This window comes from Lactuca sativa, chromosome 7, assembly GCF_002870075.4.
Source record: "Lactuca sativa cultivar Salinas chromosome 7, Lsat_Salinas_v11, whole genome shotgun sequence".
In the NCBI taxonomy this organism is placed as follows: Eukaryota; Viridiplantae; Streptophyta; class Magnoliopsida; order Asterales; family Asteraceae; genus Lactuca; species Lactuca sativa.
The window spans coordinates 70,308,250-70,380,338 of record NC_056629.2 but is presented as its reverse complement, the minus strand read 5'-3'; the positions used below and the strand labels follow the sequence as shown (position 1 = coordinate 70,380,338).

The window sequence follows — 72,089 nt, the reverse complement described above, 5'->3', positions numbered from 1 at the left end:
GTGCATGAAAGGAAATAATATTTCTTGCCATTTGTGGCGAATAACAACATTTATTCAAATATAAACTAAACCCACTACTTAGCGATAAAGTATAAACTCCAATCTTGGTGACAGGTACTTCTTTCCTATTCCCCATGATTAAGTTTATTCTTCCATGCTCCACATTCTCACTTCTTCTTAGTCCCTGCAAATCAGAACATATATGAATACCACAACCTGTATCAAGGACCCAAGAGTTAGAAAGGGGTGAGTTATTAGTTAAGATAGTGTAAATACCTGCATGGTTAGGTTTTACTTTTCCATCCTTCACATATTGTTGGTACTTTGGGCAGTTCCGCTTCCAATGTGACTTTTCATGGCAATAGAAACATTCAGCCTCTTTTAGGATCAGAAGAAGGAGTGACGAAACCTTTCTTGGTTCCACTTGAAGAAGAGCCATCAAGGGTCCTAGCCTTGGTACCCTTCGAAGATCTCTTCCTCTTCTTCCCTCGACCTTTCCCGATTGCCAAAACCGGGGCGGAGTTTGGAGTAGGAGTGTTAACAACTGACTTACCCTTAAGACCCGTTTCTACGGTCTTGAGGAGTCCCTAAAGTTTGTTGAGTGTGACCTCTTTCTTATTCATGTGATATGTCATGCAGAATTGATCATAGCACGATGGTAAGGAGTGCAAAATGATATCTATTGCAAGCTCCTCAGGGAAGTTCACATTAAGCTTCAGCAATCGATCCACATGCCTTTGCATTTTCTGCATGTGGCTCATGACGGATTCCCCGTCCTTCATCATGGTTGTTATCATGTAGCAAATGATTTCATACCTCTATTGTCGTGCACTTTGATGGTATCTTTCCATCAGATATTGGTGCATTTCAAAAGGGTAGAAGTCCTCATAGGACTTTTGGAGTTCTGCTGTCATGGTGGCCAACATGATGCATGCCACTTTTGTAGCATCCATTTCATGTGCCTGGAAGTCAGCGATCTCCTGGGGAGTTGCAGTGGTCTCATCAATCTCCTTAAGCTCCTTATTGAGGACATATTCTTTGTCCTCGTAGCGGGTAATCATCCTAATATTTTTGATCCATCCATTGAAGTTGGATCCATCAAAAGTGACTTTCCCACACAAGTTCATAAGGGTAAAGGAGCCATTAGGATTAGAGCCAGAAGCAGCATTGTTTGAAGACATATGAAAGAAGAGGACAATATTAGTTTAGATATTAATAAAATCCTTAATAAAACACCCAAATGTAATATTAAGGCTAGGATCCAATCACAATATATTATAACTTAGAAGAGGTATGCCGTAATCCAAGCTATAACATATTTGAAAGGTAGGTGAATGACGATTCACCAATTTCCACCATGAAAAATGAAATATAAGTATTAGGTTTTTAATTGGTTCTTAGAAATTCCTATATTCTTTTGAGATTCAATGAACTTTTCAAAGGCATGTTTCAATCTCGAGTGTGCCCTCCAAGTTTTGTGACTGGGATACCGAGGATCACAAAACGAGGTGTGAAGTAACCATGCAAATCACTTGGTACCCTTAAAGTTTATCACTCAATCAATGTGTCGGTAAACCACACACGCTCCACCGATACTATGATAAACCTTAAGTCACCCTTTACCTACCTTGTTAAGTCCAAGTTAGTGTGCCGATTAACCACACACGCTCCACCAACGACTTATACAAAGTGTAAAGTGTAATTTCATGGATTAACACCTTATTCACATTTTTCCTAAACTAACTAAAATTGGGAATTTAATAAAACATTTAGTTACTTTATAATATTCATCATACTTTTAATGAGAATTTATAAGTCCTTGTCCTACCTGTTCGGCTAACGACCCTCCACCGATCAAGGAAGCGGTGGGTGAGACTGGACACTCATTAAGCTGTCATTTTATAGGCAACAACCTTATACCCCCCCCCCCCCCCTTATAGACCGGCTTCGTGAATGAGGCGTACTAGCGGTAAGACAACTTAATCTTATACATACACATATATATATATATATATATATATATATATATATATATATATATATATATATATATATATATAATTAACTTATAATATAAAGTATAAGGGTTGAATTTTAACTTTTAAAATTCTAATGGTTGGACCTAAGTTTATTAAATGACTTTACATGTTCCAAAACTTGAGGGCAAGTTTTGTAACTTTACAAAACCTTTCACATTCATAACTTATGAGTCATTAAAATGAAGACTCTTCATTTTATAACTTATGTCTTCATTTAATGGCTTTTAACACAAAAAGACTTTTGGTTATCCATAACTTGAGGACAAGTTATGGACTCCATTAAAACACATAAATATCATGAATTAACCATATAAACAAGTAATTCCTATGATCTATCTAGAACTCATAAGAACATGAACATGCATATCAAAATTTCAAGAACATATGAACATATATAATCATGAAAAATTGATATTAGCCATTGTAAATGGATTGGCATAAACATTACACCATCTAAAACAAGTTTTATAACACCAAAATAGTTTAGGGTAATGTTTCTAGTCCATTTCCAGCAACCAAACTCCAAAAACGGCTCACTGGATGACAAACTCGTCGAGTTCACCTGGGAACTCGTCGAGTTCATGCTATAACACACAAACTCAACGAGTTTTTGGCCAGAAATCATCGAGTTTTCTTGTCTGGACAGTTTTTGGCTTTTGAAAAACAACTTTGCATCAAGTATTTAACAAACAAGCCTAGTCTCTGATATCACTGATGGGTTTTGAGCATTCTAACACTTCCTAAGTGTACATGCAACCCTAATAAACATTGGATCTATGTTTGTCTAAATACATGCAAAATTTGGTTTCCAAGGTTCATAATCCTATCTAGCATACATGGGAATTTTAATCCTAAAAAGATAGCTAGAAATACATACCTTGTAGTTGATTTTGTTTCCATGAAACCTTGAGAGCCTAGCACCCCAAGTGTGATGCCTCAAATGCTTCACACAACACCAAATGCTTTTGGAATGACTTTAGAGAGAATGCACACACTCTAAAATCGACCTATCCCTCACTTCTCTTTGTGTAGCCGATTTTGGTGGAGAATGTGTTCTTTATATAGTGTGACACATCTAGGGTTACACCATGTAAACCCTAATGTGTCATGGCTCTTCATTTCCATGACCCATGGGTTTGTAACTCCCATGGAGCATCCATGGAACATCCTATGGGTATAACCCAACTTGATAATCCATGGAGCCTTTTAGCCCACTATACAAGTTATGGATGATTTACATAATCAACCCATATATTTAATTAGTTATCATTTGATCACATAATTAATTCCAAATTAATTTCTTGATCAATACTAATTAAATAATACTATTAATATATTAGAACTTATAATATATTAATAAACCACAAATGTTATTTCTCTAATTTAGTCTATCCAAATGCATGATGTCATGCAACCCAAATGGACCATGCCGGGTCGGGTCAAGTACATACCAGAAATAGTTATGGACTTAGACACCTTATCCAACAGTTCATATTTGGTTACCCGAAGCTCATGTAGAGGCACCTACGGCAGGATCCGTCATCTTGGCGGGAATTCTTTTAAAATTGGGAACCTACGGCTTTTTATGATTTTTAATACCCCTGTTTCCTGAAGCGACACTTTGTTTCACTCCTTTCATTTATACTTTAAGCGTGATTGCTATAATATATACTTCCTTGACCACTTTAAGACAGATACATCTTAAGAAGATCATTGCTTACTCCTCAGTAGCTCATATGAATATGGTGACTATTGGTATGTTTAGTCTGAACATACAGGGAATACATTACCTATACGGTACCAAGTGCACCATCTTCATAGACCACAAGAGCCTTCAACACATATTCGACCATAAGGAGTTAAACATGAGACAACGACGTTGGGTCGAATTTCTCAACGACTACGAATGTGAGATTCATTATCATCCGGGAAAGGCGAATGTGGTGGCTGATGTCGTTAGTCGTAAGGAGTACTCTGGTCAAAGAGTGAAGTCATTAACCATGTCGATCCATTTACATATGTCGACACAAATCAAGGAAGCTCAAATAGAAGCCTTGAAACCCGAAAACGTGACAGGTGAAACCTTTAGACGGATGGACAAGAATCTAGAGATCAAGAGTGACGGAGTACGCTACCTCATGAACCGAATCTGGACACCAAAGTTTGGTGGGTTCATAGAGATAGTTATGAACAAAGCACAAAAGACTCCATACTTCGTACACCCAGGTTCAGATAAGATGTATTTGGATCTCAAACAACTCTACTGGTGGCCAAACATGAAATTATAAATTGCTACCTATGTGAGCAAGTGCTAGACTTGCGCCAAGATAAAAGTAGAACACCAGAAGCCCTCAGGTCTACTCCATCAAGCCGAAATACCTAAGTGGAAATGGGAACAAATTTCCATGGACTTCATAACAAAACTACCCAAGACTCAGGGTGGTCATGACACCATTTGGGTGATCGTCGACAGACTAACCAAGTCTGCTCATTTCTTACCGTTCAAGGAAACTGATAAGATGGAAAAGCTAACGAGAACCTACATCCGAGAGATCGTGCGACTTCATGGAGTGCCTATGTCTATCATCTAGGACGGAGACAATAGATTCACTTACAGATATGGCAATCGTTGCAAAAATCCATGGGAACAAGGTTGAATATGAGTACAACCATCACCCACAAACTGACGGACAGAGTGAGAGAACGATCCAAACTCTAGAAGACATGTTGCGAGCATGTGTGATCGACTTTGGTAAAGCATGGGATGTTCACTTACCATTAGTCGAGTTCTCTTACAACAACAGTTATCATACTAGTATCAAGACTGCTCCATTTGAAGCCCTTTACGGCCGTAAGTGCAGATCAGCTCTGTGTTGGGCGGAAGTGGGCGACACGCAGTTGGCAAAAGGTCTAGTCCCTGATAGCACTCTCACCGGTTCGGAGATCATTAGGGAAACAACTGAAAAGATCGTCCAAATTCGAGAGCGTCTGAAAACCTCTAGGGATAGGCAAAAGAGCTATGCCGACTAAAGACGAAAACCCTTGGAATTCCAGGTTGGTGACCGCGTTCTACTGAAGGTCTCACCCTGGAAGGGCATGATATGCTTTGGGAAGCGTGGAAAACTAAATCCAAGGTACATTGGACCCTTCGAAATTACTTCAAGGATTGGTCCAGTGGCTTACAGACTTCAACTTATAATCGAGCTTAACAAAGTACATCAAGTGTTCCACGTATCGAACCTGAAAAAGTGTTTGTCCGACGAAACTCTTGTGATTCCACTCGACGAAATCGAACTTAACGAAAATCTTAACTTTATGGAAGAACCCGTCGAGATAATGGATAGAGAGATCAAACGAACTAAACAGAGTCGCATACCAATAGTGAAGGTTCATTGAAACGCTAAGCGAGGACCTGAATTCACTTGGGAGAGAGAAGATCAGATGCAACAAAAGTACCCACATATCTTCCGTAGTCCATTGGCACTTATTTTGTAATTAATTTCGGGACGAAATTCCCTGTAATGAGGGGATGATGTAACAACCCATTACTTCAGGTCAATGTAATGTCTAAAAGTCGAGTATTGTAATCTCTTTGTGAAGTAATAAGAATATCATCAAAAATGAAATGTTCAAAAAACTCCGTTTGAGTACACTATGTGGTAGATATCGTGATAAGTTTTCCAAAAATATAAAGAACACTAAAATCCGAGTTATTGTTGGATTAATGTCTAAGTCCATAACTATATTTGGTATGTACTTGACCCGACCCGGCATGGTCCATTTGGGTTGCACTTCACCGACACAATTTATATGGATAATCTTTTGAGAATAGTATGTTTATGATTAATATTAATATATTATAAGTTCTAATATATTAATATGGAATCATATTATTTAATTAGTATTGATCAAGAATTAATTTATAATTAATTAAGTGATCAAAAGGAACTAATTAAATATGGACTCTTATATATATGGAATGGGCCAAGTTCATTTAGATTGGGCTAAGCTTTCATGGATAGTCCATGGAGTGTTTAACCCATGGATCCTAGGAAATGAAAGGTCATGGGTATTAGGGTTTAACCCTAATCCTCCATACTATATAAAGATGTCTTTGGTTGGTGAAATTGGCACTAGTGTGGATACACTAAAGAAGGGCTAGCCAATTTCACTAGAGAGAACCAAGTAATCATATTCTCTAAAGTATTCCAAGGTGTCTTGGTGATTTGTGATTCCACTTGAGGCTTCCACACTATTGGGGCTAAGCTCTTAAAGCTTGAAGACATCAAGCTACATCAAGAGGTATGTATTCTATCTTGTTACATTCATAGTTTTTGTATGCGAGATTAGGATAATACCTTGGATGTTCTTATTTGCATGTATAATAGAGAAAACATAGATCCAAGGTATTTAGGGTTGCATGTACACTTAGGAAGTGTTAGAATGCTCAAAACCCAACAGTGGTATCAGAGCCACGGGTTGTTTTCTGTTATATTGATGCAAATATTTTATTTTCAAAGTTGAAAAAAAAAACATGAAGTTTGTCAAATTTTAAGATAATTACTTGTTCTTGTGAAAAACTAATTATTTGTAAAATTTGAATAATTTGCTTTATGAGTTGAATTAGGTCAAATTTAATAAAAGATAAAATAATATGATTATTTTATTAGTTTTAAAAGTTTGATCTAAAGAGTTTTATTTTTTGAAACCTCCATAAGTTATGGATATGAAAAGGTTTTAAAAAAAAAAATGATTCAAAGTTTTTATGGAGTTACAAAATTTGGTGTTAATGTTTTAAAGGATTCCATAACTTAAGAATAAGTTATGGATCACCAAAAGTTTTTTGTGTTACCTTGTTTTATGAGTGAATTTATATTAATGAATATATTATGTGATAGTTGGTTTTAATCCAAATTAATCTAAGAATTGATTCTAAAATGTGTTTTTGTAACTTGTCCTCAAGTTATATGAAAAGTCACATTTAAGAATCATAAAACTCATAAAAATTGGCAAAGGTTACAAAAATGAAGAGTCTAGTTCTAATTAAATGGTTTTATGACTCCATAACTTGTCCTCAAGTTATGGAGGACCAAGAGTCTCTTCATTTAATAAAATAAAATAAAATAAAAAAAGGTGTAACCTTAATTAATTCCATAAGTTATAAAATAAAGAAAAGTTAATTCTTTTATTAGTTTAAAGTCTTCCATAACTTGTCCTCAAGTTATGGAACTTGAAGAGTTTTTGGATTAAAACTACTTTAAACACATAAGTTATGGAATTAATTAGTTTTGAATAGTTTCAAAACTTGCCCTCAAGTTTTGGAATTTGTAAAGTTTTCTCTTATGAATACTTTAATTCCAAGTTAGCCCTTAGAATTTTAAAAGTTAAAATTCAACCCTTATACTTTATAATATTATAAGTTAATAATATATATATATGTATAAGAGTAAAGTCAGTCTTACCGCTAGTACGCCTCATTCACGAAGCCGGTCTATAAGGTGGGTATAAGGTTGTTGCCTATAAAATGGCAACTTAATGGGTGTCCACTCTCACCCACCGCTTGCTTGACCGGTGGAGGGTCGTTAGCCGAACGGGTTTGACAAGACTATAATTCTCATTCATTAAAAGTATTAATGATAATACTAAGTAACTAAACTCTTAATAATACCCAATCTTAGTTACTTAGGAAAAATGTGAATAAGGTGCTAACCCATGAAATTACACTTTACACTTTGTCTAAGTCGTTAGTGGAGCGTGTGTGGTTAACCGGCACACTAACTTGGACTTAACAAGGTAGGTAAAGGGTGACTTAATATTTATCATAGTATCGATGGAGCGTGTGTGGTTAACCGGCACATCGATTGAGGGGTAATTTATTAAGGGTACCAAGTGATTTGCATGGTTACTTCACACCTTGTTTTGTGATCCTCGGCATCCCAGTCACAAAACCTGAAGGGCACACTCGAGATTGAAACATGCCTTTGAACAGTTCAATGAATCTCAAAGATCTAGGAGTTTCAAAACCAATTAAAACCTAATAATACATTTCGTTTATCTTGGTGGAAATTGGTGAATCGTCATTCACCTACCTTCAAATATTTTATAGCTTGGATTACGGCATCCCTCTTCTGAGTTATAAAATAGTTTGTTGGGTCCTAGCCTTAATATTTCATATTGGGTGTCATATTAAGGACTTTAAAATCAACTATCTTGAATATCTCCCAAAAGATGTCTGGTTTAGACATATATGATCTTCCCAAATCTTTTGAAACAAGGTTTCCTAATGAAGATGATGCCCCATGGATATCATACTTCTTTCTCCTCCTCCAACTATTCTCCCTAACCCACAAGTTCTTGAAAAGTTTAAGGTCACTCAAGCCCTATTGGCAAGGCAAGGTCTAGGTGTGATCACATCTTGGAGATGTAGTCACATATTGACAAGCCGGGAGAGTTGGGTGTCAAAGTCTTGAGAAAGTTGGTGGTTCAATCACTTTCTAAGTCACATAGTGAGTTCCTTTGGGACACCTATGAAACAGACTATGACAAGACCCTTAATGATCTTATCTATTTGCTAAGATCAACTTCCTAAATCTTTATGGACATTGACAATGATGACATTGGATATCTAGTAAAGCTCTCTCTTCCCAGTGGAAAGGGATCGGCCATAGTCAACTCGGTTGACCAAATGGTAAAGAGAAAAGCTAAGTCTGTGATAGTCCCGTGTACCTTTATCAAAGGGTCCATATGTTTATATTGCCAAAGGAAGGGGCATTGGTTGCGAAGCTGCCAGATTTACCTAAGGATGTTAAAGTCAATAAGTTTGACTCTACTTCAGGTAAAGTCCACTATCTAACTCTGTTAAGTTTCTATTCTGAAATTCTTGATACATTATGTGACTGGGTCACATGGTGATGTTTTAAGAATCAAAGAAAAGTGAAGAAACCTAAAGAAAGAATATGCTGAATCTGATCGCATAGATGGATTTCTATCACATAGTTTGAAAAATCGGATTCTTCAGCTACTTCTTAGGAGTTATGAGATATTGCTTAGGAATAGATAACAACAAGTTTTCATATGGATTGTAAGGATAAGTTTTTCCGCAAAGTTTTAAAATAAAAGAAATTTTTTTTTTTTGATTTTATTTATTTTAAAATATCCTTACAATGGCATTTAAGGAAAATTTGTTGCTTATATGATTCCATTAAGAGCAAGAGTGGAAATATGAAATTGATTCTTTCATTTGTGGTAATGTCTAGATTTACCAAATAAGGAAAGATTCTCATCACCCAAGTTTCAATTGGACCGGAACTTGGAATCATGCAAGTTGTATAGCATGATGAATGAGAACTTTCAAGTATTGGAAAATTAAGACTAACTACTCGGTCACATGGATGTGTGAGTCAAGTAAAGGACTAAGGGATCGAGTACACATTCTTGTGCACTGATTAAGTCCACCACAAAAGATTGATAAGACTATTTGTCATAGTTTACTAAAGCTCAGTAAATATGATTATACTTACAAGCTTAAGTGTAACTCTGAGACATTGGAAAAGGTCCCAATGTATGGCAGAGCGAATAAGAAGAATCAACTGAGGCAGAAGGATAAAAGTTTCTCAAATCTGAAAAGATGGGAGAGTACTTTAGTATCAGTTTTGTGATCATCTTAATGATTAGAAACCATAGCACAATTAGTTCTCTAAGGAAGTCTTAGTGCATTCTTATGACTAAGAAGAGGGAACTTGAATTGTTGAAATGGTTAAATCAAGAAGATGAGTCATACTTCGTTCCAATACAAGTCTTAGAGTCATACTCCAAGATTTTCATTTGAGTGACATGTCTTAAAGAAGGTTTAAAACCCTTGTCAAATGTAAGAGTAAAAGTTTACTCTTGTACATTTGAAATTGGTAAGTTGTGATGTTTTGGATAAAACAAAGACCAACTTAGGCCAATTGGGTAAAGTGTTTTTCTTGATTAGAATACGCACTATCTCTTGGATGTTTGACAAGGGAGTCTTATATGTCAAGAGGACAGTGGGAGTCTTAAAGGTCTTGAAAGTCTCAAGAAATAATCAAGAATAAAACCTGAAGTTCTTCACTAGCACACAACTTGAGGTTTATAACCTATCGTGTTGACATATCTGTGCCCATTCCAGTTAAAGTTGGCTTTGCATATGAGTTCTTAGAGTTCTCAGTTTGTTGCATAACAACTTGGAAGCAATGGCAGGCCCTTGAGCTGCCAGGTGGCAAGAAGTTAAGATTGAGTTCAATCCATATGGTTTTGGATTTGTCATTATCTTTGTCTTGTGATTATGGTTTGACAAATTCATATGGGTAGGAACTCATACACCATATAAATCTAAGTGTCATAAGGTTTCTCTCCGATTCATGAAAATGATGGTGAGGAAACGCTTTCACTAAGTAGATTTTACGAAGATATCAATTGTGTTATTTGCATTTTCAAAAGTCGTTAGTGGAGCGCGTGTGGTTAACCGGCACACTAACATGGACTTGTGAGAAATGGCAAATGCCTAAGCAATTGAGACCATGATTACGGTATCCCTTTTCATGGTTCTTGAAATTGCTTAGACACACAGGTGAGCTATCTACGGAAAGGGTGTATGAATCTAAATTTCAGACTGTCCAGTTGATTTCTGAGTACATGTCAAAGCTAGTGGGAGCATAAGTGTTATGCTAATAATCATCATGTTAGTGGGAGCATGATAATTATGATAAGTATTGCAAGTTAGCAATGTTAATTATAGAAAACAAAAGTTTCAATTGGGAAAAAGTTCTTTTGCTATAATTAAGGGAGAGGAAATTATGCTTCATCTCAAATCTATAAGCTTAGATCGTGAGGTTTTAATCATTTAGTCAAGGATATATATGAATTTCATGTTGGAATGGCTCAACATAAGGAAATTATGTATATGGGTCCATTATTTGCGTTCTAAAATTCGATTATGATTACGGCATCCCTTTTCATAATCTGAATTATGAGAACTTGGCAAATTGAAATGGAAATATTATAGCAAAAGACTGGTTTAGTCTTTATGTAAGACATCATGAATCGTGTCCCATATGCTTCGGATATAGGATCGATTACATGTGCTATATTCATCCGTTCTAAAATTTTCCAAATGTCTGGGGCATTAAGAAGGGAAAAGGTTTAGAACTGGATATGACTAAAAGGATTAAAAAATTGTCGAGGACAATCTAAGGTTTACCAAAGATTGGTTACTCAAGGACAATTGGAAGTATAGTGATAATTCTGGAAGGACCATATTGACATAATCTGTAAGGAGGCAACTCTTGTTCAGAAGTGATAGTCAAAATGGAATCTGGAAATGTTTCAAAGTTAGAATTTTCAATTTGTGTAAGATTAAGGAAACTTAATGCAAGAAGGATATTTCCAAGGAGTTGATCTCCTTTGGAATACTCTGTAATGATTGTTGCCAAGTCTTTGTGACTTTGTGCATAATCGTTACAAGAGGATCAATGCATATAAGTTTAGAATCTAACAGATTTCAGTAAATGGCATGAATTTGGAAGTCTTGCATTTGCGGTAAGGATTTGGGAGTGTGAAAAGAGAATCATTGAAGTTATGTTCAATTGATCTAGTTCACAAAGTAAGGATCATAGACAAACATAGTATGCATACTTGGTGTGTGGCATGACTAGTGTTTAAGAAAACATAGTGTACATGCTTGGAGCATGGGACAACTATTGTTTTAAATTCAAGAATAAAGTTGATAGCTGAAACAGTATACAATGAATAATGTGTAATCATATGGTGATAAATAAAAGGTGTTTTATTTATGTTCAAAGGGTTGATACCATATTGGATTCAATTATTATTGTGTTTCACTTTGCATGTTTTGACTTCCCGAATAAACTAGGTTATTCTTCCGGAATGACTAAGTTATTCAAACCATCCACAGTCGGTCATATGTTGGAAGTAGATATGAATTAAGACTGTCATGGGTTGGCTTGTAGAGGTCTAAGGTGTTGGACAAAGGGCTACAACACTCATGAGTGCTCATAAGTTCTGAGTATTGGATTCAACCCGCGCTCATTGGAGTCACTTCATGGATTTTATCACGAGTGATCATGAGACGATAATATCTTATATTCTTCAAACCTAGAGATATGAGTTGTTACTATGAGTTGATAATACATTGATTGCACGTAAACGCATTTGGTAACTCGGTGCTATAAAACGTGCCTTTGTGTATGATTCAACAAGTAGTAGAACAAGCCATATGAGTCGAAGTTTATCCGTTCCTTTTACCTTCAGGATAAAAGCGATATCTGTGGGCCCCTCGATGATTTGATGATGACAAATGGAAGTGCTCGGCCGGGCCAGGACTGATTTGATATGTTCAATTAGTCAGTCGTCATAAATCGAAAATCGGGAAACAACAAATGGACAGAGAGAATGATTATAATCCATGTTTCAGTCCATATGATATCTAGAATGGAGGAATATATGATCCCTTATCTAATGGACAAGTCACTGACAAAGGTCAGAGTTCATCTACAAGGTCAGAGTACGACAGAAGCTTTTGAGAGCTACGATTGCCAGTTAGGTTTGAAGTCATACGCAATAATAGTTTTAGACTTATCCAAGTGGGAGACTGTTGGATTAATGTCTAAGTCCATAACTATATTTGGTATGTACTTGACCCGACCCGGCATGGTCCATTTGGGTTGCACTTCACCGACACAATTTATATGGATAATCTTTTGAGAATAGTATGTTTATGATTAATATTAATATATTATAAGTTCTAATATATTAATATGGAATCATATTATTTAATTAGTATTGATCAAGAATTAATTTATAATTAATTAAGTGATCAAAAGGAACTAATTAAATATGGACTCTTATATATATGGAATGGGCCAAGTTCATTTAGATTGGGCTAAGCTTTCATGGATAGTCCATGGAGTGTTTAACCCATGGATCCTAGGAAATGAAAGGTCATGGGTATTAGGGTTTAACCCTAATCCTCCATACTATATAAAGATGTCTTTGGTTGGTGAAATTGGCACTAGTGTGGATACACTAAAGAAGGGCTAGCCAATTTCACTAGAGAGAACCAAGTAATCATATTCTCTAAAGTATTCCAAGGTGTCTTGGTGATTTGTGATTCCACTTGAGGCTTCCACACTATTGGGGCTAAGCTCTTAAAGCTTGAAGACATCAAGCTACATCAAGAGGTATGTATTCTATCTTGTTACATTCATAGTTTTTGTATGCGAGATTAGGATAATACCTTGGATGTTCTTATTTGCATGTATAATAGAGAAAACATAGATCCAAGGTATTTAGGGTTGCATGTACACTTAGGAAGTGTTAGAATGCTCAAAACCCAACAGTTATAACGAAGGAGTTATGACCAACCTAAGATTCACAACAAAACCGTCAATACGATTAAACATAAAACGCGAAGTTTTAATAAAATACCTTTTAACCTTAAGTATCTAGATGAAAATTGTAGATATCATTAAACCGTGAACATACATAAAAAGAACGCCCAAATCTAACTTTGTATTGGGAAGTTATGATTTTTCGAAGTTTCGGATGTAGCAGTAGACAGCTAAAAACTCGAAATAGAGATCGACGGATTTTTGACAGAAACAACCTAAACGAAAGTTGAAGACCCTGACCATAGGAATACAACGGTAAAAAGACAGATAAAATCGGACGCCGGATGAAGAAGTTATGGATTTTTAACGGACTTTTCCAGTATCAGCCTGCTAAAAAGGTATTATTAAAAATAAAGTCAAAACTAGCCGACGGAGTCTAAATGAGAGTTGTAGAGTACAGTCTCACCTACGCGTGGATATAAAGAATGCTAGAAACGGAGCTCGTACGCGAGAGTTATGGAATTTAGAAGTTCTGAAAATCGATTTACGCCCCGCGTAAAGGGGTACGCCTAGCATACCAGGTAATAAGGGCGCAGTCCCTTTGGCAGCAGACATCCCATCGTCCGTCAGGAGGATGACGTAAGCGCTGACATACGCTACGCCCCGCGTAAGAGCGTACGCCCAGCGTACGGAGGCGGTTCAGCCTCATATAAAAGGGAGGCTAGAGTTCCGAGTTTCTTGTTCAATTCTTCTCTTTTCCCGCACTTTTGCTCTGCGTTTTTCCACTCGAAGCCATCCCGACACCCCGGTTTTCATACTCAAGATCAGAAGGAAGTTCTACACTCCCGAGATTCCCGAGAATTTAACTCTCACTAGTCGAAGTTCTGCTCGATTCTTCTCTCGACTACTTCAAAACAACCACTTCAATCAAATGAGTTCATACCCCATTTTATACAAGTTCAAATACTTTATAATGTACTTTTAATACATTTCGGGGGAGAATACAAGTAAACACACGGTTGATCCTGAGTGAAAACGTGAAAACTCTTGTTATACTTTGCATGCATTAGATTTATACAAAATACATAGTATCCAGGGTAGCCATCCTTGTTAAACCATTTTTATGCATTCAAAGAACTTATGATTTATGCTTTGTCAAACATTGTGAAAGAGGATAAACATTTCATACAAAGCTATTATTTTAATACAGACTTAGTTGAGAATCTGTGAGACGGTTACATCTTCAATGCTACCCTTTTGTTAAAAGGTACTACCTAAAGTCTTGTTTATTATAACCAGAGTCTCCCGTTTGGAGAGCGTGTCAAATGTATATAGATCTATACGGGAAGTCATGATCCCGCGCCCTGACTGTTAGCTACATTCCTTTGGGTGACAATTTATCATAACGTTTCGACGCCTGAAGACCGTCGTCATATGCATATTATGTTTAGTATGGTTATAAAACACACCGGATAGACAATTATTATGGTATTCTGATTTTATGAATGAGTAGCTATTAAAACTATTCTTCATCTAACGAGTGCGATCTTCTTATAGCTTTATTATATAAAACTATGCCTCAACCTTTTAAGCATGTCAGTTGCTTGCGATTTTCAGTCTTAGACATTAGAAAGTGCATGTTACTTTAAGAAAATAAGGGATTTTCCTGTATCCAAAACAATCAATTAATATGAAAATAAGAGATTTTCCTGGTACAACCATTTACAATTTACGACATGAACATTCATATGCATTTCATACTTTTTATAAGAAAATAAGGGTTTTTCTTAGAAAACGCACGAACTTTGGAATTGTATACATTTTCTCAAAACCGCTTATGAACTCACCAAATTAATTGTTGACACTTTTTCTTTGAAATAACTTGTATTCTCAGGGAACCGCTAAGCAGGTTTGGAAACCAACTTTTGGGGATTAACGCTCTGGCTTTAATTATTTCTTTTTAAATATGTTTATGTATTTATATTTTGAACATGTAACAAATACAATTATGTAAACATTTTGAAACCTTTATATATATGGTGGTGTGTACTTTCCTTACTATGAATCGTTATGATACTGAATATGACGTCATTCGCCCCCGAACGTTTCCGCCGTTCTGGTTTGGGGGTGTGACATGTTGTAAGATTGCAGGGTGGCCCGTAGCATTCATCAGTCCCTGTACATGTTCAACGATGATATTGCGGGAAATCTTTCACTTGTTCATGGATTCCTTCAGATGGTTTAGGCCAAGGCAGGTCTGTTCGCAAGGCTATGAGAGGGCCACAACGTGTTTGGAATCGAGGAATGGTAGGTCGTGGGAGACCAGGTATGAGGCAAGTGTTGGATTAGTGTCTAAGTCCATAACTATTTTGGTATGTACTTGACCCGATGGTGCATGATCCTTTTGGGTTGCCTTCACCAAAGCAAATTGATAGGATGAATTATGGAGAGAAAGGATTAAATATGATTTATTAATGTATTATGAGAATAATATATTAAAGAAGAAATCATATTGTTTAATTAATATTAGTCAATAATTAATTGGTAATTAGTTTTGTGACTAAAAGAGATTAATTAAACTTAAGGGACTGGAATTGTAATTATAAGATAATTGCAATTGGGCCATGGATTGCCTTGTATTAAGGAGTGGACGAATTCTATGGGGAAACCCATAAGGAAATCGTCCAAGGCCTTAAGGAAAGGGATCCATGGGTTGCTTAGGGCTTAAGCATCCAAATTAGGGTTTCCTTGTTAGATAACCCTAATAGCCTAACTATATATACATCCCTTATGACCCAAAAATGTGAAAAAAAAGACTTCTCTTGGGTTTGTAGACGGTTTTGGGCAGCCTCCATCCTCTCTCCTCCTCATCCTCTTGCTCTTGGTGTTTGTGAACCATTAGATGAGTGACATTTGTGACTCTAAGCTTTCTAAAGTCAATACAAGAAGGATTTGGGATTGTTATTGCTACATAACAATCAAGGTAATATCTTAAACCCATTCTTATGTTAATATGATTACTTGTATTCTAGAATTAGGGTTTATAGTATTGGATAACTTGCATGTACAATAGAGAAACCTAGATCCAAGCATTAGGGTTTGTATGAGCACATAGGATGTTCTTATGGCCAAAACCCATCAGTGGTATCAGAGCCTAGATTGGTTTCTATTGTATTGATGCCTTGTATGTTGAAAAAAATTCGATTTTTGTGGTTCTGCATGATAGAATCGGCGAGTCCCACTGTGGACTCGGCGAGTCCATGGGGGTACTCGGCGAGTTCGAGCGTCAGATGGAGCTATTTTCGGGATTTCTTGCTGTTTATCTTTGAGATACTTGCCTTTATCATATTAGATCAATATAAATCCGATTTTATGATATATATGAGTATATTCTTGATCTAATTGAAGATATTTATCAATTAATAAAATATTTATTTCCTTATGTGATAATTGACTAATTATTTTGATTAAATTGGTAAATTGTTTTGCAAGAAATCATTAAATAAATCAAATATGGATAATTATGTGATTAAATGTTAATTTAGATTATATGTTATTTGATCCTTGTGTTATGAAATGGTTCATATTTTCCCCTTTAGGTTTTATAGTTTAAATTTGAACTCAAAAGTTTTGTTGCTTTGAAATTTAATAGTTGAAACCCTAATGTTTTGAAAAAAGGTTTCAAAACTTGCCCTCAAGTTTTGGAATTTTAATTTTGATTAATAGTTTAATTTTGATGTATATTTAAATTCTAAACCCTAATGTTTTGAAATGTTTCAAAACTTGTCCTCAAGTTTTGGAATTTAAAAGTTGATTAAAATTTTAATTAGGATTGTTAAATTCTAAAACCCTAGTTTTGTTTTGAAAACCCTTATGGTTTTATTAATTAATTAAGATGTATAATTAAAAGAGGTTTAATAAATCCATAAAAGTTTTGGTTTACAATTTAATTGAATTAAAGGTATAATTATTAAATTTGACCACCTAGTATTTTAAAAGTGTAAAATATACCCTATACTATATATAACATTAAAAGTCTAACATTATATATATGTATGGGTAAAAGTCAGTCTTACCGTTAGTAGGCCTCATTCACGAAGCTGGTCTATCAGGGGTGTTTAAGGAAATTGCCTATAAAATGGCGATTGAATGGGTATCCACTCTTACCCACCACACTCTTGACTAGTGGAGGGTCGTTAGCCGAACGGGTAGGATAGGACGAAACCTTCCATTATAAGTATAATGAAGTACAAAAGTAACTAAATGTTTTTTTTTTAAATTCCCAATCTTAGTTACTTAGGCAAAGTGAATTGATGCAATTCCATGAAATTACACTTTGTGCCCTTGCGAAGACGTTAGTGGAGCGTGTGTGGTTTACCGGCACACTAAATGGGTCTAAGCAAAGGTAGCAAAGGGTGACTGAATGTTTGTCATAGTTCGGTGGAGCGTGTGTGGTTTACCGGCACATCGAATAGGTAACTGTAACATGTGAGCGTGTGTGGTTTCGGGATTTCTTGCTGTTTATCTTTGAGCGTGTGTGGTTCACACCCGCTTTGTGATCCTCTGCATCCCAGTCACAAACTAGAGGGGCATATCGAGATTTAAACATGTCATTGAAATGTTCAATGAATCTCAAAGGATCTAGGAGTTTTCATAGAATTAAAACTTAAATTTCTTTTTCGTTTTTCATGGTGGAAATTAGTGAATCGTCATTGACTTACCTTCAAATATTCTGCAACTAGATTACGGCATCCCTTTTCTAGGTTGTAGCATATTGTGTTGGGTCCTAGCCTTAGTATCTCATTTGGGTGATTTACTAAGGACTCAATCAATCAACTAACTTGAATTCGTTTTCTCCCGTTTTGTAGATGTCAAAGTACGACAACTATGGTCTTCCCAAATCCCATGGAACAAGCATTCCGCATGAAGATGATATTCCATGATTCGATCGAGGAACAAGAGATCATGCTTCACTTCCTCCACCTCCTCCAATTATTCTCCCTAACCCACAAGATCGAAGGCTTGAAAAGTTCAAGCTCACTCAAGCCCTTTTGGCAAGTAAACATAAAGAAGGAAAGTCAGTGTGTGCACACGTCTTAGAGATGAAGTCACACATTCATAGGTTAAGAATGTTGGGATCTGTTGTCTGTGAGGAGATGGTTGTTGATTGGGTTCTTCAGTCACTTCCTAACTCATATAGTGAGTTCGTAAGAGAGTACTATATGATGAACTGCGACGTGACCCTTATAGATCTCACCTATATGCTTATTGTTGTTGAATCAGCAATGGTTTGGCGCAATAGAAAAGCAAAGTTGATTGGTGAATCTGCCTTCAAGACCTCTATGGATATAGACAATGGCAAAGAAAGACATGATATGATCGAAAAGTTTGATCATAAGAGAAAGGCAATGTCTGAAGTAGTTCCATGTCCTGTTCCAAAAGAGTCAATTTGCTTTTATTGCCAAGAGAAGAGGCAACGGAGAAGAAGCTGCCCTATTTACCTAAGAGATCTAAGAGATGGGAGAGTCAAAACGTATGGCTTTGCTTTAGGTAAAATCCATTGACTAACTCTTTTAAGCTTCATTCTAGATTCTTAATACATAATGTGATAAGATTATAATTGATGTTTTGTAGGATCGAAGAAAAGAAAGGAAGCTTAAGGGAAGAAGTGAGCAGAATCTAACCGTGAAGAAATGGATTTCGATCGCATTACTTGAAGACTAGATTCTTGAGCTACTACTTAGAGTTAGAATTAGATTGCTAAGAAATATGTATTAGCATAGTTTTTTCAATAAATTGCATTGTAAGGACAAATTTTTCCCGCAATAAAATAAATTTTGATTTTATATTATTTATTTATCCTTGCAATGGCGTGTATGAAAAATTGATGTTAGAATGTTTCTATTATTAGCAATAATGGATTTGATTCTTAATTATGTTATTTGTAATCGCCCAAGTTTCAATTGGACAAAAACTTGGAATCATGCAACTTGGTTGCACGATGAATGAGAAATTCCATATTTGAAAATTAGACTACTTCATTGACAAAGTGTCAAGTGAAGGACTAGGAGATCGAGTACACAAAGTTGCGTGTTGATCAAGTCCACCATAAGAGTAACAAGATATTCGTCATGATTTACTAAAGGTTTTGTAAATATGATTATACTTATAAGATTAAGTGTAATTATGAATTGATTGCAAAAGTTTAAATCAATAGTAGAATGAATAAGAAGAATCAAGTAAGCAGAAAGATAAAAGTTTCTCCATTCTAAGAAGAAGGGAGAGTACCTTTTATGCTTTATGATATGTCTTAATGATTAAGAACCATATCTCAATTGATCCTCTAAGTGAGTCTTAGTGCAATTGTATGCCTAAGAAGAGGAATCAAGAATTGAAGAAATGGTTAAATCAAGAAGTCAATCATACTTCGTTCCAGAACAAGTCTTAGAGTTAAGATTGTGAAATTGAGTGATAAGTATTAAGAAGGTTTATAACATTCATCAAATGTGGAAAGTTGTGATGTCTTGGATAAGACAAAGACCAACTAGGACCAATTTATGAAATGTTTTGATAAAAACTACACTAACTCTTGAATATTTGTTTGTCAAGAAATGTTTATTGACAAGAGAATCTTATATGTCAAGGAGTCAGTGGGAGTCTTAATGGTCTTGAAAGGTTTCAAGAACAAATCAAAATAGACCTTATCGATCATCACTAGCACACGAGTTGAGGTTTAGAACCTAACGTGTTGACATTATTTTGTTTCTGTGTCGTTCCAAATAAGTTAATTATGCATGTGGGTTCTATGAGTTCTCATTTGAATGCATAAAAGGCAAGGACCTTGATCAATGAAAAGTACATTGATAAGAAAGGGTGAGCTGCTTAACTACTTGGAAGACATGATGGGCAGTTGTGCTACCATAAGGCAAGAAATCAAGATTAAGAAAGTTCGGTCCATATGAGTTTGAATTTATTGTAAACTTTGGTTTTTGACAAATTCACATGGATAGGAACACATACACCATTAAAATCTAAGTGTCATAAGATTCCCTCCTTCATGAAAATGACTGTGAGAAATGCTTTCACTAATAGAGATTTTAAGAAGGTAGTGATTGTAAAATTGTATTCTCGAATTCGATTATGGTTACGGTATCCATTTCCATGATTCGAATTGTGAGATTTGGCAATTAGTCTGAATTGTTTTATGAGCTATCTATGGCAAAGGTGTATAAGTTTAAGAAGCCTTGATAAAAGATTATCAAAGCATTGGGTATTAGAAATATGAACTTAAAGAAATTCATTAGGCATTGTTTTTCTGGAAGTTAAGATGGTTTTTGAATACATGTCAAAGCTAGTGGGAGCATAAGTGTTATGTTTATAATAATCATCATGATAGTGGGAGCATAAATGTTATGATTGTATGATTATTAAGGCAAGTATTGCAAGTTAGCAATATTAATTATAGAAAAACAAGAGTTACACCTTGCAAAGTCGTAAGGGTTGTAAAGTTGTTTTGCTATAATTAAGGGAGAGAATATTATGCTTCATTTCAAATCTAAAGGCTTAGGTTGTGGAATGTTAATAATTTAGTCAAGGAAACATAGTGCGTTCTTAAAAATCTGATTATGATTACGGCATTCCTCTTCATAGTTCGAATTTTGAGAACGTAGCACATAAAATATTATGGCAGAAGATTGATAAAGTATCGAATCTTCGTGTAAGACATTATGCATCGTGTTCCATACGCTTCGGGTATAGGATTGATTGCAAATGCTATAATATTTGACCATTCTAAAATTTTCAAAATGTCTAGCGCATTTAGAGGAAAAAGGACTAGAATCGGTTTTGACTAAGATAATTAAACAACTATCAAAGGACAATCCAAAGTTCGCCGAGGATTGGTCGCTTGTGAGTAGTTTGAAGTATAGTATTGGATGAACCATATCGACATTATTATGAATAGATAAGATTCTATTAAGAATGAGTTGTCATATGGAAAATATGGAAACGTGTCCATATTGGGAATTGAATATTGAAAATCTATGTCTAGATTAGAAACTTTTATGCAAAATGATGTTCAAAGGAATGTAATTTGAGTGAGAGACATCATATCTAAGGAATTGTATTGTAACAATCTCCGATGGAGGACTTAGTAATATCATTGGCAATAGTCATTGTGACTTTAGTGCAGTGACATTACGAAAGGATCATTGCATAAATGTTAGAATCTAACATATTCCATAAGTGGAAAGAATTTGATATTCTTTCACTTGTGAAAAGGATTAGGAGTTGTGAAATGAGTATGATTGGAAATGTGTTCATTTGATCTATTTCACAAAGTAAGAACCATAGGTAAACATTGTGTGCATGCTAAGAGCATGGGACAAGTGTTGTGATAATTCAAGTAAAAAAAAAGTTGATTACCCGAAACAACAAATAATCAGTAATCGATATGGTGATAAATAAAAGGTGTTTTATTTATGCTCAAATGTTTGAGGCCATATGGGATTAGTATTATTCTTGTGTTTCACTTTGCATGTTTTGACTTCCTGAATAATTTAATTGGTTGGGAACAGTCAAATTATTCGAACGGGCCACAGTCGTTCATATGTTGGGAGTAGGTATGAATGAAGACTGTCGTGAATTGGTGTGTGGATTGTCTAAAAGGTATTAGACATAAGCAAATGTTTGCTGCGACGTTCATGAGTGCTTATGAATATGATTTGGATTAAACCCACGCTCACTTGGATCACTCCATGAATTGTATCACGAGTGATTGGTGAGTCGATAACATCTTATATTCTTAAAACCAAGATGTGTGAGTTGTATCTTGCAAATCGGTTGCACATTGATAATATGTAAACGCACCAGTAACTTGGTGTCATAAAACATATTGTTGTGTGTGATTCGGTGAGTAAGTGCAAGTGAGCATTGTATCAAATTTTATCCGTTCCTTTTATCCAAAGTAGGATAAAAGCGATATCTTTGGGCCCCTCGATGATTTAGTGATGACAAACGTAAATGCTCGGCCGGGCTAGGGCTAATTTGATTTGTTCAATTAGTCAGTCGTCATAAATCGAAAGTCGAGAAATAGTACAAAGGAGAATGATTAGAAATCATGTCTTACGATATCTAGAATGGAGGAATATATGATCTCTTATCTAAAGGACACGCGTATCTGATAAGATCAGAGTTGACAGCGGCTTTGGTAAGCTACGATTACAGAACAGGATCTGAAGTCATACGCATAATGGTTATTAGACTTATCCAATTGGGAGACTGTTGGATTAGTGTCTAAGTCCATAACTATTTTGGTATGTACTTGACCCGATGGTGCATGGTCCTTTTGGGTTGCCTTCACCAAAGCAACTTGATAGGATGAATTATGGAGAGAAAGGATTAAATATGATTTATTAATATATTATGAGAATAATATATTAAAGAAGAAATCATATTGTTTAATTAATATTAGTCAATAATTAATTGGTAATTAGTTTTGTGACTAAAAGAGATTAATTAAACTTAAGGGACTGGAATTGTAATTATAAGATAATTGCAATTGGGCCATGGATTGCCTTGTATTAAGGAGTGGACGAATTCTATGGGGAAACCCATAAGGAAATCGTCCAAGGCCTTAAGGAAAGGGATCCATGGGTTGCTTAGGGCTTAAACATCCAAATTAGGGTTTCCTTGTTAGATAACCCTAATAGCCTAACTATATATACATCCCTGGTGACCCAAAAACGTGAAAAAAAAAGACTTCTCTGGGGTTTTGTAGACAGTTTTGGGCAGCCTCCATCCTCTCTCCTCCTCATCCTCTTGCTCTTGGTGTTTGTGAACCATTAGAGGAGTGACATTTGTGACTCTAAGCTTTCTAAAGTCAATACAAGAAGGATTTGGGATTGTTATTGCTACATAACAATCAAGGTAATATCTTAAACCCATTCTTATGTTAATATGATTACTTGTATGCTAGAATTAGGGTTTATAGTCTTGGATAACTTGCATGTACAATAGAGAAACCTAGATCCAAGCATTAGGGTTTGTATGAGCACATAGGATGTTCTTATGGCCAAAACCCATCAGCAAGACCATGGTTGGTCCTGTGGTGTTCAACATAGCACCGGGTTGGTGTTGAGGTGGTTTAGGTAGCTTTGCCTGTTGAAGTTTCTTTCGAAAGTCGCGTGAGGCGACTATGAGGGTGTTCCTTGGCTCAACAACCGGTCGCAAACCCGATATTTATAATAGTTGGAAGATAAGTTGGGATCACGGAGGTCTTAGTCAATTTGGAAAGTAGATAAGAGGCAGCATGATGTTTTAGGCAAAAGTATTGATTTGAGGATTCGTGTGCATGGAGTAGCTTGTGGGTCAAAAGTTCTAAGTCACTTGCAGTTGGATTAAATAATATCAAAGTAATTAATTTGACCTTGTTGTGCAACTCTCATTTGAGTCTAACCGTTGCAAGGATGAATATTCTACTCGGAGCATTATCTAAGCCTTCTGTCAAGTATAACTGTTCTGCAGTTGTTCATGGTCAGTGGTTTTGTTCTATTTGTAGCATCAAGATGATCAGGGTTAGACGGGTATGTTGGTCTGTTATTCGATAAAGGTTGGGTTTGGTAATGTTATAGCGTGGGCGTTCTGTCAGGAAGTCAGACCAATGCGGAATTTACGTTTCAGAGAGGTAGAAGTGGGTTCCTTCAGGGACTTAGGGTTTGTTTTCTTCGGGATGGAAATTTCGGTTGTCTTGGGAAGGTTATCTTATGCGCATAATTTCTCGGTTGTGTTCCTCATAATGGTTGTTTTGTTATGGGTATTAGTAAGGAGTGATGTTGAGGACGAAATCTAATTTAAGTGGTGGAGAGTTGTAACATTTGGTTTCAGATTTGCCTCATTGCTTGGGGTTACGGCCCAATCATCAGCTTTCATGGGGCTTAGGGCTTCGAGAAAGGAAAGATTTGCCCCATTTCGGATGTAGTTGTGAAGGTATAAGTGATCCATGTATTCGATTGTGTCTTCGGAAGCCAAGGGCATGACTGTAATTTGATATCTCGGTCTTTTATGAAGTTTGGGTTTTGTTCGGGAGGTTTTAAGGTTTGGGTGTGTTGTTAGGAGCGTAGGGATTCTCGCCTCCTTTTTGTGGATATAAGGTTCGTTGGAAACGAACTTAGGATGAGGGAGTTACGGTAGTTTGAAGATTTTGGCAGATTTGGCCCCTAGAGGAAATATTTGGCAGATCAGTCCCCTGCATGCAAGGATGCATGCGCATGCTTAGCTGGGTATGCCCAACATAATCTGGGGTACGCCCAGCGTATAAAGAAAAGTTGTTGCATGTGGTCTTTGGGTACTCTCAGTGTACCAAGGGGTACGTGGGGCGTACTCCCTTTAGTCATGAAACCCTAAATTAGGACCCTCGACCCTATTTAAACCCCATTTCTTTCATGAGCCTCATCTTGTATCCATCCCTCATCATCCTAAACCCTAAAAGACGACCTTTAGCCATATTTTTGAGCATTTAAGTCATTGTGAAGGATCTTTGAGCATATTTGTTTACATTGAAGAACTTGGAGCATTTAAGTCATTGTGAAGGATCTTTGAGCATATTTGTTTACATTGAAGAACTTGGAGCTTGTTGAAGAGTCACTACCTGGAAGGGAGCTTGTAGATCCAGAGGTTTTCCATATTTTGCAGTTTATTGGAGGTAAAAAGCTTTGATCTTGTCTTCTTATTTCATAGATCTACTTTGAGTAGGTTTTTGGCCATTTAGTCCCTTTTGCTTGGTCTTGGTGAGCTAGGGCTGTTTTGGGAGCTCAATCTAGTAGATCTGGACATTTCTAAGGTCCCTCATTCATAAATGTGTAAGCTTTGTGGAGTTTTTGAGTTCATGTATGTTCATGTTGGGTTTTAATGGATTAAAATAGTTATTGGGTCTCAATGAGTCATGTTCTTGTTGGGTTATTGATTGTGTTTAGATTGATCTATACCATGTTTTGATATGTTTTTCAATGTTTAAACTTTATGGACATCAAATTATTTGTTTTATATGTCTATATATTATGCTAGAAAGTAAAATATATGACAATAGAAAAAGACCATAAATCGGGTTGACCCAACGATTCAACCGATTGAACCGTAAACCGATAATCACACCGGATCAACTGAAAACCCGGGTTTTAAAACATTGATCTAAACTAAAATTAGATTAACAAAATGGACTAATTTTGTAAATTTGAAAAGTGAAGATCCAATTGGAAAATCAAAGCGGAGGCATATAGTATAAATATAGAGTAACCGGCTGACGATTAGGGATATTTGTTTTACGACTCAGAGTATGAGAATGAGGCAGTGAGAGGAACAAGGGTTTCTGAGGGTGGTTGCCGCCTCTCCATGCCGATGATTTCCATTGTTTTCTTTCAAACTCCAACAACCCTCTGATATATATATGTATATATTTATATATATTCGTATGTATGTATGTGTATGTATATATAGAGAGAGACAGAGAAAGATCGTTGAAGTTATGACATGCAATTCCCCATCCAAACACCCCTAAACCCAGAGGCTATGATGATTAAAAGTGATCTGAGTCAAATCGGGACATGATTTGAGATTATCCGCAGCTTGGCAGGGCATATAATCGGAGGACGGCGATTGTGAGAATGCAACCTCTGTATTTGCAGCCATGGCGGTTTAATCCTCTTGTTCCGATCGTAAAACAGATCTGAGCCTCCGATAAATACACACTTCAAAGTATGTGAAATCACTTATCTTATTTTTAACTTTTTGTGATATTCCTGAGTTTTTTTTTTTCTTCGTTTATTAGTTTGATTCCTCGTTTTGAGATGTTCTAATGATTTTAGCATGCTCTAGGGTTTCAAATTTTGTTTAACATATCACATCTATGTAAATTCACTTTTTGGATTTTGTAAAAGATTATTACGATTTGATTTCATCTTGACTTTTATTGGATTATCTCGATATTGTTTTTAAATTTTTAATCACAATATTGTGAATTTTAATCACAATCTTTGATTGTGAAATCAAACAAGTTGATTTCGGTTTAATTTCTGGTTACTACCATTCGTTTTTTGTTATTTTCCTAAAATCTTAAAAGTGGAATCGATGTATCCATAAAATCTTAATCTCTTATAAATATGTTTTCATTAACTTTGTATTTTGTATACAGCTCCAAAATACGTTTGTCTCTACAACAAAGAACAGAATGTCAGGTTAGTTTTCATACTTTTTTGATTAATCATTCCCTGTGTTTTTATTGTTTATGCATGATGTATGTTAAGTGTGTGTTGTCTATTGTGATGTGTTTTCAAAACAAAATTATTGCATAATGTATGTTTGGTGTTTGTGTTGTGTTGTGCATTGAAAGCTTTATTTTTTTCGGATTATTTTTAAAAATTCATTAATAGCATCGTACTTTTAAAAATTACATTTTTTTTTTGTTATTTTAAGATGATATCGAAAATTAAAATTTTTTTTGTACAATGAAGCTCATGGGACTATTTTCTGGAAACAAATAAATACTTTTACTATTTTACACTAGTTTACTATAATTTTTTCTTGGATTTATGTTTTGTCCCCGTTAGACCAAATATTGAAAAACATTTATAGGGACCATTTATGTTTTTATTGTCCTAGTTAGATCAAAGATTATTTTTTTTTATAGGGACCGTTTTTGTAATTAATAATGACTATTTATAGGGACAATTTCTTTAGGGGTAATCTCTTTAGGTATAAGCAAAGAATGCAATTGTTTTCTCCTCGTTTTAGGAGGAAATGCAAAGGTGTGTGAAATTGTATCTTATTTGCATTGACTTCTTTTTTTTTTTTTTTTTTAATTCCAACATCATATTTTAATTTAGAGTAAGTTACTAAAATTGTCCCTATGGTTTGGTCAAAATTTCACATTTGGTCTCTAATTTTATGTATGCAAGAGACGAAAAACGCAACAAAATCAAACCATAGGGACGATCCGAGTGCAAAAGAAAAGTTAGGGACCAAACGTGAAATTTTCACCAAACCATAGGGGACGATTTCAGTAATTTACTCTTTATTTGCCTATTGTATTTTTGATAAATTTATGTGGTAAATTATCATCGAAGTACAAATCAATTTAAAAAGTAACCAAAAATGAAAGAAAAGTAACTCTAATTAAACCAATTCATAAAAATAGTAAAATATTAAGCAAATCATTAAATACTAAACCAAATCTATGTAAACTAATAAATTAAAAAAAAAGTTTTAAAGCATGATTATTTTTTGTGCAAAATTCAAATCCAAATATCAAAGAGTGTTTTTAAAAGTAGGTCGAATTTATTTTTCAATCTCCGGTATCCAGAGCTTATTTTGGTCATCAACTTGGGTAAATATCCCTAAAATAAATCTCAAAGTATGTTGCTAATAGTATTACCATAATCACAACTGTAAAATTAGAAAACTCGATTGAATTAGATTCTTCAACAAATAAATGTTTGTTGTTGATTTGTTGATTTCCAAATATATAGGCTGTTTTTTTTAAGATACAATAAATTTACTTGCTTTACTTTTAATAAATTTACCAAAACAAGTTTCATAATAAAAAATATAACTTTTGACATAAAATTGATTAATTTGAACTTTTTTACATAATCAGTTTATATGTAATTTTGTATCAAGATTTGATGCATTAAAAACTTAACGTCTCTATTTAAATCATATTAACTATATATATATATATATATATATATATATATATATATATATATATATATATATATATATATATATATATATATATATATATATATATATATAAAGAATTAGATATAAAAAGTAATTTTATATTAATGTTTTAAAATGATTTTATTAAAATTTTCAAAACATATATTAAATAAAAATCATACATAAAACAACAGAATTTGATGATTAAACCATAAATTATATCAAAACAAAGTATTCAATATTAAATAAAATAGTTTCTTATAAAAAATCAATTGTTAATGATTGCAATATGAAATATCTACAATCATACATTTCTACTGGGCATAGTTATTGTCTCAAAATATAAACGAAATGAGAAGACATCATGACAACGTTGGGTCGGAACAACATACTTAATATATTTCCTCTAAACAAATAGCTTACAAACGATCTCCTGTTTGAGAAAAAAAATCCAATTTCCTTCGCACTTGATAAGCCTTGATACAACTTGAAATCATTATTTATAGAAAGTCAAAAACATCATTTTACATATTCTTTTGAATATGCATCGAATCACAAAATTTGATAATTTGACAATAAAATGTAAACCACATCTCTACTTATAATTGTTTCATCCGAAACGAGATAAACAGAAGATGGTAATTGGATATTACGAAGCTATATCCATTTTTATATAGTGAAGTAAATAATTGTAGTTGAAAGTTATCATAGACCACATGATCATTTATCAATTCATTATAAAAAAACATAAAAGTTATAAAACTAACTAAAAAAACATAGGTAATTGCAATACATATACAAACTTACAATGACTTTTGTGTATGATAATGGAATGATCTTGAAATGTAACAGGTTCTAACGCATAACTAATATAGCAACCTTTATTGTAACGTATTAGACAATTAGATTAGATAATGATTTGACATCAATAATTGTTGGTTTACAAACAAATATAGCAACATTTTGGTTATCACATTTCACCAATGTGTTCGTGCAATGAAGATGCTAAAGTTATACATGACTTTGGTAGAAAATCAAAGTAAAAAATCTTCGTTACACATATAATCTACGCTCTATAGTTCTCCATGTTTTTTTCGTTGAAGAATACACCAAAAACGACATTGTTTTTTCGTTTGTAAAGATCTAGTGCATGGGTATTGTATGTTAGTTTTCGTTTTTAAAGATCAAGTACATGGTGGTGTATGTTAGTTTTTCAACATATTTACTTGTACAATGTAAAATATCAAATGTCTATAATGATGTTTTTGAAACAATTCAGTGTACAACTTAGATTCTAATGATGATAATTGTAAACCAATAAAAAATAATCAAACATTGTACAAATATGCCAATATAAGTAACATAACAAAAAACAAACATAAAAAGATTCACAACAAAAAAAGATTAAACGCTTAAACAAAGATGATAGAAAACATACAAGCGCCAATTGAAAATTAAATATAAACTAAGGTTTTAGATATTATACTAACTAAGAATACGCTATAAACCAAATTAAAACATAAAAAATACTTTAATCTTCCTATAGGAGTAAATGAAATTCATGAAAGTATCCTTTGTGGGTGTTCTTGTACAATGTTTGATTATCTTTATTGTTTTATAGTTGTCATCATTGGAGTATGAGCTGTCCATTGAAATTGTTTTAAGAACATTAGTAAAGTCGTTTGATATTTTACGTTGTACAAGTCAATATGTTAAAAAACTAATGTACAACACTCATGTACTTGATCTTACAAACGAAAATATAATGTCGTTTTTTGTGTTACTATATAACAAAAAAACATGGAGAACTATAAAACGTAGTTTCTACCGTCATGTGGTACGAAGACTTTTTATTTTAATTTTCTACCAAAGTTGGAATTTTAGCATCTTCTATGCCCAGACTCGCTCTTGGTGAATGTGATAATCGAAATGAATATCAATAAAAGTTCTTATTTGTTTGTAAACCAACAAGTATCGATGCCAAATCATTATCTAACCCAATTGTCTATTACATTACAATAAAGTGTGTTATGAAAGTTATGTGTCCGAGGCCGCTACATTTCAAGATCTTTCAATTAACATATGAAGAGTCATCATAAGTCTGTATGTATTATAGTTATCTATGTTTTCTTAGTTGGTTTTATGATTTTTATGTTTTTTATAATAAATTGAAAAAGGATTAGGTGGATTATGATAAATATCAGCTAGAATTATTTGATTCCATTATATGGGAATGAATGGAGCTCCGTAATATCTAGTTACCATCTTATGTTAATCCCGTTTTGGATGAAACAATCATAAGTAGAGGTGTGGGTTACATTTTATTGTCAAACTATCGGGTTTTGCGATTTGATGGGTATTCGAAAGAATATGTAATGATGTTTTGACCTTTTATAAATAATGATTTCAAGTTGTATGTATTGAAACTTATCAAATGTGAGAAATTGGATTTTTTTTTCTCAAACTGGAAATCGTTTGTTGGCTATTTAGGTTCTCATTTAAAACCAATGGGTTAGAGTGTTTATTACTACCGACAATGTCGATGCAAATAAATGGTGAGATTATCAAAATAATGAAGTATGTTTTCCAACCTAACATTGTCATGTCTTTCATTTCGTTCAGATTTTGAGACAATAACTATGCCAAGTGGAAATGTGTGATTGTAGATATTTCACATTGCATACATTAACTGTTGTTTTTTCTTGTTATGGAACGATTTTGTTTACGATTGAATATAAATTATCTTATTAAAAATGTATACGTTTTTAATTCTGTTAAAAGAAAAGCTAATAGATTTTTCAACAGGCTAAAAACTTATCAATTGTTGAAATTAAAATTAAAATGTTAATAACTTTGGAGCATCTCACATTTGAATTACTCTCCATTTGATTGTTAAATGCATGTTCTTGGTAGCTTTTTTAGCATAGTTGGTATTATATAATAACATTAGTATATAATAGTTTTAATATGTCATCCACATTCTTTACATAATGAATTAAAAAATCATCATGCTCATACTACGATTTAGACATAGTTGTTGATAGCGAACAAGGGTAAATAGCGACAAGCTATCTATATGATACGTTGTGATAGTGACTGCTATTTCGTATTTAGTGACAGTGAAATTAAAGAAATCGTTTTATTTTGAAACAAGTTACTAAAGTTGTTATAAAGTTTTTTGTTAGTTATTATTTATTTATTTAAATTCATTTTAAATAAACAATCTGGGTGCTCAAAGATAACAAGAAAATTCTTTATATACTCTCACAATATAGTTGATTAAGTCGTATTGAGCATGAAGACTCTTTGCTAAATTTATTTGTGTGTTTTACTCTTATACCAACTGTGTTAAGAAAGTTACCGGAAAACATATATGATATATCTAACTACAAGATTGTGCAACCATATATGTAGTTTTATAAGACTTGTCACTGTTTATGTTTTTTTATACCTAAAACTCGTATATATATAGTTTTTCATTACTTTCGTAAAACTTTAATTTAATATACCTACTAATATTAAAGTTTGTATTAATTGTATAGTTTGCTAACTCAGATTCATTGAATGAAAGATTCTAGCTTTTGGATCCCATTCAACTAAATCAATAAAAGGTGTTATGTTATTTGCATCATATATAAGTGATTTTTTAATCTTTGAACTAACATATTGCCACATAAATTTATCAAATTACAACACTTGAATATATTAAATTAAAGTAAGATGTAAAAATCTCAGATGCAAGTAGGATGCTAAATCACACAACTTTGCCTTTTTTTTAAGCAATTTTGAACGAGAAGGAATCAAATTACTTTGTGATCTTTGAACTAACATATTGCCACATAAATTTATCAAATTGCTTTGTGATCTGTACTCCTGATATTCCGTTAAACATCACTTTGGTATTTGGTTTATTGTATAGACAACTTAAAAAACAATGTATAATGTATGATACTTTTATCTTCTTTAGCTTTATTTGCTACTAAGATCAGTTTTAGGCTTGAATTTATATTGACTTAACCATTCCGAGAATTAATCACTATTTAACCATTTCAATTCATCAATTCAACATGTTAATCACGACGACACAAATTCAAATGTATATTACTTCATTCATCTTTTTTCCAAAAAATGTTATGTAATTGTTAATTGTTAATAAATATAATATACGTTTCATTATTTATTGTAATGTATGTGTTGTTGCTTGGTTCTTATTTGGTGTTAAGGTGTTTGTTTTTTAACGCCTGAAATCTAACATATGTAGTATGTAGTCTATAAGAAAAAGACTTTGTTTTTTAACATTTGTAACCTGCTAAAGTGAATTGAAAATATAAATAAACTTGTTATAATTACATCTTAATTTTTTTGATGTATAAACCACCAATAAGTTGTATATAACCATTGATAAAAGATATTCATTGTAAAAAATGGTTATTAAAAGATATTCATTGAAAACAAAATATAAAAAATTGATTATGAAGTTTACGGTCTTTTGTGGCAATAAAACTAATGATATAAAAAGAGGCTAGAAATGCCTAGAAGACATAGGTTTTTATATGTGCCAAGAAAGATGATGCAACCGTGTAGATTTATTTTAGGTATGTGATTTTCTAAAAACCAAACAGTTTGCTGGCCAAATGTTGGTGTGTTGTTTGCGCGACATAGACATAAGCGGTCATGAAGAGCTTTTGCAGAAAACAAATACCATCTAAGTTTTCTTCTAACTTGATATTAATTAAGAAATCGATGATAAAATAAGAAAGCTTCATTTCAATATGAATTGGATGTTAAAATCGTAAGTTTTTAGATCAAAACTTAACTTAACAATCGTGGTTGGATTCTTGTTAGGTTATAACTAGTTTTATTAAACAAATGGTTGTTAAGTAGCCAACAAACTTAGATTTTATGTGTTTTGAAGTTTATTATAAGTTTGCTAGCTTATTTATATATTTACAGCTTTAACCCAAATTTTAATTTTTGTTACAAATTTGGTATGAATTTTTTTATATAAAGTTGTCCTATTTTTATTTATTTATTTATTTTTCAACTTTTTAAAGAGTATCTGTACAGTGGGAGATGTGATGGTAGTGGTGTTGATTGTTGATTTAGTGGTGGTTAAAGGTTGAGCTTCTTGGGTTCTTTTTTTCGGCTGTTGGTATGTCGTGTCGGTATTAGTGGGATTATGTGTAATTGTCATTTTATTTAAAAATTAAATTAAAAAAGGAAAAAAAAAAAAAAAAAAAAGACATGCGAGGAAATTTTTGTCATTTCAAACGTATCCAAGAAAGCATTTTATCACGGACTATGGAGGCAACTTTCAGAAACCACATAAATAAGCCATATAAAAAATTGGAAGAATTTCGTATATACCCATCATAAATTTCAAAATGTTATATTTATGCAACCTAAAATTTAAAAATAATATTTACCCTTCTTAACTATCAAAATATCATATTTATCGAAATAAATTTTTTAATACTTTTTAAACTATTTTAATCAATTTTTATATTTTATAATCATTTTAATTTATCAAACAACACTAATGGAGCAAACCACCCTTGAATTTTAAATCCTTTCGGTGATATATTGGATTAAGCAAATTATCCCTAATTATCAAACCCACTTAAGGCTATGGGGAGTGGTTACACTCATCCCACCGGAAAAATGTTGCCACCTATACGTCATGTCAGCTTCACACCCAACCCACCACCAACCCACTAAACCTTGAAAATGGTCACCACTAACAATATTTATTTTTTATTTTTTTAATTTTAAAACATTAGATTAAATTTAAAAAAAACTTATTGTAATTTGAATTAAAACATATAAAATGTGCATCCGGTTGTCTTCGCCCGATTTCTCTGTAAAACGGGTCAATCTCTTTCTTCTTCCCTTTTTTTTCTAATTCGATGGATTAAAAGCAAAACCACCAGAAATAGGGGGCAAAAAAGAAGCAATCAATAGGAAGCTCCGTCTTCATCCGTCTTCCGATCCACGCCACACCAAGAAGACCGACATTAATTTATTAAAACATAAAAAAATAAGAGCACATTTCATTAAATAAAACATAGAAATTTAAAACTTAAATTAGTAAAATTAAACATTACATTGTCTAAATAAAATAAAATTTAAAAAACACAAAAAAAAACATAGAAAAATAACATTACGTTGTCTAAATAAAATAAAAATTAAAAAACATAAAAAACATAGGAAAATTCTAATCGTCGTCGTTGTCGTCACCGGTATCATTCGCCTCGTCTCCGCCATCGTCATCCTCCTCATCGTCACCATCGACACCATTGTCATCATCGTCGTCTTCACCGTCATTTTGCCCTTGAAATTGTCGTTCCCATATGTATTCGGTCAAATCATGTCGTAGATTGTGACGTGTTTCACGGTTTTGTATTTTCAAAACCTTTGAGAAGTATGCCAGACTCCCAACTTGTATTATTACGGGTGGGTTAAGTATATCGTTTGTGGTATATGAGTAAATAGCCCTGTCCTCTTCTTCTATTATCATGTTATGTAAAATAACACAAGCAGTCAACACGGTCCTCAATTTTTCTCTGTCCCATGTTCGTGCCGGATGTTTGATTATGTGTCACTTTTGTTTGAGGACTCCAAACGCCCGTTCTACATCCTTCCTTGCAGATTCTTGTGCTAACTTGAACATTTTCCGTTTATCGTCGGCCGAAAATGTGTATGACTTGACAAACGTAGCGTATTCTGGATATATCTCATCACCTAGGTAATACCCATATTTGTATTCATTTTCATTGACAACATATGACATTTCTGGTGCTTTGCCCTGTAAAATATCGTTAAATATCAAAGACGCTTGGAGCACATTCAAGTCATTGTTTGATCCGTCCATACCAAAGAATGCATGCCAAAACCATAGGTCATTTAAAACCACCGCCTCCAAAATAACAGTCGGCACCTCATGATCACCTCGCGTGAACTGGCCACGCCACGCGTTGGGACAATTTTTCCACTCCTAATGTGTACAATCAATGCTACCAAGCATCCCTAGAAAACCATGTTTCGCTTGATGTGCGGCATACAACTGTTCGACATCGCTTTTAGTCGGATGTCGCAAGTATATGTTACGGTAAAGCTCTATGACATACTCACAAAATAAATATGTACACTCTCGACCTGTCCTCTCAAACATTTTCAGATACTCATCTGATGCGTTTGCGGTTATACCATATCCCAACTGTCTAAGAGCGGCCGTACATTTTTTTATTGTGGTAAAACCGCATTTACCTCTAGCATCCCATCGTAATTGAAAAAATTCATAATTACGTGCCAAATCTCTAGCGATACGTAAAAATAAAGTTCTACTAATACGAAAACGTTCTTCGAATTTAGATAGATCATATAAACTATCAACGGCAAAATAATCACGCACCAAAAGTTCATGTGCCGCCTTTCGATCCCGATTGATCCATTTTCTATGCTTCTTGTCGACGTTTGAACTTTCGCCCCTCTCACGTACCACGTCTCGTGCCGCGGATAACAACGTATACAAAATAAAATCGTCATCGGAATCGTTATCATCGGAAGACGAAATAATTGGAGGTGGAAAATTATCCATTTTTTGGTTTGATGTGTGTGTTTGTTTGAAAAAATGTGGGTATGGTTTAGTGGAAATTGTGAATAAAGTGGATGTATATATAGAGAATTTGAAAAAAAATGAATTTTTTTTTATTAATGCAAGATAACGGTCGATTGCAACATTCGGATTTTATTAGCCAATCAAAGCCCTCGTCTTCGTCCGTCTTCAACCTCACACCACACGCAGCCCACCGGACTTGGGATCGATGTTCATGCGTGGGAGATGCTGCCACCTCAGCCCAAGACGTGTGAAAACGCTCTCATATCGGGTAGCCTAAGTTTTGAGGTGTTGTAGTGGTTTTACCAACCAACAAGTTGATTTGACAGCTTTTACCGGCGGTAATACACCAGCGCTACATGTTCACCGATGATAAAAATCAAATTCACCAACTATCTCTTCTTTGCCGGTGCTAAACACAAACACCAAGACCATTTAAAAAAAATGCAAAAATGACAAAAAATGTCACTATCAGCTTATATGTCCATTGACATCCGATACATGTTAGAAAATCATGGGACCATTCTATAAATGAACATATATATTGTTATCATTTAAATCCAAATATTATGGAAGGTGTATAAGATTGTTAATGGACCGATATTCACTTACCATTTGTGGCTTGAGTTCCCGGTTTGACTCAAGATCCTCAAGATCCCTTCCATCTCTCACATTAGGGTTTATCTCCATCTATAAATATATGTGATGAGGAGCAAATCAAAGTGGACGAAATTAATTCACAAATTCGTTTTTCTTGAGTGCAAAGGGTTCTTAGAGTTGTCTTGAGATCAACTGGAAAACCAAGCTTGTTCTTCAGATCCAAAAGCTTCAATGGAAGTAGGTACACAATCTCCTTCACCTATTTTCTTTTATCCAGATTCGAGTTTAAGATCCGGTCTTGAAAGCTTCCGCATATATATAGAATAAGTTAATAAATACTTACAATTGGTATCAGAGACTTCTTGAATCTAATATTAGAATATATATATTTTTTGTTTGTTATAAACTATAACATACCTGAAGCTGAATGAACAACCCTTGTTAACATGTATCTTCGTGTTTTATGAAAGTGAGATGGGTTTTCTTTTCTTTTAATTAAGTTCTCTGAAAACAGTCAAAAGTAATATCTTTTCGCTGACACAAATGTTTTCTTTTCTGCTGAATATACATATATTGTACTTAAAGTTCACCGTCCTGTCTCAATCATAAAAGTCTACCCATGATTTGTTTATTTTATTTTTCTGCCAATGTGTATACGAATTACTTAATGGCCTATACTTGCTTTTGGAATTTTATTTGTTTATTTGTTTTTGAAAGTATGCACTCTCGATTATAATATTTAATTTGAGGATAATACTTTAAATTGACGAAGGAAATTGTATTTGTTTATTTTGTTTTTCGGTTTTGCTTTTGGTATTGCTACAGAAGCATTATTTGACAATTAAATTATATTTAAATTCAGCCCATTGAATTTTTGTGATGCACTTATTTGCTTTACAAAGTAGTTTCTATTAAATTATGTCATTTATTTATTTTTGTAGGGTTAGTTTATTAATGTTTAAATTGTTATTTCATATATTATTAACAATGCATATTAGAATTCAAATTATACCGTTCTAAAATTAAACTGCATACACAATAATAACAAGTGAAGAAACAATATATGAAATAATTAGTTCTCTGTTGTTAATCACCATCAAAATTATTTGTTTATTTATTTATTCACGATGTCATATGCTTTGGACAAAACTAATTAATATTTTTGTCCCAACAACAATGATATTTTTCTGGTTTATTTATGATAATATATTTTCAATTATGCTTCCTAAATCATGATCAACTGTGGTAGAGAATATCTCCAAAGTGACGCACTGTTAATTTGAATTTCGATTTGTTAATAATAAATTAAATTATTTTGGCTTGTCAATAAATTAAGTTATGACATTACGGTTTTTGTGTTTATTATTGCGGATACCAATCGACCCAAAGGTAGGTTGATATTTTGCCGAATAAACACGCATATGATAATGAATATGCGACAATTATTTTTGGTTACATGTCGTTAACAAGTCAATCCAAAGAGGGGCTTGTTAAACGGGATGAATTATTGTCAAATATTATTATTAAATTTTATGGTTTATGTGTTTGTCAATGCGGATATTAATCGACCCAAAGGTAGGTTAATATTTGGTCGGATAAACATACATATATATAGTGGTAAATATATGATAATTTTTTGGGTTTCATGTGATTAATTAGTCAATCCAAAGAGGGGCTTATTGATTAACATGTTTTATTGTCAATATTTTTACTACTTAAACAAGATATCTCTTAAAAGTTAATATTGTTGTTCAAAGACTTGATATTAATATTGTGTTGATACCTTGTGATGTCATAATTTGAATTTTATTGATTATAGTTATGGTTTAATGAGCATAAAAACTAATTAATATTTTGTTCTGAAATACAGCAAATGCTAATTGTGGTATAATATCTTCCAACTTGAATCACATTCCAGTTCTCAATGGAACTAACTTCAAGGAATGGAAAGAGAACATTATGTTAGTTCTCGGCTGCATGGATCTTGACCTTGCACTTTGGATTGAGCAACCCATCCTTACTGCTACAAGTTCAGTGGAAAATAAAAGGGATGCTGAAAAATGGGATCGCTCAAATCGCATGAGTCTAATGATCATTAAGCGCGGCGTTCCAGAAGCCTTTAGAGGTGCAAACGAGCAGTCTATTAATGCTAAAGATTTTCTTGCTGAAATTGAACAACGTTTTGCAAAAAATGATAAGGCTGAAACAAGTACTTTTTTTGCAAAAGATGATTTCAATGAAGTATAAAGGCAAAGAAAACATAAGGGAGCACATCATGGAGATGTCTCATCTTGCTTCAAAACTTAAGGCATTGGAACTAGAAATTTCTGATGATTTTCTAGTTCATTTGGTATTGCTTTCTCTTCCTGCACAATTTAATCAGTTTAAGGTCAGTTACAACTGCCAAAGGGATAAATGGACTCTTAATGAGCTCATTTCCTTTTGTGTGCAAGAAGAAGAAAGGATGAAGCAGGAAACAACTGAAAGTGCTCATTTTGCTAGTACCTCTAAAGGTAAGGGCAAAAGAAAGAGAAAAGAAGCTGCTACTAAGGGACCAGTGCAAAAGAAACAACATTTAGGCAATGATCAAAAGAAAAAGGAATCAGGACCTCCTAAATGCTTCTTTTGTCAAGAACGTAGTCACCTGAAGCCGGATTGTCCAAAATACCACGCTTGGCGAGTTAAGAAAGGTATAATCCGTGCTTTGGTCTGTTCCGAGGTTAATTTAGTTTCTGTACCTAGAAATACTTGGTGGATAGATTCTGGTGCTACTACTCACATAAGTGTTTCTATGCAGGGTTGCCTGAACTACCGAAAACCAAATGATGTTGAAAGATATATCTATGTGGGTGATGGAAAGCAGGTTGAAGTCAAAGCAATTGGCACATTTCGTTTATTACTAGATACTGGCTTTTATTTGGATTTTCAAGAAACTTGCATTATACCGTCTTTTAGACGCAATTTGGTTTCTGTTTCTAAATTCGATAAATCTGGTTATTATTGTTCTTTTGGAAATGGTGAATTTAGTTTGTCTTTAAATTCAAATGTTATCGGTACTAGTTCTCTAACGTATTGTGATAAGTTATATATGCTTGATATTGTTACTTCATATAATGAAACCTTGCACGTGGATTCACGTGGTACTAAGCGAAAATTAAATAATGAAAATTCAACAACATTATGGCACAAACGCTTAGGCCATATCTCAAAAATGAGAATTGATAGGCTTGTGTCAGATGGTGTGTTAAGTAACCTCAACTTCACAGATTTAAAAATTTGTGTTGAATGCATCAAGGGAAAACAGACAAAAACCAAAAGATTAGATGCCACTAGGTCTTCAGATGTCTTAGAATTGATACATACAGATATTTGTGGACCATTCCCTTCGGCTTCATGGAATGGTCAACAATATTTTATATCATTCATAGACGATTACTCACGTTATGGGTATCTATATCTTATTCATGAAAAATCTCAGTCACTGGAAGTGTTTAAATCTTTTAAACTTGAAGTTGAGAACCAACTTAATAAAAAGATTAAATGTGTAAGATCTGACCGTGGTGGTGAGTACTATGGCAGATATGACGGATCAGGTGAACAACGTCCAGGACCTTTTGCTAAATTCCTAGAGGAATGTGGAATCGTCCCACAATACACAATGCCAGGTTCGCCTAGCATGAATGGTGTATCTGAAAGACGTAACAGAACTCTTAAGGATATGGTAAGGAGTATGATAAGTCATTCTACTTTACCAGAGCCACTCTGGGGTGAAGCACTTAAGACTACAACTTACATTCTTAATAGAGTACCAACTAAAGCAGCTGTTAAAACACCTTATGAGCTTTGGACAGGGAAAAAGCCTTGTTTAACTCATCTTCGTATCTGGGGATGTCCAGCTGAGGCAAGGCCTTATAGGCCAAATGAAAAGAAATTGGACTCCAAAACCGTTAGCAGCTACTTCATTGGCTATTCTGAACGATCCAGGGGTTATAAGTTTTATGATCCTGCAACAAAATTAATTTTTGAAACAGGAACTGCAACGTTTTTTGAGGATGTTGAGTTTGGGGGGAGAAATAAGGTTAGAGACATTGTCTTTGAGGAGGAATCAATCTCGATTCCTACTGTTACTTTTGACAATACACAAATTAATGTGCCTGTCGGAGATGAAGTAATTCAGGAACCTCAACAAGACAATGTTATTCACTCTCCTGTTCATAATGAACAACCTCAACGACCTCAACTTAGGAGATCCACTAGAGAAAGGAGAAGTGCAATCCCTTCGGATTTCCATGTATATCTCCAAGAAAATGAAGAACCAGATGGAATGATTGAAAATGATCCAATCAACTTCTCTCAGGCCATGCAAAGTTCAAATTCTCAAAAGTGGATTGATGCCATGAACGAGGAGTATAAGTCCATGCAGGACAATAAAGTTTGGGATCTTGTTCCATTACCTGAAGGTACGAAGCCTATTGGTTGCAAATGGATTTTTAAGACCAAAAGGGATTCAAAAGGTAATGTGGAAAGACATAAGGCACGTCTTGTAGCTAAGGGCTATACTCAAAAGGAAGGAATTGATTTTAAAGAGACATTTTCTCCAGTTTCAACAAAAGACTCTTTTAGGTTGATCATGACACTAGTTGCACATTATAATCTTGAGTTACATCAGATGGATGTTAAGACAACATTTCTCAATGGTGACATTGATGAAACTATATATATGGTGCAACCAGAAAACTTTGTATCGAAAGAATCAAAGGAAATGGTTTGCAAACTAAATAAATCTATCTATGGACTCAAGCAAGCCTCCCGCCAGTGGTACCACAAGTTTCATCAGATCATTGTCTCATTTGGTTTTGAGGCAAATATAGTAGATGATTGTGTATATCACAAGTTTAGTGGGAGTAAATATATTTTTCTGGTCTTGTATGTTGATGATATATTACTTGCCACCAATGATTTAGGGGTCTTATATGAGACCAAGAAATTTCTTTCGAAGCATTTTGAGATGAAAAATCTTGGGGAAGCCTCATTTGTATTAGGAATCCAAATTCAACGAGACAGATCTCGTGGAATTCTAGGATTATCACAAAAGAGCTATATTGAAAAGATCCTTGAAAGATTTGGCATGCAAAACTGCAAACCAGGAGACACCCCTATTTCAAAAGGAGACAAATTCAGTCTCGATCAATGCCCTAAAAATGACCTTGAAGTTAAAGAGATGCAGAAGATTCCTTATGCATCGGTTGTTGGGAGTCTTATGTATGCTCAAGTGTGTACACGTCTCGACATATCTTTCATTGAAGGGATGTTGGGAAGATATCTAAGCAACCCAGGTATGGACCATTGGAAAGCAGCCAAACGGGTTTTGAGATATCTACAGGGAACAAAAGACTACATGCTCACATATAGGAAATCAGATGTTTTGGAGATCATTGGGTATTTTGATTCTGATTTTGTTGGATGCCAAGACAGTTATCGATCCACATCAGGCTACATTTACTTATTAGCAGGAGGAGCTATTTCATGGAAGAGTGCTAAACAAACTTTAGTAACTTCTTGCACCATGGCGGCAGAATTTGTAGCATGTTTCGAGGCATCAGATCATGCAATATGGCTGCGGAACTTAGTCACGGGGCTGCGTATTATTAGTATTGAAAGACCATTAAAGTTGTATTGTGACAATAAGTCAGCAGTGTTGTATTCCAACAACAACAGAAGTTCCACAAAGTCAAGGCATATTGACATTAAGTTTCTTATTGTTAAAGAAAGAGTGCAAAATGGAAAAATCACAATAGAGCACATCGGGACAAACTCCATGATAGCGGATCCGCTCACGAAGGTATTACCTCCCAAGGTCTTTCATGAGCATACTACACACATGGGTGTGATAAATATTCATGATATTTTGTTTTGGTGGGAGTTTTACAATTTACTTTTGGGTGCTTTATTTTGGTTTAAGAACAATTATGTTTTTCTGTACAGACTTAAGAATTCGGTAAATTTCATTATTAGTTGCACTTATTTGAAGTTTGATCTCACTTCAAGTTAAAGAGGAACTCGTCGGAAATCAATTTTGATTTTGTGACCACGCATCATGTTTAATCTATGTCGTTAGTTATACTTATATATGTGACCATTGATGGTTTAGTTACGTAAATTGTAACAAAGACCGCATTGATCCTATACAGTTATGATTAATGGACAAGACTGTTTAAGGGTACCAATATCATGATAACATACATTAAAGCGCTAATATGGTTATATGTACATTTATATATTCATGGTCCAGTGGGAGATTGTTAGAAAATCATGGGACCATTCTATAAATGAACATATATATTGTTATCATTTAAATCCAAATATTATGGCAAGTGTATAAGATTGTTGATGGACCGATATTCACTTACCATTTGTGGCTTGAGTTCCCGGTTTGACTCAAGATCCTCAAGATCCCTTCCATCTCTCACATTAGGGTTTATCTCCATCTATAAATATATGTGATGAGGAGCAAATCAAAGTGGACGAAATTAATTCACAAATTCGTTTTTCTTGAGTGCAAAGGGTTCTTAGAGTTGTCTTGAGATCAACTGGAAAACCAAGCTTGTTCTTCAGATCCAAAAGCTTCAATGGAAGCAGGTACACAATCTCCTTCACCTATTTTCTTTTATCCAGATTCGAGTTTAAGATCTGGTCTTGAAAGCTTCCGCATATATATAGAATAAGTTAATAAATACTTACAATACAACATACAAGTATGACATGGATTCTAATTTTTAGAAAAAGAAAACTAGCATAAAAAAACTAGCAGATGAATCATCAGTGGGTTTTGTTGCACTAAATGACGAGAGATCCATTTTCTATGCTTCTTGTCGACGTTTGAACTTTTGCCCCTCTCACGTACCACGTCTCGTGCCGCGGATAACAGCGTATACAAAATAAAATCGTCATCGGAATCGTTATCATCGGAAGACGAAATAATTGGAGGTGGAAAATTATCCATTTTTTGGTTTGATGTGTGTGTTTGTTTGAAAAAATGTGGGTGTGGTTTAGTGGAAATTGTGAATAAAGTGGATGTATATATAGAGAATTTGATAAAAAATGAATTTTTTTTATTAATGCAAGATAACGGTCGATTGCAACATTCGGATTTTATTAGCCAATCAAAGCCCTCGTCTTCGTCCGTCTTCAACCTCACACCACACGCAGCCCACTAGACTTGGGAGCGGTGTTCACGCGTGGGAGATGCTGCCACCTCAGCCCAAGACGTGTGAAAACGCTCCCATATCGGGTAGCCTAAGTTTTGAGGTGTTGTAGTGGTTTTACCAACCAACAAGTTGATTTGACAGCTTTTACCGGCGGTAATACACCAGCGCTACATGTTCACCGATGATAAAAATCAAATTCACCAACTATCTCTTCTTTGCCGGTGCTAAACACAAACACCAAGACCATTTAAAAAAAAATGCAAAAATGACAAAAAAATGTCACTATCAGCTTATATGTCCATTGACATCCGATACAACATACAAGTATGACATGGATTCTAATTTTTAGAAAAAGAAAACTAGCATAAAAAAAACTAGCAGATGAATCATCAGTGGGTTTTGTTGCACTAAATGACGAGAGATACATTTGATGAGGTCTTAAATATGGTACTAAGGCTGGAGGGAGTGGTGCCACCGAAACTGCACTCCCTCCCCCGCCATGTAGGCGTCATATCACTTTTTACCACTCAAGTGTGGTTTCTTGCCACACCAAGGGTGTGATGCCACAGTTTTACTTTTATTTATTTATTTATTTTTGTTTGTTTTTTTTGTTAACTATTTTAATTTAATAAAACTTATTTTTTTAATAAAAAAAACATAATTTTAAAAACATAATATTTCATTAATTAAAAATACAAATACCATACATTACTTAATTTAAAAAAAAAAACCTAAAAATTTAGAAAAACAAAGTAGAAACATAAAACCTACAACTTAAAAAAAAACATACAAGAAACCATTAAAAACTTGAAAAAAAAACTAGAAATTAGCCACGATTGATGTAACGGTTTTTAACTTCCTCCTTCATCGCCAAAACCACTTCAAGTTCGGCCCCGGTCATATTCGACGTGTCCATCGCTAGTATTCGCATGTCGCTCTCCCTTTGTTTCCGAAGCTCTCTTTCAAAAGCATTCTTCAAAATCTTGTCAATTCTGTCTTTCAAATCATCTAAATCCGACGTTTTTCCTTTGCCTTTGCTTTTTGATTTGTTTCTTCCCAATGGTCGGGAAGGTGGTGAAATTGGAACAGGTTCATCTTCGTTCAGGTCAAACTGAATACGAGCATCTGATGCAGTATGGTCGGACTCAGATGTTCTGTTGCGTTTTGACCCACTGTCGATATGTTGGTCATATGTTTTGCTACTCAACCATTTCCTGTTATCTTTCAAAAAATTCCAAACTTCAAGAAACTTGAAAGCCTTCAGATTTTCTTTTTGATACACTTTCAACGCTTTCTTCAAAATGACTTCATCACTTTCTCCACTTTTCCATTGACGTTTCATGTTGTTCCACAGGTCATTAAACAACATGACTTCCTTGTTCTTCTTTCCCCGTTTGGAGTACACTTGATGTTTTGAACAGTATTCTCCACGGTTTATTCCTTTATGGAACCTGTGTAAAACGCGAATCCAAAAGCGGTCATGCTTTTGGTCTTTTCCAACCGTAGCATCTTCTGAAATATCGATCCAAGATTGTGCCAACACTAACGCTTCCAAAGGTTCCCAACATCTAGCCTCCGCCTTCTCTTTTCTTTTAGTTGTTGCTCGAGTGGGCTGAGTTTCTGTAACGAATTCCGGTTCGGAATCAGAAACGACCGTTTCTGGTTGTGTTTGTGTTTGTTGAACAAACATTGGGTTGAGACAAAAAATCAAATGGATTAAAATCCGGGTCGGGTTGTGGTAGTGGTGGTGTTTGTGGATGTGGTTGCCCTGGTCGTTGTGGAAAACAAAGAAACATACCGCCGTAGTGGTAATACGGAGGTGAGAAAATCGGTTGATCAAATGAAGGTATTAGGGTGTTGGTGTTTCTGACTGGTGTTTTTTCTTTGCTAGGTCTTTTGGAAGAAGACATTTTTTCAAAGAAAATTGGATGAAATGATTGTGTTTATATGTGTTTAAAGGTTGTGTAAATGTAAAAATGGTAACATATATATATATATATATATATATATATATATATATATATATATATATATATATATATATATATATATATATATATATATATATATATATAGAGAGAGAGAGAGAGAGTAAATGGTTAAAAAAAATAATAAATTACACGAATCTTTGAACGGTCAAAAGATAAAAGGGCAGCTACCAATCAGCACACGCGGTCTTCAATGGCCGCACTGCGGTCTCGACCGCACCAAACCGCACCCTGAGGGAGGTGTTCGTGGCCCACGTGGCATCACCGCGGTTCCAAACCGCATACCACACCGAGCAGTCTAAGTTTCCAATTTCTGCAATCCCAGTTAAATCTCTCTCTCTCTCTTTTAAAACCATACAAAGTCTTTGAGCTTCAATTGGAGTTGTTAAATAAATCCCATCTAAAAATTACCACAAGACATAAATCCTAGAAGACGTCGTTCTCCATCTACTTATCAAAAGAAAGGTTAGATAGCTGGGGTAATTTAGTCAATCCGATGTATAGCGAAAAAAAGTTTTAGAATTGAAGGCAATTTGGTCAATTAATTTTTTTTTGATAAACTAAAATGATTATAAATATAAAAAGTCAGAGGGACCAAAACTGTAATTACTCTAAATTTAATCCCTTGCATTCGGGATAATAGCCACAACATCCATGGGCTATATACGCCCAAAAATTAGGGTTTTTCTGCTGTAAACGAATTTCCACTCAGAAATGAGGCCATATCAGAGGGGATTACGAAAAAGGATTTATAGGGGTGGTTGCCCTCCTCTGTTCAAAATTGAAGTTCGGATCCGATTATTTACTCAAAAATCCATCTTCGTGGCCAATGATTTTCCCAAAAATAAACAACCCCCGTAAGCACGCAGGCAGACAAATGGTCTAACATTGCATTGCTGCTGCTTTTTATTGGAGTAAATTGCATGAATGGTCCCTGTGGTTTGGTAATCTGAGCTTTTGTTCTTGATTCAACTTAACTCATTATCTGAGGCTGTGATGATGAATTTCTATGTATCTGAGTGGATTCGAGCAAAGTTGAGATTATCCGCGTCTTGGCAGGGCAAATCGGATGGTTATGTGAAAGAATCTCTGTCTTCTTTTTCATTGCAACGAGTAAGTTTTGCAGCCATGGCGGATTTATCCTCTTTGTTCGATCGTTTACAGATCTGAGCCTCTTTAGAACATTTCCTACTTATTTTATTCTCAAACTATCAGGATTTCTACTCGATTTCCTTGATTTTCATGAGACATTAACTCATTGATCTTATTTAGTTTTTGAATTGCAAGTTTTGACTGAAATTTTATAACTATTTTCCAATATGGATGTTACTGAAGGTTTTGCTCACATGGTTCATCTTTCCCCTCTCAATTTTCTAAAAATATTTTCTTAAATTTCTTTGCAACAACTTCACATAAAATTGTCATTTAATTTTGGAAAAAATCTATTTCATAATAGAAACAAATTCTTCACTGATCTCATTCTTAGACAAAATGGATTTATACTTGTATGGAGGAAACTAAAATCTACCTGTGATCTTGAAATGAGCTCAACATGGTAAAAACTGTGTTTCTATTCTTTGGAAGTGATTATTATATGAAATACACAGTAATCAGTTTAGTATGATTATATTAAAATTCAGTGTCAAATAATTGGATTTTGTATAAATGAGTTATTTATAAAAGGCAGAATGAAATTATGTATGTACCCTTATGGTTTCGGGGTTTTCAGCTACTCTTCACTTAAATCGATGACCAAAATAGAAATCGCGACAATAACAGGAACAAAAAAACAAAGACAACACCAAATGTAACAAAAAATTGCACAAAACTATTATGGGGTCATTGATGGGATGCATAAGTGCAAATGGCTGCATGAACTATTACAAGGATGCATCTAACCCATAACATTATTTTTTATACTGAAAACTATAATTATAATATAAAAAATAGTGTTAACACTAAACCTCTCTACCTAATTACGTTATAACTAATACTAAAAATAATATTTTAGGTATAATTATATCTATCTAGATTTTATAATTTTATATAAAAAAAATCTCTATACTTATTAAGATTTTACGTTATAACTAATACTAAAAATAAGACTTTAGGTATAATTATATCTATCTAGATTTTATAATTTTATATAAAAAAATCTCTATACTTATTAAGATAATATACTATTTGGGTCGTCACGTTTATTTATTTTGTTTATAGATATAATATACATTCATTAAATATTGTAATATATATATGTTGTTTTTTGGTTTTTATTTGGTGTTAAGTTAATTATCTATTATTTACTTTCAATCATCTATATAATATTTTTTTAAAATTTTTTTTAGTTGTTCATTTAAAAAAATATATATCATGTTAGTTTATTAATTTTATATAATAATACATTCAAATATTACCATGGACTATTGAAAGCCTGAAAGTATACTAAAGTAAATAATTTCTATTTGAATAATAAAATATCTATAAATATGTCTATTATATCGACCAATCAAAATTCTTTATTATAAATTTTTTGACACCGGTTATATATATATATATATATATATATATATAGAAAAGTGAATATACCTTTAAGGATATATAAGTTTAGGTACTCAAACTCACCATAATATGTTGTTTTGTTTGATATATTTATTATAATGTTCTTCAACTTCAATCCTTAACTTGATTTATTTTCAAGATTTTCAAAATTTTATTATTATCTTCTTCTTACCTCACATCTTTTTGACGAATATCAATTAGGTTATATATATTATAGTTGAAAATAAAAATTTTGTAAGAGGAAAATAAATGTGAAATTTATAAAAATCTTTGAATGAAATCAAGTTAGAAGTTGAAAATTATGTAAGAGGAAAATAAATGTGAAATTCACTTTTCCCATATATATATATATATATATATATATATATATATATATATATATATATATATATATATATATATATATATATATATATATATATATATATATATATAGAGAGAGAGAGAGAGAGAGAGAGAGAAATTAAATATCCTTCTATTTTTCTTCCTAATTATCTTTCTACTCATTTAAAAATATGATAAAATATCATTAATTTTATCTAAATATGGTACTTGTCACCATTTCATATGGGTAGGAAGATAAGTAGTAAGAAAATGTAGGAGGATATTTAATTTCTCATATATATATATATATATATATATATATATATATATATATATATATATATATATATATATATATAGTTAATCACGATATAGCGCAGTTATAAAGGTTATCGGAGGTAAAGAAACACTATTTAAAAATAGTGGTTTGGAATAGCGGTGACGCTATCAGCGTTGCGATTTATCGTGATTTACTGCGATTATGATCAACGTTAGCGCGGCGCTATAACCGCTATTTGAATAAATTCCATTTTTAGGCGATTTTACATAAAAAAATATGTTTTGAGCCATTCAATAGATAAAACTGTTTTTTCTTAGCCTAAACCAAAATTTTTGTGTCGTTCCATTAAATAAAAATGTGATTATGTGTCTGTGATGACTTCCATTGAAACCATATATGTATTGTCTTCCTAATTGTGTTGCAAACATGAAGTACTACAGTATGATCAACTGTCAAATTACTTAATCATTTGTTTGCTAATTGTGATTGTATTGAAGTATGATAAAATGCTAAGTATTTTTTATGTTTTTTTGTTGATTGTGTTAAAATATGATTAACTGAGACATTGATAACCAGCCTCAGAAGTATGATTAACAAATTTTGAAATGTGAAGTATAATTTACTGATTAACAAACTAATTGGATTGGATTGAACTTTGTACTATAAATAACTAATTAATAACCTTTTATATATATATATATATATATATATATATATATATATATATATATATATATATATATATATATATATATGGAAGGGTTATATGGAAAACAAAAAACCCTAAAAATCATAAAAATGCATAAAAAAAACTTAGAGATCACAAATATTTTTTTTGACATTTTTTATCTAAAAATCGAAGGTTTATTTACAAAAAAAAAAAAATTCAATTTGTTCTTTTTTTTGGTTTTTTTTCAAAAAAATTTCAGCGATAATAGAGAAAAAGTTGCAAAAATTCATAATATAAAATCAAAAAAATGATGTCTAAGTATTTTTTTATGTATTTTTATGATTTTTAGGGTTTCTTGTTTTCCATAGATCGTGAACCTATATATATATATATATATATATATATATATATATATATATATATATATATATATATAAAGCGATATTCAAATGTTTCTAGCAACTATTGTGTTTCTAAAGGCACCAATCAGAAATTAGCAAATAATTAAATAACTAGATTATGATCCGCGTAAAACGCAGGGAACATATAAAAATGTACATGTAAAGGTATAAAAAAGTTGGCACTATAAAAAAATAAAGTAACATACACAGACTTAGCATTATTGCTAACATTTGAATGTTTGAAAAAAAAACCAAGAAACACTTGAATATTTATAATAGTTGAAGGACCTCTTTGTAAATATAATCTTTTGTTTTATTAGTTGGACAAACTTTTTCGTAATATATGAGTACCTTAATCTCTTTTCACTTGTGATGCAAGAAACAAAAAATATATAACTGAAAATGAGTGAAGACGAGCTTATGGAAGTATAATCCAACATTTGATAATTATTGTCATTGACTTTTGTTAATGACCATAATAAAATAAACTACTATGGGGAATTGCCTCCGCTGAAAACGAAATGAGATTCTTTTATTAGACGGAGTTAAATTCATGCAAGGTATATAAGTAGTCTCGATAAAGAATCTAGCATATATGATTTAGGCTTCAATGATGTTTCTTCCAAGCCTACCAATCTATAATCTAGTACCATTGCATAGTCCTTTGGTTTGGTCGATATTGCAAAGTAATATGAATGAAACACCTATTTTTAGTGTAAGTTTATGGTTGGAAATTCTAGATGCCTTAAAATCATTCAACATAATTGAAGAGTACATTGATTCCTCAAAAAAAAACCTGGTAACTCTATATCACGTAAAGAATTTGAAACTCATACATGTTTTCCTCTAATCTTTCATCAATCCTAAATTTGTAGAGACCAAAATAGCTTTATCTTGAAAATATGATTGATCATCAAGATGGTTTTCAAATGATGGATAAATGGTTGATACAATTGAATAAATATGGTCACCTACAGAGCGAACAACAACGTCTTCTGGAAATCCAATTTCAGTTTCACCATCATTAGGGCCGCCGGTATTACCTTCATCAATTTTAAGAATCCACTCATCAAATGCTTTTGTCTCATCCAAATCATTTGTTAGACAACCAAATTAAATCTCATGTTTTCGGTTAAATGTAAAACTATACATCACGTCGATATTTGGATGAATATGATGCATGCACGATATCCGAACAACTGCCTCTTTGTATTGCTAGAAGAATTTGTCTAAAGCCATTTCCAAATAAAATGGTCTTGTCTCCAAACGATTCTTAAAGATAAATACCTACAGAGTAATGATATTCTCTTTGTTGACCATATTTGATGTATAAACTTCATGTCGTTGAACTGTTCGTCAGAGTTCACTAATACTTTTGTATTGACACGTGATATCCCTCTAGACAATGCCACGTAAAGGTGGCCATGCGTGAAACCGATTATGGGAGATAAATACCTACATTTGGAATTGTTTCTCCGTAAGCTTTATTGATTGCCATCGCGAAACATAATCTCATTAGAAATTGTTTTCTTATCAGCTTGAATGGTAACATGTCATCTTCATGCGGACATAGAGGAAGCCTTGGACCAAATTTCTAGATAGTTTATTTTGACTATTAGTGATGGAATGATGCCAGATTGTAATCGGTTATTGCCGAAAAAAAGGAAGCTAGCACTCTGTAACGCCTGTGTTTCTGGGATTGTCATTAATGTTGATATAATAGTCTAGGTTAACCTTTGTAACCCGTTTTGAAATAATAAAAGTGTATTATTTGAGTATTATGTGTTTTGTGCTTAATTATGTGTCTTAATGTAATTAAGAATAAAAAAGTAAGCATCAAAATAAAATGTTAGATAAAGTTGATATCTTTGGGAAATGTTGTAGTAGTTGAAATGAGGTTTCCGAATATATAGAGAATGCCGAAATACGAGTTATAACGAGGAAGTTATGACATGTCGAAGTTTCGCGACAGAACCGGCAACGCTGAATGACGTAAAAAGTGAAATTTACGTTAGAGCGATATTTAGCCTTAGTGATCTAAACGAATGTCATAGAGTTCGTTAAACCGAGAGCATGCATAAAAAGAATGCCCAAATCTGACTTCGTATAAGGAAGTTATGATTTTCTGAAGTTTCGACTTAGCAGTATGCAGCCCGAATACTCGATTCGAGATCAAGTGATTGTTGGTCTAAACAATCTAAATGAGAATCAAATATCTCGTTAATTGTAGTGAAACGATGAAAAGATAGGCGAAAACGGACGTCGGATGAAGAAGTTATGAATTTATAACGGAGTTTTCCTGTCCCGGCCTACTAAATATAAATAATAAAAATAAAATCAAAATTAGCCTACGGAGTCTAAACAAAAGTTGTAGAGCGTAGTCTCACTTACGCGTGGATATAAAGAACGTCGAAAACGGAGTTCGTATGAAGAATATATGAATTTTCAAAATTTATTAAATAATTAATATTTAAATTTATTTATTATATCCGATATTATCCGAAGAGGAGTCACCGGACTTATCCGAAGTACGCCCAGTGTACTGGCGTACGCCCAGCGTACCGCGAAGCATGACGCGCCTCGCACTCGAGTTCTTCGGATGACGCATGCAGTGACGATTTCGGAGGCGTACGCCCCGCGTAAGGCAGTACGCCCCACGTAAGGCAGTACGCCCAGCGTACTGCGAGGCTTTAGCCTCCTATAAATAGGATGCGAGGGTTCCGGGCATTCTTGCTCATTTCTTCTCTTTTTCACACCGAAGCTCTGCGTGTAAACCCCCGAAGCCATACCGACACCCCAGAGCTCATATCCAAGTTAAGAAGGAAGTTTTACGCTCCCGAAGATCCCGAGAAGTGCGATTCCCGAGCCGAAGCTCTGCCCGCGAGGAGTTAGATTTTGTGGAGATCTTCCAGATCTACTGAAGAATACTACTTCTGCAAGTCATAGTGCCGTCCGATCATCTTCTGATCAAGTGAGTGTGTAGTTACTTTCTTCTAACGCATAATTATGAAGTATTTTATACGAAATACGTGTTATGTGTATAATTTTGTGGTTATGTGTGTGAATGTGTATTCACTTTCTTCTATCTCATAGATATGATTTATTCTCTATGAAATACGTGTTATATGGGTGTGCCTCATCTGTTATGTGGAATATGTATTGAATGAGAATGCTATACAAGTTTTAAACTATGTATAAAAATATATATTTTTATCTATTAATATGTTGGGTAGAACATGGGTAGATAGTTGGTGTGTAATAAACAGATGAGAGGCCTCGATGTTGTTGTTGTTGATCTAGTTATTCAGCGGAGTATGGATAACGATCACAGACTCCTTCTAGACAGTCTTGTGGAACGCTAGCAGGTTCATAACCTGTAGGTGTTGTGAACGATGTGTTCAACGGTGTACTCTATCCCCCTCATGGTTGCCTTTAGGATATCTATTGTTGAGGAAACCCCTTATCAGTAATGTCCGTCCCGATGAAAATCCTAGATTAGGTCCATTGAGATAGATGTTGTTTTAGGGACGTAAAGTGAGGATAACGGGAATGGGTAATCGGGTTATTTGTAACACCCAAAGTTTTAAAGTCCAAGAAAGGAAAGAAAACCCTAACTTTAAGGGGGGGGGGGGACTCGGCGAGTCCAAGCGGGATCCGGGTCGAGGAGTAAGTGACCGACTCGGCGAGTCGGCCAAGGAGACTCGGCGAGTCGGCCAAGGAGACTCGGCGAGTCAGGTCTGTTCGAGGAAAACCCTAAATTCGGGACTTATGGCCTATTTAAGCGCCTCCTTCTCTCCCCTAGGGTTCCTTTACTGCCTCTTGAACCCAGAATGCCAAACCCTAGCCGCCATATCCATTGATTGAGCCAATTGTTGTCTTGAGGAGTGCATTAAAGCTTGGAGAAGGAAGAAGGATCTTGAAGGTGCAATGAGGGGTCTATAGATCTGAGATTAGGAAGATATTTCTGAGCATCTGAAGGTATTAAGTCGTTTCCCCTTCATTTAGATCTATTTTGGTTGTGAGTTTTGGGGCTTTTAGCCATGAGTAGTGATCCTTTTGAGTTAGAAGCCGGATCTGGAGTTGCTACTTCAGATCTAAGTATATTTTGGTCTGGGAAAGCATAAAGTTTCAGCCCTTGAGTTGATTATGGAGCCTCTTTGCTTTAAACCCTAGTTTATGGTGTATTTAACCTATATCTCCTTCTCTACACGTAAAGTTTGCAACTTTACGTGAGGAATAGGCTTGGGAAGGGTAGATCTACAGTTTGGAGTCCATGCATGACTCAAAAGTCCTCTGCATGTATGGAGATCTGAATGGACTCGGCGAGTCCTTTGAGTGGACTCGGCGAGTAGCATGAAGATTTGGAGGAACTCGACGAGTGGGATGAACAACTCATCGAGTCGGATGAAGTTGGGTAGGAACTCGGCGAGTTGGAAGAACAACTCGGCGAGTCTGTTGAAGGTTGTCTTGGACTCGGCGAGTCAAGACGTGTGACATCCCCAAAATCACGGCCAGAAAAGACCGATTTCATTTATGCTTTTTAAAATAATTTCAGAGTAAATCCTTTTGATTTAAAAGTGTTGCGGAATTTGTTCCCAAAACAAAACATGATAAAATAATATTTATCAAAGCATTTCATCAAGAGATGCATTTTCATTATATAATCAAAACTCGGGATGTCATGTTCCGATACAGACCATAAAGCATAAACGATAACATTACAAGTCATTCAACAAATATATACATATACAGACTTGTAAACAAAACAACTCGATGATTCATCCATCTTACACCCTTGCGCCACTTCCTGTAATACAAATAAAACCGAATGGGTCAGACTTGGGAGCCTGGTGAGCATATAGGGTTTTCAACCCACAATAAATAAATTATATTTAATTTCACCAACCAATCACTATCCCGATTACCCATTCCCGTTATCCTCACTTTACGTCCCTAAAACAACATCTATCTCAAGGGACCTAATCTAGGATTTTTATTGGGACGGACATTACTGCTAAGGGGTTTCCTCACAATAGATATCCTAAAGGCAACCATGAGGGGGATAGAGTACACCGGTGAACACATCGTTCACAACACCTACAGGTTATGAACCTGCTAGCGTTCCACAAGACTGTCTAGAAGGAGTCTGTGGTCGTTATCCATACTCCGCTGAATAACTAGATCAACAACAACAACATCGAGGCCTCTCATCTGTTTATTACACACCAACTATCTACCCATGATCTACCCAACATATTAGTAGATAAAAATATATATTTTTATACATAGTTTAAAACCTGTATAGCATTTTCATTCAATATATATTCCACATAACATATGAGGCACACCCACATAACACGTATTTCATAGAAAACAAATCAGATCTATGAGATTGAAGAGAGTGAATATACATTCACACACATAACAACAAAATTATACACATAACATATATTTCGTATAAAATACTTCATAATTATGCGTTAGAAGAAAGTAACTACACACTCACTTGATCAGAAGATGATCGGACAACACTACGACTTGTAGAAGTAGTATTCTTTGGCAGATCTGGAAGATCTCTACAAAAATCGAACTTCTCGCAGGCAGAGCTTCGGCTCAGGAGTCGCACTTCTCGAGATCTTCAGGCTTCGAGACTTGCTTTGGGTCTTGGGGATATTACCGGGGATTCGGGGTACTTCTGGCACACAAATCGAGGTAAAACAGGAGAGAGAAGATAGAAAATAGCAACCCTAAACGGCTGGCCCTTCAAACCTATTTATAGGGCAAAACTGGCCCTTGCCACGTCGTGGCACCTTTTTCCACGTCGTGGGATTGGTCGTCACTGCATGCGTCATCGCAAGTTGCATCTGAGGGCCTCCCGGAGGTGTCAGGAGACTTGCCACGTCGTGGTCTCTGACAGTTTTGGGGTTTCGTGCCCCGAACTTCAGAAATTCATAACTTTCGCATACGAACTCCGTTTTCGACGTTCTTGATATCGTCGCGAAGGTGAGATTATGCTCTACAAATCTCGTTTAGACTCCATTGGCTAATTTTGATTTTATTTTTAATATATTATAAGTATATTACTTATATATTATCTTTAGTAGGCCGGGACAGGAAAACTCCGTTCGAAATTCATAACTCCTTCATCTGAACTCCGATTCCGTCCGTTTTTCCGTCGTTGCACTACTATCGATGAGATCTTCAATTCTCATTTAGATCACTAAGGATAGATATCTATCTACCTTAAATTCACTATTTACGTTACGCTGGGTCGCGCTGGGTCGTGTCGGTTCTGTCGCGAAACTTCGACAGATCATAACTTCTTTGTTATAACTCGGATGTCAGCATTCTTTATATATTCGGAAACCCCGTTTCAACTACTACAACATTATCCATAAATATAGGCTTTATCTAACATTTCATTTTGACTCTTATGTTTATTCTTAATTAAATTAAGACACACAATTAAGCACATAACACATAATACTCAAATAATACACTTCTATTATTTCAAAACAGGTTACAAAGGTTAACCTAGACTATTATATCAACATTAATGACAAGCCTAGAAACACAGGCGTTACAAGATGTGAAACCTCAAACCCTTCGAGTTGAGGCTCGAATCAGTGAGTCGAGTGGAGACTCGGTGAGTTGGACAAGTCAGGACTCGGAATCGGTAGACTCGGCGAGTCATGGACTGACTCGACGAGTCGAGTCGCGAATAGAAGGACTCTGAACATATGAACTCGGCGAGTCAATAGGGGGACTCGGCGAGTAGGGTTGACCTGGAAGGTTGACTTTGACCAGAGTTGACTTGGTTGTCTTTCGGGGGTTAGTTAGACTCAGTGTTGCATTATTATTGATAGCTCGGGGAGCGAGTGAAGCAGGAGTTCAGAGAGTTTCCGGGCAGCAGCTAATGGGATCATCAGCAAGTTCAGCCAGTGCAGGTGAGTTTCCTTTTGTGTGAATGGGTCTAAGGCCACAATGTCGGCCCATGTAGTTATGAGTAGAAGACCCGGGGGTTAGCCCTAGGCACAATATGCTAGTATGACATCCAAGACGAGGTCCAGTGGTAGCGGGCAGGTGCCCAAGGAATGGTTTACGTGGTAGTTTATACTTGTTGTCTGTGTGATGTTTGTATGTGCCTGGTAGGGAGGTGAGTGTGGGCGAGGTCCCGTAACTCACCAATAGCAGAGTGTGGATGGTGTTCCACATCTCATTAGCAGCAGATCAGGGGCGAGGCCCGAGTTAGGAAAAGAGTGAGTGTGGGATGGGCCCGTACCTCACAATCAGTAGGGTATGGACGGGGTTCCATGAATCATCATTAGCAGGGCAGGGGCGAGGCCTAGGATAGGCGAGGCCTTAGGACAGGATCAGTTGTATATGTTTAACTTATGTTTTGCAGTATGATTATGTGCTATGATATGTTAGCGGGCGAGGCCCTGTGACAGGCGAGGCCTAAGTGAAACAGATCTGTATCCGAGCGGGGCTCGAAGCCAGGCGGGGCCGTTGTATCGGGCGAGGCCCGAGGTAGGGGCAAGGCCCAGGATAGCGGGCGTGGCCCAGCATGTGCAGTATGTGGTTATGTATGGTATGTGGTAGGGTGGGGAACTCACTAAGCTTCATGCTTACAATTTTCAGTTTTGGTTTCAGGTACTTCCGGTAGCGGAGGGAAGAGCTTAGGGTGATCGCATGGCACACAGCCTGGGAATGTTTACTCTGATAACGAACATGTATTTTGGATACTAATACTCTGTTTATGTTTTGAAATGATGAATTTGCTTAAAGTAATGTTTTATTAAAAGAAATTTTTAGTCTTGAATTTTTGGGACGTTACATTATTGTTGGTTGGTGAAATTAAATATAATTTATTTATTATGGGTTAAAAACCCTATATGCTCACCAGGCTCCCAAGCCTGACCCATTCAGTTTTGTTTGTATTACAGGAAGTGGCGCAAGGGCATAAGATGGATAAATCATCGAGTTGTTTTGTTTACAAGTATGTATATGTATATATTTGTTGAATGACTTGTAATGTTATCGTTTATGCTTTATGGTCTGTATCGGAACATGACATCCCGAGTTTTGATTATATAATGAAAATGCATCTCTTGATGAAATGCTTGGATAAATATTATCTTATCATATCTTATTTTTGGGAACAAATTCCGCAACTCTTTTAAATCAAAAGGATTTACTCTGAAATTATTTTAAAAAGCATAAATGAAATCGGTCTTTTCTGGCCGAGATTTTGGGGATGTCACACACTCTTCCAACCGTCCAACCTCAGGATCAAACATTGATGCAACCGGATATCCAATCTTACTTGTATATTCTGCTAAATTAAATCCCAAATCGACATTGATTGGTCGAATCTTCAAACTTTGGTTGTTCTTCTACAATTAGATTGATGTAAGGTAAATACTATTTATTCTCTATTGTCGATCGCCATGAAATTCATTTAAACTATTAATATTTTTTTTGGTTTCGTTGATTCTTTCTCAATACTAAAACATACAAAAATAAAATTAATCTTTTATCTTCATCATTAGAAACAATTCTTGTTTTAAACTGATTCATAAGTTAAAGATGGAAATTATAAATTACAATAAAATTGAATTAACAATAAGGCTGAAAGGTGTGGAGGCTCGCTACCGGGTCACTACTCTCGCTAAGAGGAAGAGAACACCGCCCCCCATCGCTCGCTAAGGGATGCTCATCAACTCCATGGCGAGAAGAAAGAGAAAGGATTGGAAGGATGTGATTGGTGCAAACGATTTCTGGTGTCTTGTATTTGAGAAGAAAAAAATGGAAATGAGTGGAAATGAAAAGAAAATAAAAAATTGGTGTTACCGAATTTCATTAAAGGAGGAAAGTGGAAAGAAACGGAGGGAAATGAAAGGATCACTTTTCCTCTTAACTTTCCTCCAAATTTTGGAGGATTTAGAAAGAAAGAACAAAATGATTAATTTTCCTTCATCTTCTCTCAAACTCGGGAACACAAAAGAAATTTTTGTTTTCATTTCATTTCTCTTCTTTTCTCTCTTGACTTTCTTCCCGAGTTTATTAAAAAAAAGAGTAGAAGAGAAAAAAAAGTCATGAAAGAAAAGAAGAAAAAGAAAAAGAAAACAAAATTTTTTTTTGTGTTCCCGAGTTGGATAGAATTGAAAACAAAATGAATCATTTTGTTCTTTCTTTCAAAATCCTTCCAAATCGGAAGGAAAGTGATAATTTCATTCCCATCCACTTTTCTCCCATTAATGAAACTCAAGAACATCAATTTTTTTTTTCTTCTCATTTCCACCTATATTTTTTTCCCTTCTCTCGTTAGGCTGAACTCGAGGACAAAATGTATCTTTTTTTTTTTTTTTTTAACTCGGTAACTAGCAATGTATTAAAACCCGAGTTGACCCAGCCGATTCAACCGTGTTGGACCGTGACCCGGGGTAGAAGGCGGGTCAATTGAGAATGGTTTTTTGTAAAAATACGGACCGGATCGAACCGGTCGGGTTTCCCCTAAACCGCAGTTCGATCGCTTATGTTGAACTGGTTAAAACTGGATTGACCCGTTTTAATAGGGCTTGGATAGTTGAATACAAGTAGCGAACGCCAAAACAACGAGTTGTTTGCGGTTTCTTCAATGCTTTTCAATGTTTAAACTTTGTGGACATCAAATTATTGACTTTATATGTTTATGCATTATGCAGTAAAATAAAAATATATAAAATAAAAAGAAAACCATAAACTGGATTGATTCGATGGTTCAACCGGTCGACCCGTGAACCGGTCATATACCGGATCAATTAAAAACCGAGCTAGGCATAGTTGTCGCGCCTAACCACAACTACAAGTTACCTAATTTTAATATGCGGCACTCGGGATAATCGCCACCAGTAGGGCTATATACCCCAAAGAATTAGGGTTTTTCTACTGTAAACGAATTTCCATTCAGAAGGATATGAGGCCAACTCAGAGGGGATTACGAAAAGGATTTTCTAGGGGTGGTTGCCCTCCTCTGCTCAATTCGAAGTTGGATTTTGACTCTATTTACTCAAAACTCCATCTTCGTGGCCGATGATTTTCCCAAAAATCAACAACCCCTGTAAGCACGCTCGCAGTCAAATAGTCGACATTGCTGGTGCTGTGCTGCTGCTGCGCTGCTGCTTTTATTAGAGTAAATTGCAAAAATGGTCTCTGTGGTTTGGTAATTTGCGCTTCTATCATAATTTTGATCTGGGAAAATGACTTATAAGGGTAATATGTTTCAAAATCGTTCAAAAAGTATCATCCAAGTTTTGATATTTCGACTCATGTTCTTGATTCAACTTAACTCGTTATCTGAGGCTGTGATGATGAATTTCTATGTATCTGAGTGGATTCGAGCAAAGTTGAGATAATCCGCATCTTGGCAGGGCAAATCGGATGGTTATGTGAAAGAATCTGTCGTCTTTTACATTGCAACGAGTAAGTTTGCAGCCATGGCGGATTCATCCTCTTTGTTCGATCGTTTACAGATCTGAGCCTCTTTTTTCCTCCTTATTTTGTTCTCAGCCTATCTGGCTTTTTCACTCGATTTCCTTGTGTAGGTTCATATGTTTTTCTATCTTTGTTTTTCATTATCGTATCTAGTTTTTGAATTGCAAATTTTGACTGTTTTTTTTAATACAATTTTCCAAAACATTTTCATAAATTTCTTTGCGAAAAGTTCACAATAAGTTGCCATTTAGTTTTGGAAAAATATATTTCATTATAGAAACAAATTATCTCATTCCTACACAAGGTAAACTCGTGATTCTATTTCTTGAAAATGATTATATGAAATACACATTAATCCGTTTTTAGGATCTTGTCAAACTTTTTTGCTTATGAGTTATGAATATATTTGTAATTGTTTTTCTGTTGACTTGTTAGCTAATAAAAACTCAGGTGTTCGAGAAAAAAAAAGGTTGATTTTAAAGGAAGTGGAGAAATGGTGAATATGTTATGTTAAAATCGTTTCAAATTGGTGGTTTGATTGTTAAAATTGTTAATGGTGAATATGTTTTTGTCAATGGTTAAAAATATTGATGATATCTTCTAGACAAATATAAATGGCAATAAATTAAAGTCCCTACTTTTCTTATATGAAGGATCATTTTGGTTTCTATATTTGAAGCTTTTGAGTTTTTTCTTGGTTGAGGTAGTCAAGTGTTTGGGAGGTAATTCTTTTGATGGTGGGGATATGTGTAGTAACCAAAACATCTTTGGCTATGGTAACTAAAAAACTAAAACTAAAACTTTTTAATAATCATTTGTTTTAAATCTCAAAAGTTTAAAGTTTATGTTTGCGGAAATAATGGTCCCAAATTTTGAAAACAAAGTTTGATTTAGCGAGAAATGTAACAATTCAATATCATAACATAGTTTTAAGTAATACACATGCCTGAGGCATTCTTAAAGTCATTTTTGTTTTAATCTCACCTTTAAAGTCTTTATGAACAATTAAAATAAGTTAGACAATGAAATTATTCGGTGAAAATGAGAATGTGTTGATCCATAACATCAATGTAGAGTACAGATAATATTCTTAATCGCATCAAATAAAATTTTTAAAAAATGACTATGAATGCGAACAATACTCATCATTCCATGTAGCAAGCATGGTTTTAATAAAATATAAGAAAACCAAGGTAAAAAAAACAAATCAATATACAGATGTTTACTCCTTGTAAAGTCATCTGAAAACTCAACACTAATTCTTGTGGTGGCGTTATGTCTGAGTATGGCTAATCTTAGACATCTTCAATCCAATTTTCCTATCCAATTTTCCTATATGATTAAACGTATAAGAATATTGTGTCTATTCATATTCAACAGGATGTTGACTAATTGGTAAAACCTATCCTAGATATAATAATTGTTATATTTAATAAAGGCAACTCATGTATGCAGGCCTGTAAACGAATACGAACAAAGGGTTGTTCATGTTCGTTTATTTAAATTAGCCGAACATTATAGTTTAAAATTAAGTACACAATCTTAAGTGTGTAGGAATATGACAAGTGCACAATCTTAAGTGTGTAGGAATATGATAAGAGAATAAAATAGGAGGGTATATAATTTCTCATAACTTAATGAACATGTAAGCAAATAAAGTAACATTATAGTTTAAAATTAAGTACAAACATTAAACTACAAAAAAAAAATATCATATCATTTCGACTTCCTATGTTGAACAAATTCAACACTATGTTGAACTGCTCCAAGCCAGGTAAAAGTTTTTACTTGGAATAGATAGAACCGAATGGGAAATGTGGTTGACAAGAACCAGCCCGAAGAATGCAAGTTGGTACCTGTGTCGGTATCGTCCGGTCCATATTGTAACGCCTGTAGATCCGGGCTAGTCAATTTAGAGATAATAGGGGTCGAAAACAACTTTTCGGCAAAAGATTATTTAGAATAAATAATCTTAACCAAGTTGTAGTATATGTTATAAGGTTTCCGTACATATAAAGAACGCCGAAATCCGAGTTATAACGAAGAAATTATGGCCCGTCGAAGTTTTACTACAAAACAGGCACGACACCGGGAGACGTAAATAGTGAATTTTTGATAAGGGACTTTTTAGCCTTATCGATCCAAATAAAAGTTGTAGTATATGTTAAACCGATAACATACAAAAAAAAGAACGCCCAAATCTGACGTCGTATAAGGAAGTTATGAATTTTCTAAGATTTGGCATAGCAGTGCACGACCCGAAACTTGAATTTTAGTTCGAGCGGTTTTTGGCCTACGCGACCTAAATGAGAATTGAATATCTCATTAATAGGAACTCAACGGTAAAAAGACAGACGAAAACAGAGTCCGTATGTAGAAGTTATGAATTTTTCGCGGACATTTAACAGTATAATCTCCTCGTACTGTTAAATTTAAGATCGGTAGATATAAAGAACGTCAAAAACGGAGGTTGTAGCACCTGGTTCCTGGTACGTAAATCTTATTTGAGTATTTCTCTTCTTTTAACCTTGGACTCGGCGAGTCACAGGTCTGACTCGCCGAGTAGATGCGGGACCCGGGACACGTTTAAGTTGTCGACTCGGCGAGTCCATATCCTGGACTCGGCGAGTCACAATTGTTGGTTGAAACCCTAAGTTTCAGGGGTTTGCACCCTATTTAAACAACATATCCGCCCCAACCTCGCCCCCATTCACCCTCAGAGCCCTGTATCTCTCTCTAGCCTTGCTTCCTTGTGAAGTTTGAAGTGTTTTTGTGGTGTTCTTGAAGTTTTTGAGGAAAAAGAAGAGGGAATCAAGAAGAGGAGAAAGAGGCCAAGCATCTCTGTGCCATTCCAACGTTTCCCCTAAGGTATAGCTCGTTTCCCCTCTGTTTTTAAGCTTATTGTCCCTTATAGCTCCATTAAAGTCCTTTTTGAGCCATTTCCAAGATTGTGCATACTTGAGGGTTTGTAATAAGTTGATTGGCCTCTAGATCTAGGCAGGATTGAGCTCCAGGAGCTCAGATTTGTTAGCTTTTTGGTCCCATGTTGCTTGTCCACCCTAGATCTACCCTTTTGAGGCATTTTGAGCCCTAAAATCCATATTGGTGAATATCTACACGTAAAGTTGGAAACTTTACGTGTGATTCGTGTCCTAGAAGTCCAAATCTGTGAATGACATGGACTGGAATCGAGCAAATCCGTGTATTTAGTGGGTGCATGGCAACGACTCGGCGAGTCGTTCATGTGACTCGGCGAGTCTGTTCGCGAGTCTCCGAGTTTGTCCCCTTTTCGTAGTGTCGAGTGAGCAGTGAGTCATGGGGTGTGACTCAGTGAATCGGAAGCTAAACTCATCTTTGGAGGTACTCGGCGAGTCAATGCCCTGACTCGGCGAGTCTTAGCATAAGTGTTCATCGGATGAAGATGAACTCGACGAGTTGTTCATACAACTCGGCGAGTAGGATGAAGGACTTGAATATCAGTTTAGAAGGAGAACTCGTCGAGTCGTCGCCTAACTCGACGAGTAGAAATGGGATCCCGGACAATCGTTTGGGTAGGGACTCGGCGAGTTGGAAAGCCAACTCGGCGAGTCGGGTCAACTGAAAGTTGACTCTGTCTGTGACTTAGGGCATGATCGGGGGTAAAATGGTCATTTTACCCAAAGGACAGTTAGCAGTGTTTGATTGGGTACGTTGTGGGAATTGCAGCCGGAGGATTTCCGGAGCAGCAGTAGACAGTCAGTTCCCGATCAGATCAGCAGCTACTTCGAGGTGAGTTACCTTCCAGTAGCGGTGGGTCTACGGCCACAATGCCGGCCCACCGGTAGGAGTTGTATGTTAGATGATTGTCTTTGTGATATCATCTAGGTTTGCTACTACCTGATATGTTATATGCTGGCATGATATGTATATGTGATAGTTGTAGAGTTCGGTTGTTAGGACCGAAGGGTAGGTCAGACACCCCAGATATGTCTGACAGTACGTGATGATATGTTTGCATGCTGGCTTGTTATGTTATATGTGATAAAGGTAGTAAGAGGGGACTAGTCCCCGAGGATCGGTTGTTAGGACCGATGGGTAGTCAGCACCCCAGAGTGGCTTGACACAGGTAGTCAGCACCCCAGAATGGCTTGACACGGGTAGGACGGCACCCCATAATGGCCTGGCAGTATGTATGTTATGTGTTTGTATGGTATGTGGTACGATGGGGGAACTCACTAAGCTTTGTGCTTACGGTTTTCAGTTTTGGTTTCAGGTACCTCCTCAGCTAGGGGAAAGGAGCCAGCGCGGTAGCAGCATGTCACACACACACTCTCTGGTTTCCGCATTTACGAGCTTCACTGGGATTTGTACTCTGATATTTTGATTGGTTGTATGATTTGGCTTTTAGACATGGTTCACGTTGGTTTGATCAACAATGTTTTTAGTTATTAATATTTTCTGAAGTAATGTTTTAAAACAAAATTTTTGGTCGTGAAAATTGGGTCGTTACAGAGGTCGTATGTGAAAGTTACAGATTTTAGAAGTCGGAAGTGTGCTGTGCGAAAATGGGTGATGTGACATAATCTTGTCCATTGCTTTCTCCCCAAGTCTTGCCACTAGATGGTGACATGTGGCACCAAGTTCAGCCATTTTCAACCTATAAATAGAACCTCTCCCACCCTCATTTTCTTCACACCTTTCTCATTCTTTCTTCTCTTTACTCTCTCTCTCTCTCTCTCTCTCTCTAGAACCTCTCTCTAGCCCCGAAACCCCCCGAAAAGCCTAGGGAACCTCCCTAGCACGAGGCGGAAGCCCCGGAGTGCTCGAAGGCTCCGAGAAGAAGAGCTTTTCGGCTCGGGAACGCTGCTCCAAGCAAAGCTCGGTTTTCTATAAAACCTGCTGTAAGTGAGCTACGCTTACGCTATTTTTAATATATCGTTTATTTAATTATAGTAATGTTATTAGGAACTTATAATAAGTACTTGGGCTATTATTATGGGCTATATAAGTATTGTTTGACGCTTATATAATAGTAATAATAGCTAGACTATTAATTAGTCTCGGCGAATAATAGACTAAACTCTAGTGGTAATAATACTAGGTTTCGTCGAAGGAAATTATTTTTAAGAAGCGAAGCGCTGTCTGAGTTCGGATTCACCACCTTTTCAAGTGAGTGCATAGTTACTTTCATCTTACACATAGATATGAAGTATTTTATATAAATTACGTGCTATGTGTGCATATTACCTGAATACTTGCTATCTATGCTAGATGAACATTTTTATACATGTTTTCAATGATTTAAAATGTATATTTATTTTATATCTACGAAAATGTTGGGGTAAAACATGGGTAGATGTATTAGTTGCTGTGTGATAAAATGAAATAATGAGAGGCCTCGTTATAGATGTTATTGATGATCCAGTCATCTAGGGGAGTATAGATGACGACCACGGACTATTCTAGACAGTCCGGTGGAACACTAGCAGGCTCGCAACCTGTAGGTGTTTATTTGAACTGTGTGCTCACCAGATGTACTCCATCCCCCACATGGTTGCCTTAAGGACATTTATTGCTGAGGAATCCCCTTAGCAGTAGTGTCCGTCCCGATGATAATCCTTAGGATAGGTCCCTTATGATAGATGTTTAGGGACGTAATGTGAGGATAACGGGAACGGGTAATCGGGTTATTGTTGGTTGAGGAAATTAATAAACTTATTTATTGTGGGTTGAAAATCCTATGTGCTCACCAGGCTCCCAAGCCTGACTCACTCAGTTTCTTGTATTACAGGTAGTGGTGCATGAGCATAGATTTGATATCTTGGGATGGGAGATTAATGGATTTTAGGCCTGTAAATACGGACTAATGTAGTAAGGCCTATGTTGTATTGTTTATGCTTATGATCTGTATCGAACATGACATCCCGAGTCTTTTTAGTGAAATACATTTCTACGGAAATGTTTTTGATAAATCTCTATCATATTTTGTTTTGGGACAAATTCCGCAACACTTTTATTTAAACTGTTACTCTGATTTTTAAACAAAGCATAAACAAAATCGGTCTTTTTTGGCCGTGATTTTTGGGGATGTCACACATATGCTTATCCACAAATCGTCAGATAGAAGCTTTATCTCCTATCATCCCTCACCGACAATGTGATTGTGCTGGATAGGGTAAATTACTCTGTTTCTTTCTTTCTTTCTGGACGTTGGATGTGTAATCTATGGAGGTGAGGGAGACACTTCAATGCAATGCATAGGGGACGAGATAAAAAGAAAGAAATTAGGGAGATATGTTAAGGTGAAATAAAAGTATGAGTGGGTTGGGATGGTATTTTTTTCTTTAATTGGAATTATAAGAGCAATACTAACATTAAAAATGGTATAAAAGTCAATATATGTTGATTAGGGACTAGCCATACAAAACATCGAAACCACAAAGACTACACATATTAAAAAACAAAGTTAGGGACTGAGTTTGCGATTTTTGATAAATCAAATGAACCATTTATGTAATTTTTTTTCTATTCTATAACATTTGTGGACATTTAAATATAATAATTTTGCATTGTTTTTTAATATATATATATATATATATATATATATATATATATATATATATATTGAGCTAGATTATTTTATTTCTTATATTTATTGTTTGCGAGAATACAACAATAGGTATTTAGTAATTAAATAAATATAGATATTAAATTATTTCCATAATTATATGTATATTAAATGATATCCATAATTATAATTCTTTTTTATGGAAACTAATTAAATTCGTCATTAATGTTAGCAATGACATTTTTTTAGAATGAATTCGTATCTACGTTTTTATATATGAGTTCGTATTTTGTTTCAGAACTCACACACTTAAAATACAATAAAGTTGCATGAAATATGAAGAATGAGAGTGTAACTAGAATACACTTTCATTCTGGTGGAATATACTCTCATTATTTAAGATATAAATTCATTCTGAAAGAATATTATCATTGATATTAATCATAAATTTAATTAGTTTCTATAAAAATGAGTTATAAGTATGGATAACATTTAATATACATATAATTATTACTAAATTCTTATTGGTGCATTTTAGCACACAATAGATGTAATAAACATTCGAACCTCTCTCTCTCTCTCTCTCTATATATATATATATATATATATATATATATATATATATATATATATATATACATATCATGGTTGTAGAAATCGAGATTAATCGGCGATTAGTCGTGGATTAATTGTTTGACGTTCTCCAACCGTCGGGGATTAAGGTATTAATCGGAAATTTAGGATTAATCGGGTTTGGCTGGATTAATCGGTCAACAAAAGTCAACAAATCTAAAAAAAGTCAAAAAAATTATTTTTTTAAAAAAAATTCAAAAATATCATTTTTTTTACTCCAAAATTTTCAAAATTTCAAAGCTTCAAATATTATACCAAAATGTTTATATTTTTGCATTTTCAAATTTTCAAATTACAAAATTTCTTATTTTTTAATTTTGAAGTACTTGCTTTTCTTAAAATATATTAATATTTGATTAATTTTAATATTTTATTAATAATCTATGGTCCCCGATTAATCTACGATCAATCCCGCCAAGACCGATTAATCCATTAACACTAGTCAACCGTCAAGCTACCGTTGAACGATTTTTACAACGTTGATATATATATATATATATATATATATATATATATATATATATATATATATATATATATATATAGAGAGAGAGAGAGAGAGAGAGAGAGAGAGAGAGAGAGAGAGGATGGTTCAATTGAGAAAAAAAAAGGTTGAGAATGAGAGAATCATTCTCAACCACACATTTATTTTGCCGCAAAACACTTAGGCTTACCGGCGAAAATGGATAACGGAAAAACTTGTGTTTTCCAACCAAACACGTTTCTTTAAACTATGCTAACCATTATCTTAATATACAAAAAAACATACTTTTTTTTAGAAAGCTATTTTTATCGATAAAGTATTTTAAATATATCAAAATTCATATTTTTTTATTCTTTATAGATAAACATTGATATTGATATAGTTTTAAAATAAAATAATACATTTATTTTTCTTTTAAAGTTTCAGCTCTCGTTATTCATAAATGAATAAAAATCCATCAGATTTTTATTACAGTACATTCGTTAATCACTTGTGAATAAAACGTATACTTAACTTTTTTTATAGTTTGAGTATCAGTCATATATGAATATAACACGTAATAAAAATTTCTTATTTAAAATAAATTTTTTACATCACTATTCGTCATATATTATATCTATATATGAATAAAATGTGTATTAATTATCATATTATATATATATATATATATATATATATATATATATATATGTGTGTGTGTGTGTGTGTGTGTGTGTGTGTGTATGTGTGTGAATAAAACATTTATCAGATTTTTGTTACAGTTAATTTGTTATTCATATATGAATAAGTAATATAAATGATACTTAAACTGTAAAAAAAATTAATCATATTTTTTATTTATAAGTGAATAACAAATGTACTGTAGTAAAAATCTGATGCGTTTTTATTCACTAGTGAATAACGATAAATAAAAAATTTAATTTATCTTAAAACGATATCAATAAAGATGTCTATTTATAGTGAATAAAAAATTATGATTTTTGATATATTTAAAATAATTTTTTGATAAAAATAGCTCTTTAAAAATTAAAAAAAAAAAAAAAAAAACTATGTTTTTGTACATATTAAGGTAATGATTAACATAGTTTAAAGAAACATGTTTTGTTGGAAAACACATGTGTATTCCTTTCTTATTTCCGTTGGTACGATGAAGGCTTTTTCGGCAAAAATAAGTGAGTAGCTGAGAATGATTCCCTCATTCTCAACCTTTTTTATTTTCTCAGTTGAACTTATCTCTCTCTCTCTCTCTCTCTATATATATATATATATATATATATATATATATATATCCTATCTTAATAAAAGAATCTCTTTGATCCTACGTGGCATCTTCTCAGGCTACAAAAACGTCTAAGTAAATTGCCTAATATGCCCTTGAGCTATTAAAACCCCTAGACTCAATCTACTTAGCCGTTCATTCCCCAAATCACACCTCCATTTGCTCCAATTTCAATATATTAACTCCAAGATTGAATGCGCTAATAATTGATCGGATTCAAATAGCTACGAAGAAATTGATTTCGAATCACGCATCATGGATTAATCTGTTCATATGTTCATCAACATAACTGAAATCAAATGGTTTATAAGTTTTGGTTCTGCACTCTCGATATGCATAGATAAATCGAATCAAACTCTAACGTATTTGGGTATCCATCACCTTAGCTTTTTAATACATGTTCATGTATATACCAAACATCTTATTCTAATTTTGTTTAAGCATTAGTTTACATTTAGGTTCCAAGATTGTCACAACTGTAAATTTTGGGCCATGTAATCTATACATTCAAGTTAATGTGAATTAGAAACTTTAATCAAATACAAGATACAAGTACTATAGATAGTCATCAAACAATTGGAGACCCTAGAAGTTCTTATTAAGTCTAATTTAGGCTAGAACTTCCTTATTGGATCCAAATGGACCAATAAGCTTCCAATTGGACTATCATGGGTTTAGGACCCTAATTGGGCTCTAATTGGACCCACATTCGTTTATTTCAATATTTTGGGCTAGGTAGAACCTAGAAGGAAATAAAACACAAGTTTTGATCCATAATTAAACCTAACCTAGCTTAATAAAGCACAAAAATCACAATTTTATTTTATAAGTCCAATAAATACCCTAATTAACACTAATGTTGGGCTTAGGAGCAAAAAGCCCAAAAACTTTTTTTTTCCTTCCCATTTTCGGCCCAAAAGAAAAGCCCAAGAAGAAGGGTTGACTATTTGCTTGCCACCTCATTATTACCCAACATGTCTCCATGCATCTTAGTCCATATCTCCATGCAAATCACTTCAAAAGTCATTTCTTCTTCTCTCCTCTCTCACTCTCGGCCAAGCATCATCACACACACCAAAATATCTCAACTTTCTCTCTAGAACACTCAAAGAACTCTCCTTCCCTCCCCTCTCCAAAGATCTCGAAATTTAGGGACTTTCCAAGAAGATTTTGCAAGTAAATCATCATCTAAGGTAAGATTATTCATAGATCTATGGTTTAAATTCTTTTGTTATCAAAATCTCTTCCTAATCCATGTGAAAACCGTGATCTTGCACTCTAGAAACCCCCTAATCTCGAAAAGTTCATCAAGGAGTGCAAGGGCCAAAAATCACTTCATTTCTTCCAATTTTTCTTCAAGAACCGAAACTACCCACTCAAGGTGAGATTCATACCTCTATTTTCTGTTTTTAAGAGTTTTTGTGGGGGGGAATACAAGTGAAAGTGTAGATCTATATGTATTTGTATGCCTTGTATGATTTCCATGCTTATATGTATGCTTATATGTGTTTTAATGTTGGATCTAGCCATTAAACCCCTCAAAACCGAGATATAACTCATGTTTTATGATATTAGCTTCAAATATGTTCCTACATAATAAGTGATACTAGATAAATAGCCAAGTGGTTAGCAACAATTTTCTTTAAGCTAAAAACACACATTTTGGGCCAAAAATGTGAAAAATACAAAAGTAAGGGCCCAAATTGACATTTTACAGATTCTGATGGTTGGAATGTGCCAAAACAGTTTTCATAAAGCTATTTCTGGAATTCTATTCAATTAGTGGACTAAAAACATAAATTTCAAGCCTATTGGGCTAAAAATGTAAATTTCGGCCCAATAAGGCCCATTATGCGAATTTTTCTGTTTTGAAGGGCCAAAACTGTGAAATTCTGTAAAACAGTGGACTATAAGTGTCCCAAACCCTTTTCAAAGGTTTAAAATGCTTTTTAAATTTAAAAAGGGCCAAAGTTGCAAAAATTTTCCATTTTGGGCCAAAATTGTCAAAATTGCGAAAAGATGGGCTAAAGCCGAGAAAAACTGCATTTTCAGGGACTTAAACTGTTTTCTTTGAAAAATATGCTGGAAAATATTAATTGCAATAATTTTTGGTGTTAAAATGTCAAGAAAAATAGTTTAAGGACCAAACCGGGAAGTATTTAATAAAAAGGGTTGAAAATGTAAATTTTACAAATAATGAGGGGCTGAAAACAGGAATATTTCAAGGCTAATTCAATATACACCATTTGATTAAATAATGGCATCGCGGCTATCTACGAAATTCAATACACTACAATACCAAAAGTCGTTGTTAAACGAATTGGTTCGGTCTCGAACCAATAAAATCCGAAAACTACTAACACTACGACGCTATGACACTACGACACTACAATTCATACAGCTAACGATTTGGTATTCACTATACATACGAGTGTGCACAGACGTCTACGCACCATCTTCGGGCCCCAAAAGTGTAAAATCTTGTTCGTTGAGCCTAGCTAGCCCAATGACCTGATCTTAAGGCCCGAAGACCTCTATCTTACGAAGTGTTGGGTTTTACCAATCCGACACGACGTAACCGGACTTTCAATGGCTGTAGACTACTGGTCCCCAAGGGTCCTTTAGTGTCGCCAGTGGAGTCTGCATTTTTGCGAGGCGGGTCTGGGACCCCTCGTACACTATATCCCCGACCGGTTAATGGAGTCACCGGGGTCTTCGTGACCTCTTTCTCTTCGGATGTGGGACTACACCTAGTCAGGGCGATTGGATAACGCGATTAGTACTGACGACGCCTTCGGGTTCGTTAGTATAACTATAAACTGGGCGTTTGTGTAACGCGGGTTTGTAGTAAATAATCCTGCTCGAGAACCTTCCAACGTCGCCTGTGACTGACACTATA

The 72,089-nt window shown here is 34.5% G+C and overlaps 1 protein-coding gene and 1 long non-coding RNA gene across 2 annotated transcripts; one reads left to right on the top strand and one right to left on the bottom strand.

The window, feature by feature from the left end:
- Window positions 1-25,713: 25,713 nt before the first annotated feature.
- LOC111881653 (uncharacterized) lies at window positions 25,714-26,852 on the top strand. Its single transcript, XR_008224950.1, has 2 exons — window positions 25,714-26,161; window positions 26,598-26,852. It is a non-coding gene; the product is annotated as an uncharacterized LOC111881653 (long non-coding RNA).
- A 17,523-nt stretch (window positions 26,853-44,375) lies between these two features.
- On the bottom strand, window positions 44,376-45,239 carry LOC111881676 (uncharacterized). Its single transcript, XM_023878070.1, has one exon. The coding sequence runs from the start codon at window positions 45,237-45,239 to the stop codon at window positions 44,376-44,378; it is 864 nt and encodes a 287-aa protein (XP_023733838.1).
- Between the last annotated feature and the right edge of the window lie 26,850 nt (window positions 45,240-72,089).

Coding starts and splice junctions, on each gene's coding strand:
- LOC111881676 (XM_023878070.1), bottom strand. CDS start 45,239: ATGTTTGTTCAACAAACACAAACACAACCAGAAACGGTCGTTTCTGAT.